We start from the raw sequence: 66,315 nt of genomic DNA, 5'->3' as shown, positions 1-66,315 counted from the left end.
ATACGACGTTAGGATAAATCAGACGGTATATTTTATATATAGAGAGAGTCTTTATTATATCAGGTATTATATTAGTATATTATAATAATTAGGCCAAATTATTAGACGCACTATTAGATTTTATATTAAATCTTAATTATCAGGTGGTACTATACAGCTTTATTGTTTTCACGCGACTGAAACCGGTTTGAAATTGTTTACATTCGTGCATCAATTGATTAAATTAGACGATATACAATACAAATACGACGTTAGGATAAATCAGACGGTATATTTTATATATAGAGAGAGTCTTTATTATATCAGGTATTATATTAGTATATTATAATAATTAGGCCAAATTATTAGACGCACTATTAGATTTTATATTAAATCTTAATTATCAGGTGGTACTATACAGCTTTATTGTTTTCACGCGACTGAAACCGGTTTGAAATTGTTTACATTCGTGCATCAATTGATTAAATTAGACGATATACAATACAAATACGACGTTAGGATAAATCAGACGGTATATTTTATATATAGAGAGAGTCTTTATTATATCAGGTATTTATTAGTATATTATAATAATTAGGCCAAATTATTAGACGCACTATTAGATTTTATATTAAATCTTAATTATCAGGTGGTACTATACAGCTTTATTGTTTTCACGCGACTGAAACCGGTTTGAAATTGTTTACATTCGTGCATCAATTGATTAAATTAGACGATATACAATACAAATACGACGTTAGGATAAATCAGACGGTATATTTTATATATAGAGAGAGTCTTTATTATATCAGGTATTATATTAGTATATTATAATAATTAGGCCAAATTATTAGACGCACTATTAGATTTTATATTAAATCTTAATTATCAGGTGGTACTATACAGCTTTATTGTTTTCACGCGACTGAAACCGGTTTGAAATTGTTTACATTCGTGCATCAATTGATTAAATTAGACGATATACAATACAAATACGACGTTAGGATAAATCAGACGGTATATTTTATATATAGAGAGAGTCTTTATTATATCAGGTATTATATTAGTATATTATAATAATTAGGCCAAATTATTAGACGCACTATTAGATTTTATATTAAATCTTAATTATCAGGTGGTACTATACAGCTTTATTGTTTTCACGCGACTGAAACCGGTTTGAAATTGTTTACATTCGTGCATCAATTGATTAAATTAGACGATATACAATACAAATACGACGTTAGGATAAATCAGACGGTATATTTTATATATAGAGAGAGTCTTTATTATATCAGGTATTATATTAGTATATTATAATAATTAGGCCAAATTATTAGACGCACTATTAGATTTTATATTAAATCTTAATTATCAGGTGGTACTATACAGCTTTATTGTTTTCACGCGACTGAAACCGGTTTGAAATTGTTTACGTTCGTGCATCAATTGATTAAATTAGACGATATACAATACAAATACGACGTTAGGATAAATCAGACGGTATATTTTATATATAGAGAGAGTCTTTATTATATCAGGTATTATATTAGTATATTATAATAATTAGGCCAAATTATTAGACGCACTATTAGATTTTATATTAAATCTTAATTATCAGGTGGTACTATACAGCTTTATTGTTTTCACGCGACTGAAACCGGTTTGAAATTGTTTACATTCGTGCATCAATTGATTAAATTAGACGATATACAATACAAATACGACGTTAGGATAAATCAGACGGTATATTTTATATATAGAGAGAGTCTTTATTATATCAGGTATTATATTAGTATATTATAATAATTAGGCCAAATTATTAGACGCACTATTAGATTTTATATTAAATCTTAATTATCAGGTGGTACTATACAGCTTTATTGTTTTCACGCGACTGAAACCGGTTTGAAATTGTTTACATTCGTGCATCAATTGATTAAATTAGACGATATACAATACAAATACGACGTTAGGATAAATCAGACGGTATATTTTATATATAGAGAGAGTCTTTATTATATCAGGTATTATATTAGTATATTATAATAATTAGGCCAAATTATTAGACGCACTATTAGATTTTATATTAAATCTTAATTATCAGGTGGTACTATACAGCTTTATTGTTTTCACGCGACTGAAACCGGTTTGAAATTGTTTACGTTCGTGCATCAATTGATTAAATTAGACGATATACAATACAAATACGACGTTAGGATAAATCAGACGGTATATTTTATATATAGAGAGAGTCTTTATTATATCAGGTATTATATTAGTATATTATAATAATTAGGCCAAATTATTAGACGCACTATTAGATTTTATATTAAATCTTAATTATCAGGTGGTACTATACAGCTTTATTGTTTTCACGCGACTGAAACCGGTTTGAAATTGTTTACATTCGTGCATCAATTGATTAAATTAGACGATATACAATACAAATACGACGTTAGGATAAATCAGACGGTATATTTTATATATAGAGAGAGTCTTTATTATATCAGGTATTATATTAGTATATTATAATAATTAGGCCAAATTATTAGACGCACTATTAGATTTTATATTAAATCTTAATTATCAGGTGGTACTATACAGCTTTATTGTTTTCACGCGACTGAAACCGGTTTGAAATTGTTTACATTCGTGCATCAATTGATTAAATTAGACGATATACAATACAAATACGACGTTAGGATAAATCAGACGGTATATTTTATATATAGAGAGAGTCTTTATTATATCAGGTATTATATTAGTATATTATAATAATTAGGCCAAATTATTAGACGCACTATTAGATTTTATATTAAATCTTAATTATCAGGTGGTACTATACAGCTTTATTGTTTTCACGCGACTGAAACCGGTTTGAAATTGTTTACATTCGTGCATCAATTGATTAAATTAGACGATATACAATACAAATACGACGTTAGGATAAATCAGACGGTATATTTTATATATAGAGAGAGTCTTTATTATATCAGGTATTATATTAGTATATTATAATAATTAGGCCAAATTATTAGACGCACTATTAGATTTTATATTAAATCTTAATTATCAGGTGGTACTATACAGCTTTATTGTTTTCACGCGACTGAAACCGGTTTGAAATTGTTTACATTCGTGCATCAATTGATTAAATTAGACGATATACAATACAAATACGACGTTAGGATAAATCAGACGGTATATTTTATATATAGAGAGAGTCTTTATTATATCAGGTATTATATTAGTATATTATAATAATTAGGCCAAATTATTAGACGCACTATTAGATTTTATATTAAATCTTAATTATCAGGTGGTACTATACAGCTTTATTGTTTTCACGCGACTGAAACCGGTTTGAAATTGTTTACATTCGTGCATCAATTGATTAAATTAGACGATATACAATACAAATACGACGTTAGGATAAATCAGACGGTATATTTTATATATAGAGAGAGTCTTTATTATATCAGGTATTATATTAGTATATTATAATAATTAGGCCAAATTATTAGACGCACTATTAGATTTTATATTAAATCTTAATTATCAGGTGGTACTATACAGCTTTATTGTTTTCACGCGACTGAAACCGGTTTGAAATTGTTTACATTCGTGCATCAATTGATTAAATTAGACGATATACAATACAAATACGACGTTAGGATAAATCAGACGGTATATTTTATATATAGAGAGAGTCTTTATTATATCAGGTATTATATTAGTATATTATAATAATTAGGCCAAATTATTAGACGCACTATTAGATTTTATATTAAATCTTAATTATCAGGTGGTACTATACAGCTTTATTGTTTTCACGCGACTGAAACCGGTTTGAAATTGTTTACGTTCGTGCATCAATTGATTAAATTAGACGATATACAATACAAATACGACGTTAGGATAAATCAGACGGTATATTTTATATATAGAGAGAGTCTTTATTATATCAGGTATTATATTAGTATATTATAATAATTAGGCCAAATTATTAGACGCACTATTAGATTTTATATTAAATCTTAATTATCAGGTGGTACTATACAGCTTTATTGTTTTCACGCGACTGAAACCGGTTTGAAATTGTTTACATTCGTGCATCAATTGATTAAATTAGACGATATACAATACAAATACGACGTTAGGATAAATCAGACGGTATATTTTATATATAGAGAGAGTCTTTATTATATCAGGTATTATATTAGTATATTATAATAATTAGGCCAAATTATTAGACGCACTATTAGATTTTATATTAAATCTTAATTATCAGGTGGTACTATACAGCTTTATTGTTTTCACGCGACTGAAACCGGTTTGAAATTGTTTACATTCGTGCATCAATTGATTAAATTAGACGATATACAATACAAATACGACGTTAGGATAAATCAGACGGTATATTTTATATATAGAGAGAGTCTTTATTATATCAGGTATTATATTAGTATATTATAATAATTAGGCCAAATTATTAGACGCACTATTAGATTTTATATTAAATCTTAATTATCAGGTGGTACTATACAGCTTTATTGTTTTCACGCGACTGAAACCGGTTTGAAATTGTTTACATTCGTGCATCAATTGATTAAATTAGACGATATACAATACAAATACGACGTTAGGATAAATCAGACGGTATATTTTATATATAGAGAGAGTCTTTATTATATCAGGTATTATATTAGTATATTATAATAATTAGGCCAAATTATTAGACGCACTATTAGATTTTATATTAAATCTTAATTATCAGGTGGTACTATACAGCTTTATTGTTTTCACGCGACTGAAACCGGTTTGAAATTGTTTACATTCGTGCATCAATTGATTAAATTAGACGATATACAATACAAATACGACGTTAGGATAAATCAGACGGTATATTTTATATATAGAGAGAGTCTTTATTATATCAGGTATTATATTAGTATATTATAATAATTAGGCCAAATTATTAGACGCACTATTAGATTTTATATTAAATCTTAATTATCAGGTGGTACTATACAGCTTTATTGTTTTCACGCGACTGAAACCGGTTTGAAATTGTTTACGTTCGTGCATCAATTGATTAAATTAGACGATATACAATACAAATACGACGTTAGGATAAATCAGACGGTATATTTTATATATAGAGAGAGTCTTTATTATATCAGGTATTATATTAGTATATTATAATAATTAGGCCAAATTATTAGACGCACTATTAGATTTTATATTAAATCTTAATTATCAGGTGGTACTATACAGCTTTATTGTTTTCACGCGACTGAAACCGGTTTGAAATTGTTTACGTTCGTGCATCAATTGATTAAATTAGACGATATACAATACAAATACGACGTTAGGATAAATCAGACGGTATATTTTATATATAGAGAGAGTCTTTATTATATCAGGTATTATATTAGTATATTATAATAATTAGGCCAAATTATTAGACGCACTATTAGATTTTATATTAAATCTTAATTATCAGGTGGTACTATACAGCTTTATTGTTTTCACGCGACTGAAACCGGTTTGAAATTGTTTACATTCGTGCATCAATTGATTAAATTAGACGATATACAATACAAATACGACGTTAGGATAAATCAGACGGTATATTTTATATATAGAGAGAGTCTTTATTATATCAGGTATTATATTAGTATATTATAATAATTAGGCCAAATTATTAGACGCACTATTAGATTTTATATTAAATCTTAATTATCAGGTGGTACTATACAGCTTTATTGTTTTCACGCGACTGAAACCGGTTTGAAATTGTTTACATTCGTGCATCAATTGATTAAATTAGACGATATACAATACAAATACGACGTTAGGATAAATCAGACGGTATATTTTATATATAGAGAGAGTCTTTATTATATCAGGTATTATATTAGTATATTATAATAATTAGGCCAAATTATTAGACGCACTATTAGATTTTATATTAAATCTTAATTATCAGGTGGTACTATACAGCTTTATTGTTTTCACGCGACTGAAACCGGTTTGAAATTGTTTACGTTCGTGCATCAATTGATTAAATTAGACGATATACAATACAAATACGACGTTAGGATAAATCAGACGGTATATTTTATATATAGAGAGAGTCTTTATTATATCAGGTATTATATTAGTATATTATAATAATTAGGCCAAATTATTAGACGCACTATTAGATTTTATATTAAATCTTAATTATCAGGTGGTACTATACAGCTTTATTGTTTTCACGCGACTGAAACCGGTTTGAAATTGTTTACATTCGTGCATCAATTGATTAAATTAGACGATATACAATACAAATACGACGTTAGGATAAATCAGACGGTATATTTTATATATAGAGAGAGTCTTTATTATATCAGGTATTATATTAGTATATTATAATAATTAGGCCAAATTATTAGACGCACTATTAGATTTTATATTAAATCTTAATTATCAGGTGGTACTATACAGCTTTATTGTTTTCACGCGACTGAAACCGGTTTGAAATTGTTTACGTTCGTGCATCAATTGATTAAATTAGACGATATACAATACAAATACGACGTTAGGATAAATCAGACGGTATATTTTATATATAGAGAGAGTCTTTATTATATCAGGTATTATATTAGTATATTATAATAATTAGGCCAAATTATTAGACGCACTATTAGATTTTATATTAAATCTTAATTATCAGGTGGTACTATACAGCTTTATTGTTTTCACGCGACTGAAACCGGTTTGAAATTGTTTACGTTCGTGCATCAATTGATTAAATTAGACGATATACAATACAAATACGACGTTAGGATAAATCAGACGGTATATTTTATATATAGAGAGAGTCTTTATTATATCAGGTATTATATTAGTATATTATAATAATTAGGCCAAATTATTAGACGCACTATTAGATTTTATATTAAATCTTAATTATCAGGTGGTACTATACAGCTTTATTGTTTTCACGCGACTGAAACCGGTTTGAAATTGTTTACATTCGTGCATCAATTGATTAAATTAGACGATATACAATACAAATACGACGTTAGGATAAATCAGACGGTATATTTTATATATAGAGAGAGTCTTTATTATATCAGGTATTATATTAGTATATTATAATAATTAGGCCAAATTATTAGACGCACTATTAGATTTTATATTAAATCTTAATTATCAGGTGGTACTATACAGCTTTATTGTTTTCACGCGACTGAAACCGGTTTGAAATTGTTTACGTTCGTGCATCAATTGATTAAATTAGACGATATACAATACAAATACGACGTTAGGATAAATCAGACGGTATATTTTATATATAGAGAGAGTCTTTATTATATCAGGTATTATATTAGTATATTATAATAATTAGGCCAAATTATTAGACGCACTATTAGATTTTATATTAAATCTTAATTATCAGGTGGTACTATACAGCTTTATTGTTTTCACGCGACTGAAACCGGTTTGAAATTGTTTACGTTCGTGCATCAATTGATTAAATTAGACGATATACAATACAAATACGACGTTAGGATAAATCAGACGGTATATTTTATATATAGAGAGAGTCTTTATTATATCAGGTATTATATTAGTATATTATAATAATTAGGCCAAATTATTAGACGCACTATTAGATTTTATATTAAATCTTAATTATCAGGTGGTACTATACAGCTTTATTGTTTTCACGCGACTGAAACCGGTTTGAAATTGTTTACATTCGTGCATCAATTGATTAAATTAGACGATATACAATACAAATACGACGTTAGGATAAATCAGACGGTATATTTTATATATAGAGAGAGTCTTTATTATATCAGGTATTATATTAGTATATTATAATAATTAGGCCAAATTATTAGACGCACTATTAGATTTTATATTAAATCTTAATTATCAGGTGGTACTATACAGCTTTATTGTTTTCACGCGACTGAAACCGGTTTGAAATTGTTTACGTTCGTGCATCAATTGATTAAATTAGACGATATACAATACAAATACGACGTTAGGATAAATCAGACGGTATATTTTATATATAGAGAGAGTCTTTATTATATCAGGTATTATATTAGTATATTATAATAATTAGGCCAAATTATTAGACGCACTATTAGATTTTATATTAAATCTTAATTATCAGGTGGTACTATACAGCTTTATTGTTTTCACGCGACTGAAACCGGTTTGAAATTGTTTACATTCGTGCATCAATTGATTAAATTAGACGATATACAATACAAATACGACGTTAGGATAAATCAGACGGTATATTTTATATATAGAGAGAGTCTTTATTATATCAGGTATTATATTAGTATATTATAATAATTAGGCCAAATTATTAGACGCACTATTAGATTTTATATTAAATCTTAATTATCAGGTGGTACTATACAGCTTTATTGTTTTCACGCGACTGAAACCGGTTTGAAATTGTTTACGTTCGTGCATCAATTGATTAAATTAGACGATATACAATACAAATACGACGTTAGGATAAATCAGACGGTATATTTTATATATAGAGAGAGTCTTTATTATATCAGGTATTATATTAGTATATTATAATAATTAGGCCAAATTATTAGACGCACTATTAGATTTTATATTAAATCTTAATTATCAGGTGGTACTATACAGCTTTATTGTTTTCACGCGACTGAAACCGGTTTGAAATTGTTTACGTTCGTGCATCAATTGATTAAATTAGACGATATACAATACAAATACGACGTTAGGATAAATCAGACGGTATATTTTATATATAGAGAGAGTCTTTATTATATCAGGTATTATATTAGTATATTATAATAATTAGGCCAAATTATTAGACGCACTATTAGATTTTATATTAAATCTTAATTATCAGGTGGTACTATACAGCTTTATTGTTTTCACGCGACTGAAACCGGTTTGAAATTGTTTACATTCGTGCATCAATTGATTAAATTAGACGATATACAATACAAATACGACGTTAGGATAAATCAGACGGTATATTTTATATATAGAGAGAGTCTTTATTATATCAGGTATTATATTAGTATATTATAATAATTAGGCCAAATTATTAGACGCACTATTAGATTTTATATTAAATCTTAATTATCAGGTGGTACTATACAGCTTTATTGTTTTCACGCGACTGAAACCGGTTTGAAATTGTTTACGTTCGTGCATCAATTGATTAAATTAGACGATATACAATACAAATACGACGTTAGGATAAATCAGACGGTATATTTTATATATAGAGAGAGTCTTTATTATATCAGGTATTATATTAGTATATTATAATAATTAGGCCAAATTATTAGACGCACTATTAGATTTTATATTAAATCTTAATTATCAGGTGGTACTATACAGCTTTATTGTTTTCACGCGACTGAAACCGGTTTGAAATTGTTTACATTCGTGCATCAATTGATTAAATTAGACGATATACAATACAAATACGACGTTAGGATAAATCAGACGGTATATTTTATATATAGAGAGAGTCTTTATTATATCAGGTATTATATTAGTATATTATAATAATTAGGCCAAATTATTAGACGCACTATTAGATTTTATATTAAATCTTAATTATCAGGTGGTACTATACAGCTTTATTGTTTTCACGCGACTGAAACCGGTTTGAAATTGTTTACATTCGTGCATCAATTGATTAAATTAGACGATATACAATACAAATACGACGTTAGGATAAATCAGACGGTATATTTTATATATAGAGAGAGTCTTTATTATATCAGGTATTATATTAGTATATTATAATAATTAGGCCAAATTATTAGACGCACTATTAGATTTTATATTAAATCTTAATTATCAGGTGGTACTATACAGCTTTATTGTTTTCACGCGACTGAAACCGGTTTGAAATTGTTTACGTTCGTGCATCAATTGATTAAATTAGACGATATACAATACAAATACGACGTTAGGATAAATCAGACGGTATATTTTATATATAGAGAGAGTCTTTATTATATCAGGTATTATATTAGTATATTATAATAATTAGGCCAAATTATTAGACGCACTATTAGATTTTATATTAAATCTTAATTATCAGGTGGTACTATACAGCTTTATTGTTTTCACGCGACTGAAACCGGTTTGAAATTGTTTACGTTCGTGCATCAATTGATTAAATTAGACGATATACAATACAAATACGACGTTAGGATAAATCAGACGGTATATTTTATATATAGAGAGAGTCTTTATTATATCAGGTATTATATTAGTATATTATAATAATTAGGCCAAATTATTAGACGCACTATTAGATTTTATATTAAATCTTAATTATCAGGTGGTACTATACAGCTTTATTGTTTTCACGCGACTGAAACCGGTTTGAAATTGTTTACATTCGTGCATCAATTGATTAAATTAGACGATATACAATACAAATACGACGTTAGGATAAATCAGACGGTATATTTTATATATAGAGAGAGTCTTTATTATATCAGGTATTATATTAGTATATTATAATAATTAGGCCAAATTATTAGACGCACTATTAGATTTTATATTAAATCTTAATTATCAGGTGGTACTATACAGCTTTATTGTTTTCACGCGACTGAAACCGGTTTGAAATTGTTTACGTTCGTGCATCAATTGATTAAATTAGACGATATACAATACAAATACGACGTTAGGATAAATCAGACGGTATATTTTATATATAGAGAGAGTCTTTATTATATCAGGTATTATATTAGTATATTATAATAATTAGGCCAAATTATTAGACGCACTATTAGATTTTACATTAAATCTTAATTATCAGGTGGTACTATACAGCATTATTGTTTAACGCGACTGAAACCGGTTTGAAATTGTTTACGTTCGTGCATCAATTGATTAAATTAGACGATATACAATACAAATACGACGTTAGGATAAATCAGACGGTACATTTTATATATAGAGAGAGTCTTTATTATATCAGGTATTATATTAGTATATTATAATAATTAGGCCAAATTATTAGACGCACTATTAGATTTTATATTAAATCTTAATTATCAGGTGGTACTATACAGCATTATTGTTTAACGCGACTGAAACCGGTTTGAAATTGTTTACGTTCGTGCATCAATTGATTAAATTAGACGATATACAATACAAATACGACGTTAGGATAAATCAGACGGTACATTTTATATATAGAGAGAGTCTTTATTATATCAGGTATTATATTAGTATATTATAATAATTAGGCCAAATTATTAGACGCACTATAAGATTTTATGTTAAATCTTAATTATCAGGTGGTACTATACAACCTTATTGCATACATACATGTAATGAGATCTTATTCAACAAATTTTTATATATTTCCCATTTGTATTTATTTTTAACGTATTGCATTACAATGTTAACCAATTGATACACGAGCGTAAACAAGTGCAAACATTGTTGTGAAAACAATAAAGCTGTATAGTATCACCTGATAATTAAGATTTTACATGGACTATACTGCGCCTAATAATTTGGTCAATGGCTGTATTAATTTTGGATTTCGTTTGAAGTAGAAATTGATCATGAAGTAGAAACTGATCATGCAGTAGATTAGATCATGATGATCGTTTAAATTTGAAACTGGCCGAGTCACGCTTTTGGTCGAAAATGACATCACTACTTCGAGGGAAGAGAGATGGTCTCAGCTAACGTTGAAGCGATTTTGGAAAGTTGCTGCAAATTTTGCCTTTAAACTAAGTTACTATTTCTATTTTCTTTATTTCTATTTAATAATTTGTAATTGATTTTACTCCAGCCTCAATATATCTAACTACATTATTTTCAAGCTCATTTTTTACTCTAACATATCAAAAAATTTAATTATATTAAAGAAAATGGCTGTTCAATAGAAAACAATAATGCAATTTACTGGTTAAAAGACGCTGTTGGCAAGAAAAATAATGAATGTGCTACTCAGATTAAGTTTAGACGTATCATGGGTTAGAGTGTCCTTATCCTCAGGCTAGCCGTGGGAGGTTTTCGTGGTTTTCCACTCCATGTAAAGCAAGTACAAGTTAGTACCGTCAAAAAGTCCTTCACGGAGGCAAATTTCTCCCAATACTTGATCCAGGAGTTCCCTTGTCTTCTGGATTAGGTCTCCGTAGCCTTGTCTTCTGGACAAGGCTATGGGCAAGGAGTTGAACATTAGTAGTCGTAAACCCCCCAAAAAAGGGGTGACTGTTCAATGACGGTTATAAAATAAATATTAAAAAAAAGGTGTTACAATGTATAATGCATCGACTGAACAAATACATCTTTAAATTATTAAAATCCAATAAAATCTCAGATCGGAAATACACAAAAGAGAATCATTGTAGATTCCTAAAGAATATTTTACTCAAAGTCTTACAAAATAAATAAAAACGTAAACTTTCTTCAATGAAAAGTTAAATTTTTTATTTGAGTTTAATCCTTGATTTTTATTTTTGAATTTTTTATTTTACTTTCAATACAACAATAGGAGTCGAAGTTAAAGCAGAATCCAAGTGGGGGTGGGAGTGTTGTGTCATGTAAACATAGAAGGAGAAACATGTGACAGAGTCGAATTCTTGGCCATAGATGGCGCCACTGGAAAACAAGAACAGTCGCAACCCTTGCCTTAATGGCCTATGACAACAAGAGTAATATTGTCAACATGTTACTCTTGTTGTCGTAGGCCATTAAGGCAAGGGTTGCGACTGTTCTTGTTTTCTAGTGGCGCCATCTATGGCCAAGAATTCGACTCTGTCACACCCGTTTATAGGGCGGACTCATTCATGCATCCATTCATTTATCCACAGATCGCAATTTTGACTTGAGCCAGAGAGAGCAAACAATCTCCAATACAAAACCCTCAGACGTATAATTTGTTACGTGAACATGATGGACTTTGTGACCCGACAAGTTTAACGTGCGCCTGTCACGATGATTACTTAATAATTGAACGGATTTTGATCTAATCTAAAACTTAATTTAATCTAATTGAAAAAAGCCTTATAATGAAATAAAAAATCAGATCAAACAAAGACATTAATTTTTAAGATATTTTTATTAACAAAAATTTACATGCCCTTTTTATAGGTTCCAGTGAGACATTCATGCTGATCGTATGCGTATGTATTACAGCTACTATAATTTTATGTAATAAAATGTTTTGAAGATTTAACGAATTAAGAGCCATAACCGAACGCATAACCATAAACAAATAAACAGTAGAATTATATCCAAGATTCGATTGTTGACAGATCTAGCTTCATATTCATCTTCTTCAGAACGTTGTGGGAAACATAGCCTATGAAAATTAAATTTTAAAATATCAGAAAAATAAAGAAAATATTTATTTTTTTCCCTGCATCGATATAAAAATAGAAATACTTAGAATTATGAAGTTGAAAATTCTTATTCCTAACTTTTTAAACTTCAAAATTCTATTAATTATTTAATTATAAAAACTCAAAAATTCATGTAAAATTCTCAGAATGAAAAGTTAAATAAAAAAGCTTCTGAAAACTATCAAAAATAAGATGAAAAGATTTAGATGGAAAATATTGCTCTTAAAATTTTTCAAAAACGTGTTTCAACATTTTTTTAAGATATGAATCGTCAATTGTATTCACGAATTAAGTTAAAAAATAAAGTAACAATTAAAATAAATATGCAGCGTATCAAAATGTAAATATAACACTGATTAAGAATTTATTATTTTCTGTAGCAATCTTTGAAAAGATTAAAATTGTATTGTATTAATCAAATAATTTTTGATATTCTGAAAATTGAAAGATTCTCGCTTGTCCAAAAGCAAATTCTGTAACGTTCAAAAATTTTGCTCGTCATCAACACTTGTTATTAGTGAAAACTTAAAATTGCATGATTTAAATTTAAAAAAATTATATCAGTTTCTAAAAAAAATTACATCAGTTAAAAGAAAAATTCTAATTTAAAAGTGAAATACACTTAAAATGAAAAATATCATTCAAAATTTATCAAAAACAAAAGAGAAAAACATCTAAAAAGAAACAAAAACAAAATATTATTAAATGATTAAGGCCTGATACACGAAAAACAACCGAAAATGCAAAATACAAAAAATTACATTTAACATCAACAGAAAAGTAATATTATATATATTATTACATTATTATGCATAAAAAATCCAGTAGATTTTACGAAAAAATATAAATTTCGTGATAATTGTTGGAAAACATGCTAAATATTTTACACGTAGGGAATTTCAGAGATTTTTGTAGTCATCAAAATAGAAAAACTGCAACATTTTCCAGTTATGAATTAACATTAAATGTACCTGAAATGTTGAGTATTATGTTTATTCATAATTTTTAACAGTAATAGATATTTAATTCATCAAAGATAATTAGCTGAATTTTCTAAATGAGGCAAGCTTCGTTATGTATTAGTGACACTTAATTAAATATTCAAGAAAGCAATAATTTGCATAAAAATTCTAGTCAACTGGAAAATCCAGTAGAGTTAGCAACTGTATTTATAAAGTACAGGTTTTGAAAGTAAAAAAAAAAAATTTATATTGATTTCAAATACTAATTAAGTACTACCCCTACTAATAAAGGATAAAAATTATGGGGTCGGGGCACTGGTGTTTGCTTAAACGATGAAAATCAACTGTGGAATCCAAAAATTAAAGGTAACAATTTAGATTGCAACTTCAGCGCATTAATAACAAAGAAATAGTACATGTCAGATGACATGTAGATTCATTCTCTGAATCTGAGCGTCATTTTTCCTTTGCTGCCAGATAGAGTTATGCTACATACAAAAGACAAGTGAAAATGTAAAATAAGAACTTACTCAGATGTTGAAAAGCTCCTAATTCTAAAGACATCGTCAAACTCTTCAGCCATTGGTTCCGTCTTCATTTCTGGTTGTTCAGGTGGTTCTTGACCTGGTGAGGATTTATTGATGCTTATGTCCTTTAATTTAATACTCATTTCCCCTGAATTAACTTCAATTGGCTTATTAGTTGTTCTTATGTTGCCAATATCATCAACTACCGTCGTAGCATCTAATAGTTTAGAACAATCATCAATGAATACTTCCGGGAGATCAGATTTCTTTAAAGATTCTTCAATATTTTGCCAGTCTTTATTGATATTTCCGTCGATTTTGTTGACGTTCATTAATTCGTAGAATTCGCAGTTTCCATTCATGTACTTAACTAAGCACGGATCATCAAAATAATTCGTGCAGTACGTATGATTATCTGAAGCACTATTTAGTTGAGAATACGAAACTCTTGTCAAATCGTCATTGTATAACCACATACCTCCATACAAGAGGGTAGCTGAAAATAAAATTTCGTCATCGAACTCTTCAGTTGGTTTTGTCTTCATTTCTGGTTGTTCAGCTGGTTCTTGACCTGGTGGGGATTTATTGATGCTTATTTCCTTTAATTTACCACTCATTTCCCCTGAATTAACATCAATTGGTTTATTCGTTGTTTTTATGTTGCCAATATCATTAACTACCGTCGTAGCATCTAAGAATTTAGAACAATCACCAACGAATTCGCTTCGTTCCGGGAGATCAAATTTCTTTAAAGATTCTTCAATATTTTGCCAGTCCTTATTGATATTTCCGTCGATTTTGTTGACGTTCATTAATTCGTAGAATTCGCAGTTTCCATTCATGTACTTAACTAAGCACGGATCATCAAAATAATTCGTGCAGTACGTATGATTATCTGAAGCACTATTTAGTTGAGAATACGAAACTCTTGTCAAATCGTCATTGTATAACCACATACCTCCATATAAGAGGGTAGCTGCAAATAAAATTTCGTCATCGAACTCTTCAGTTGGTTTTGTCTTCATTTCTGGTTGTTCAGCTGGTTCTTGACCTGGTGGGGATTTATTGATGTTTATTTCCTTTAATTTACCACTCATTTCCCCTGAATTAACTTCAATTGGTTTATTCGTTGTTTTTATATTGCCAATATCATCAACTACCGTCGTAGCATCTAAGAATTCAGAACCATCATCAATGAATTCGTTTAATTCCGGGAGATTTGATTCCATTAACGATTCTTCAACATTTTGCCCGTCTTTATTGATTTTTCCATCGATTTCGTTGATGTTCATTAATTCGTAGTTTCCATTCATTGAATTAACTAAATACGGATCATCAAAATAATCCGTGCAGTTCGGATGATTATCTGAAGCACTATTTAGTTGAGAATACGAAACTCTTGTCAAATCGTCATTGTATAACCACATACCTCCATACAAGAGGGTAGCTGAAAATAAAATTTCGTCATCGAACTCTTCAGTTGGTTTTGTCTTCATTTCTGGTTGTTCAGCTGGTTCTTGACCTGGTGGGGATTTATTGATGCTTATTTCCTTTAATTTACCACTCATTTCCCCTGAATTAACATCAATTGGTTTATTCGTTGTTTTTATGTTGCCAATATCATTAACTACCGTCGTAGCATCTAAGAATTTAGAACAATCACCAACGAATTCGCTTCGTTCCGGGAGATCAAATTTCTTTAAAGATTCTTCAATATTTTGCCAGTCCTTATTGATATTTCCGTCGATTTTGTTGACGTTCATTAATTCGTAGAATTCGCAGTTTCCATTCATGTACTTAACTAAGCACGGATCATCAAAATAATTCGTGCAGTACGTATGATTATCTGAAGCAATATTTAGTTGAGAATACGAAACTCTTGTCAAATCGTCATTGTATAACCACATACCTCCATACAAGAGGGTAGCTACAAATAAAATTTCGTCATCGAACTCTTCAGTTGGTTTTGTCTTCATTTCTGGTTGTTCAGCTGGTTCTTGACCTGGTGGGGATTTATTGATGCTTATTTCCTTTAATTTACCACTCATTTCCCCTGAATTAACATCAATTGGTTTATTCGTTGTTTTTATGTTGCCAATATCATCAACTACCGTCGTAGCATCTAAGAATTTAGAACAATCACCAACGAATTCGCTTCGTTCCGGGAGATCAAATTTCTTTAAAGATTCTTCAACATTTTGCCCGTCTTTATTGATTTTTCCATCGATTTCGTTGATGTTCATTAATTCGTAGTTTCCATTCATTGAATTAACTAAGCACGGATCATCAAAATAATTCGTGCAGTACGTATGATTATCTGAAGCACTATTTAGTTGAGAATACGAAACTCTTGTCAAATCGTCATTGTATAACCACATACCTCCATACAAGAGGGTAGCTGAAAATAAAATTTCGTCATCGAACTCTTCAGTTGGTTTTGTCTTCATTTCTGGTTGTTCAGCTGGTTCTTGACCTGGTGGGGATTTATTGATGCTTATTTCCTTTAATTTACCACTCATTTCCCCTGAATTAACATCAATTGACTTATTCGTTGTTTTTATGTTGGCAATATCATCAACTACCGTCGTAGCATCTAATAATTTAGAACAATCACCAACGAATTCGCTTCGTTCCGGGAGATCAAATTTCTTTAAAGATTCTTCAATATTTTGCCCGTCTTTATTGATTTTTCCGTCGATTTCGTTGATGTTCATTAATTCGTAGTTTCCGTCCATTGAATTAACTAAATACGGATCATCAAAATAATCCGTGCAGTTCGGATGATTTTCTGAAGCACTATTTAGTTGGGAGTACGAAACTCTTGTCAAATCATCATTGTATATCCACATACCTCCATACAAGAGGGTAGCTGCAAATGAAGTTTCGTCATTGGCGTTCACTTCATCATGTTTAACAATTTCTGATTCGCCTGAAAAATATTTCATATTTTTCAAGGATTGATCACAAAGGTCTCGTGTCTTCTCCATTAATAAGAGCTCCACATTTGTTTTTTCCAAAAGCACTATATTTATTTTGCTGGAAATTTCTACGTTTCGAATTTTTTCGCTTTCTAATTCTCGTTTCAAAAATTTAATCTCTTCTTCTTTGCTGTTCAAGGCACCTGACATATCCTCAAGAGTACTTTGCAAACAGTCATGTGATTCTTTGATCTGAATCATTCTAGAATACTCCTTATTTAGTTCGAGCTTCTCCCGTTTCATTTCATCGTGCAGTTTGTCCACTTCTGCTCTCAGAGATTGCTTTTCCATAGCGTGAGATTCCATTAACAGACCTATTGCTCTACGGAAACATTCATTTTCATCCAATGTATCAGACTTTTCCTGGGTGAGTTCGTCGATTCTTTGCTCTTGCGAAACTCTCATCTTGGTTAAATATTGCATCTGCTCAGATAATTCTGAAGTTAGGCTTTCGATGCCTTTATTTATATCTGCAATCTTTGCACCGAACAATGAAAATTGGACTTCATCCTCTTGAAAAGAATCGTTCTCTGCTTCGAATTCTTCAGAGTTTGCACAGTCATTCGATTCGTCAGATGCTTCCTGAGATTGGAACATTTTCGTGTCAGACAGAAACACTTCGTTAAGCACCCAACATTTTCGTCTGTGACTTGTGCATACCTCTATGTAAAAATCCAACTCCTCTTTTGTTTCAGCCTGGAAAAAAAATAACAGTTACTCAAAGTTAATAAACAGACAACTGTTACTAAAAGAGATAACAGATACTAATGTTGGAACAGAACGTTTGAAAATTCAAATTTTTAGAAGACAAATGCGTTGCCATAAATCACAAGAAAAACATTTATCATCCGAACATGTTATTAGGCCACAAAAAAAAATTCAAAAATTTGAGTTTGATGATTCGCAAAAACTACTATTTTATTTTCAAGAAAGCTTTGATAGGAAAAGACGAATTGATGGAAATTTTTCAATTTTCAGTTAGTCGTCAACAACTAATTATTCGAAACTTTACATAAAAATTATAATTTCGATTACGTTACGACACCCTTCTTCCATGACTCTCCACACGCTAATGGTGAAAGCACTCGAAGTGTTGCCATAGGTACAGAGCATATATGGCAACGTTACTTTTAAAAAGTAACGAGTAAAAGTACAAGTATTTTTAAAAAAAGTAACGAGTAAAAAGTAAAAAGTTCTTATTTTAAAAAGTAACGAGTAAAAAATACAAGTAAAAGAACAAGTACTAAACAAAAAAAGTAACGATTTAAAAGTACATTTCTAGGAAATCGAAAATTCAAAGTAACCTAAAATGTTATTGAATAATATTCTTATGTTCTTTAATGTTTTTGCAAAATTGTTGTTATTTATTTAATTATTTTTAATTTTGAAAGTTATGGATATTAATTTATTTTTAAATTTGGAAGAATATTATTATATAATTTTATAATATAATCGTATAATATAATCGTATAATATAATTTAAAAATCAAATATAATTTTTTCAAACTTTTTATGGATTTGCACGAAAAAGAAATTTTATCTATTGATTTTAATTTTTAGTTTATTATTTTTATTAATTTAAATTACCATTGATTTAAAATTGTTTTACTCTTTAGAAACGCGTTTTAAAAAGCACAGTCATAAACAAAGCAAACACGAGGTTTCAGATAACTTTGTGATCTTTGAGCTAGTAAAAAATAATTGAATGTGCAGTATAAGTTGAAACAGAGGGTACTTAAACAGGAAGTTAGCTGTGAATGCATATATATTGCACATTCATTTTATAAATTAAAAAAACATAAGCTTTTTTTTTAATGTAATTTTTTTTAAATTTTTTTTTTAGAAAGCTTACCGAGTTTTAGAAAAAAGTAACGATTTCATTCGATATTTCCGTTACAAATACTTGTACTTTTCCCCTGAAAAAGTAACGAAAGTACAAGTAAAAGTACTAAATTTAAAAAGTAACGAAGTACAAGTAAAAGTACGTACTTTTTACTTGTACCGGCGGTACAAGTAACGAACGTAAAAGTACTGCCATATATGGTACAGAGTACTGCTCTACGCCACCTGTAGTTCATTTCGATCGCCAATAATAAATTTGTCACTTTATGTCATTGATTTTTAAAATAATAGAGGTTGTTTTTATTCAAATTGAAAGCAAAACGTCTCTTACAAAAGTGAAGGGAAAAAAATACAGAAATACATAGAACTATTTCCATAAAAGTAGACGTTTAGGTAAGAAAATTTTTGAAGAGAAAAAAAAAGTTTTCAAGAGTATCGCTAAGAGCTTCTCACATCCAATCAGAATATTTAGCATTTAAACGAACATATTAAAAAAAAAAAAAAGGTGAATGCACTACGCATAATTGATCATTTATATTTTTTCGTGGTATTAATGAACTATCTTAACATTATATATTTTAAGACTGACTCGGGATTGCAATGAAAAGATGGGACTGCATAAATTAAGAAGATGTACAAATTGCAAACGATTAAACTATGTTTTACAGCATTATTATTTAATTTATTAATATTTAATGAATTTATTAATTAATTATTAATTATAATTACGAAGAATGAATTTATAATTAAGAAATTGTTATTTAATGCAATTGTTATTTAAATTATTATTAAATAATAATAATTAATAAGTTAATTAATTATTAATTAATTAATTATTATATATACTAAAATAATTATTAATTATAATTAATAATTATAAAAATACATTTGTTACTAAGGAATTATTATTTAATGCAATTATTATTTAATTTTTATTGTTATTTAATTATTATTTAATTAACTAATTTCCTTTAAACGATCATTCTTTAGACTTTTCCCTTTTACGCTCATCATTAGTATATTTGCTTTAGTTCATTCATCATATTGTTGTGCATTTGTTTTAAAAAAATGAATTTATCTATTTTAATGTTATGATATATTATGATGATATATTATATATGGGCGTTGATGCCTGATCATTTATTGTTGAAAATATACAGAACTCTATCATGTTTATGTAATCAAAATCTTGTATGGTGATGAGATGTTGTCACATGTAATTTTTTAGGATTTTACTAAATGCCACGTTGGGTTCTCACAGGGCCCCTCAGCCTGGTCTTTTGCTGGTGCGGACCTGCTGCCTTTCTGCTTCAGGGGGACTGTCTCTGCGGCGAGTTCATCCAGGATTCCCCGTATAACGTACAAATACAGAGGAGGAGAGCAATGATAGCTCAGGGAATAGAGCGTTCGCCATCCGATGGGGTGAAACGGGTTCGAAGCCCAGGGTTGGCTGGTCGATACAAACTCCGCATCCAGCTTGCACCGACAGCAGTACGGACGTAAAATAACATCAGTGGTAGACGGATCATGGGTTACAGCACTCTTGTTGTCAAGCTAACCGTGGAAGGTTTTCGCGCTTTTCCTCACCATATAACGCAAATGCGAGTTAGTTCAATCAAAAAAGTCCTCCTCGAAGGCAAACTTTTCCGCATACTTTATCCGGGAGTTCTCTTGTCTTCTGGATCGGGTTCAAAATTACAAGGCTACTGAGTTGAACATTAGTAGTCGTAAACCCTAAAAATTGGGTCTGCTTTTGAGCGACGGTTATGAAATTATAAATAAATAAATACAGGGGGGCTGGTGTTTATATCACTTACTGCATTATTAATTAATAAGTTTTTTAATCTTTTCTCGATACTTGTTTGACAACCAGCCGACAAGGAAAGTTTAGTCAAATTCCAACAAATCGTCTCATATTGTAACTGATATCTGTAAAAAAAAAATTCCCCGTGTTTTCCCTGCACATATATATTATATACACAATATATTCAGAGGAAGCACACATTCACTGCTCTCTTGTGAACTATATTAGGATTAAGATGCTAGTTTTAATTACTGGAAAAACTTGAAGAAATACGAAACAGCTGAACATAAAACAAACAATGCTATAATAAATTAAATATAGCTGAAGTATCATCTTTAAATATCCCATAGATTGCGCTTGGTGAGGCCTGCATTTTTTTAAAAGACAGAAATTAGAAATAAAATTCCCTGTTTTTTTTTCCCAGTTTGTAAGGAAAAATTCAAAATTCCCTACATTTTCCCCTGTTATTTCAGCTGATTTTTTAATTCCCTCTATTTCCCTGGTTTTCCCTATTCTCCTTGTGGAGTAGCAAGCCTGAGTACATATTTAATAGGAATTAAAACAAACAAAAAAAAAATTTTTAAATGTTGAAATTATTGTTTAGAACAAACATGTTCACAAATTAATGTTTTAGAATGTGTTGTTAACCATGTTTATCAGGTTTATCAGGTTTATCAACATAACCACCATGTGTTTGATAAACAGTTTTCCATTTTTGTCGAAAAATCAAGTTGTTTGGAGTCATTGTTTAACTTGGGGATTTTACACGAATACCGATTTCTTATTCCATTTTGTTTAGTCTAAGTTTTTTTTAAAAAAAGGCACAAAGTCATCTAAAGACTTGAATGTTTCCCCCTTGCAGCAGTTTTGTATATTACTAAAAATTTCACTCACCAGCTGTTTCATGTATTGATCATTTAGAGATTTCATCTTTTTCATTTCGATATCGATTTCAGATAGCTTGGGTTGAATGTCTGGGTCCTGCTGCTAAAATAATAATATTATTATTATTATTATTATTATTACCATTATTAATACTACTACTATTAATACTAATAATATTATTATTATTATTATTACCATTATTAATACTACTAATAATAATAATGATACTATTAATAATGATAATAATAAAATAATAATTATTATTAATTATTATAATAATTAATAATTTTAATTATTATAAAAATGATTATTAATAATAATAAAAAATAATAAAGAAATAATAGAATTCTTTTCTTATTTAAGTCGTAAATGACAAACATAAAAAAAAACTTTTATTGATAAAGTATTTACAAAACACTTCAAAATGTAGATAAACAAGTAATTGTTTTCTTAATTACTTTAAAAATCATCTTGCTGAAATCGACCAACCTAGTTTTAACGAATCGTTCGGGACCGGCAACTCCATTCGTTAAATTTATTATCAATTTTTGCAAAGAGTATTATATAGAAATATCAATGCAAAATACCCTTAGATATACATATAATGAGAAAAAGTTATTATTGTTTACCACGAGCTTAAAAATTATAAGTCATACGTTAGGAAATCGACTTTAAAATGATCTTAATTCTTTAACGCTACTTACTTTTAAAACTTAATACATTATAATTACATCCTTGAATTAGGGTGTGAAGTATTCAAAATTTCAAGCTCAAAAAATTCAAAATTTTAGTTTTATGTGCGAATTTTTTCAACGATTGTTGTTCGTTAAATCAAAGCTAAAAATTCATTAAATGAGAGCAGCTAAGCACACTTTTTGTCGGGACAGAAAAAATACTCATTAAATCGGAGAATTCGTTAAATCGAAGTACGTTACATTGAGGTTTGACTGTAACTACAAACATACATTTTCAATTTCATAGCTTTACTCAAAATGTTACCATCAGCGTTCGGCCAAAGATTATGTATTATCGTCTAACGAAAGTTCTGATTATAATAGAGTTTTTCTTGGAGGGGGAAGAAGCATAGATTTTTTGAAAACAAGGACCAAGAGAGTGAGGTATTAGTCCTCATTTAACTGTTCCCCCATAAAGTGCTTGACTTTGCGTGCAGGTCGTCAGGCTACCGTAGCGGGGGTGCCATCCACTCTGCAAAGGATCAAAATTGTGATGGCATGTCTTCGGATCATCCTCAGGGATGTTTCCCAGACAGTCGCCAATAGCCCATTGTGCAGCTCTAACAGCAACGTAAATGAACTACAACAACAACACACCTAGTGTTAAACTTACTATCATAACCTACAAATTTCAAATATCTAGTACACCTAGTCAGGAAAAGAAGAAAAAAAATTGTTTATATACCTGTTGTTCAGATAAAACAAGACTGTCATCTGTCTCATCAAATACTGAAGATACTTCAGTGTCAGGCGAACTCATTAGAGATGAATCCAAAAGAGAATCATCTCCTACATTGCCATCATTAAGTGCAGTCCACTCAGCAATTGGAACAGTCTCACCTGGGAGCAAGATGTACTTATAATTAAATCGCGAACTCTTCTAAATAGTTTTATGTTACACATGCAATTTGCAATTTTCTGATGGATCGGATAGCATTTTAAGCACAGTTTCTTAATAAACCACAGCCGCAATGGGTTATATTTTATAACCATCTTTGAACAGTAGACCCAATTTTTAGTTAACGACAACAAATGTTCAATTCTGTTGCCTTGTAATTTTTGAACTCAATGCAGAAGACAAGAAACTTCTGGATCTAGCATTGGGAGAGATTTGCTTTCATGGTGGATTTTTGGATGGAACTGACCAGCATTTGCGTTACATGGAGAGGAAGACCACGAGAACCCACGATCCATCTACCACTGGGGATATTTTACGTCAGTGCAAGCCGAATGCGAAATTCATATCAACCAACCATAGCCGGAATTCGAACCCGGCTGGTCTCATTGGGAGGCAAGCGCTCTATCTAGAGTGAGCCGCCACGGCTCATTCTACATTACGAGGTAAATATCAGACTTTTAAAAGTCTTTCAACACATTTTTTGCTAAAAAAACAGCGCTAGGAGTTGCCATGGTCGCCTCATGCCAAAAAAAGTTGCATTTTAGTCGACTTTGCCAATCCTGGAGTTTTTCAAACAGAAACCAAGTAAAGTTAGGAAATGAAATTGTCAAATCTCTAAAATATCTAATGTATGTATAAGCAAATCTATTGAGCCTAGATGGCTCAGGGAATATTGGGTTCGTCTTCCAATGAGGTGACTTGGGTTCGAATCACAAAGATGGCTGGTCGATACGAATTCCGCATCCCGCTTTCCCCGACCATGCTGACGTAAAGTACCCTCAGTGGTAGTAGGATCATGGATTAGAGTCCCCTTGCCTTCAGGCTAAACGTGGGAGGTTCTCATGGTCTTCCTCTCCATGTAACGCAAATGCGGGTTGGTTCCATCAAAAAGTCCCCCACGAAGGTAAATTTCTCCCAATACTTGATCCAGGAGTTCCCTTGTTTTCTGGATTGGGTTCAAAATTACAAGGCTACGGAGTGGAACATTAGTAGTCGTAAACCCAAAAAATTGGCTCTGCTTTTCAACGACGGTTATAAAATAAAATGTCTGGTAATATAAATAAAATAAAATAAAGATAAGTTAATTATTAATTAATTATTAAAAATTAATTAAAAAATTATGTATATAAGAAAAAATTGGGAACTTACCACTTCTCCATCTCTTTAGTTCCGATACAGTTTCTCTTAAGTACATCTCAATGTTACTCGAAAATCGATTCAATTTGTCTTCATTATTCTTCAAATTTGGATGCAAATTATTTTGTATTACTTTTGCCCTGAAAATCAAGAGAATTTTTGGTTAAGAAATGATTCATAGCATGTTTCTTCTTATTAAAAAAAAAAAAAAAGAAATGTAAGAGGGATTAGCTAATAAATACCTGGATCCAAACTCCAATGACAATTTTGTTTCCAATTCCGAGAAAGGATTGACACAAATGATGATGGCCGTCTGTGAATTTCCTCCCAAGCTTTCCTTTAGTAATCGAGTGAGAATACTTTCTCTGTAAGGTATAACTGTTTTCTGAAAAGAAAATTTACAAAAATTCATAAAAATGTTTGTGTACAGGAAAAGAAATATTGTTTGCCTACAGTAAGAACTCCCTCCGCCACAAAGTCTGAGGCCGCCTGCTGCTATGGAAACAAGGATAGTGCATTTCAAGAAGGGTATAGTTCGTTCACCAGGAGATTGTATTAGACTACTCCCTCACCTCGTGGTATCCGACGATACTATTTCGCCATTTTTGAGAAAAGAACAATCCTGATCTTTATGTGCATTTTCTTAACATTAAATATTTCATAAATTAGATGATATTTCTCTCTTTAGAGTGAATAGTTTGTCCTTTTTGGTGCAATATATTTCATTATAGATAAGAGTATTAACAAATAATAGCAGATGATAAAGCGAAGATAGTGACTGAAAAGGAATCCACTGTTTGCTTTTGGCGCGCATTAAAGGGTTGTTTCAATTTCAAGCACGAAGACGTTCCGCTGAAATGAACTCTTCCTCCTGGTGAACGAAGCATAGCTTCTTTTTACTCTATGGCTAACAAAATGGATGGTGTTTTCAGAAGAAATGTAAACAATAACAATCTCGAGCTGTATGCCTGCTCTAGTTCCGGTTAAAAAGTTTGCAGCTGCTTACTACATGTTATTCTGCGAGGTGATATTTTCAAACGGATAATTTTGTTCTCAATAAAAGAAATAAATTAGAAAATTTCTGAGCTCAAATCTGCCGTATTTCATAAGATATTAATGCTATTATGTAATTCTGATGAGTTTGAAGAGAAAATTTGTTTTAGTTATTTAGAGATAGATTGTTAAAAAAGGTGACATGTTTGTTAGAATTTGAATAACTCGCTTTTTTGGCAGTCTTGATACGGCCTCTTTCCATAAGTTTATTACTGTTTGTTCTTGTTGCAAGCTGTGCACCATCTTACGTTAGTGTAAACACTTTTAGCATTGTAAACACAAGTAATAAGTAATCAAATACATTATTTGCAAGAATCTCAAAACACAATGATGCCAAATGGCTTTAAAATACAACGGAAACAGTAGCCCGGAAATTTAGGCGGCATCGAGCTTGCAGCGTTCCCTGGTGTAGAAAACACCATCCATAAACCGGGGGAAAAGATTCCCTTTCTCTCTCCGACCGAAGCTAAAACCTGTCCTAAACAACCCTACTTGAAATAGTTATATCTCGTTACCATAGTAACAGCCTTTAGTACAGACGAATGGCAAGGGGAGTCTTTACTTTAGACAAACATATGCTATTCTAGTTTGTAAAGACCAGTTAAAATTCCACTTACTTTTCCTTCAGACAAAAGGGATATGACTTTGGTTAGTACTGAAAGTGACTTGTTGATGTATGTTGACTGGCGTTTAACTGTTGAACCATTCTGATCGTTCTGGCAGGCCTAAATTTGAAAAAAAAATAATTATTTTAAATTCATAAAATTCACAATACACCTCTAATGAAATGTTAAGAAACCGACATGCCGAGGAAGGAAGTTTTCGTCTCAAATTATTTTTCTTTTTTATAACTAGTTTAAAATTTAAAAGCAATTTAAGGTATGTTAAGGCGAACCTAGAGTTTGTCATGAATTGCTAAAAAAAATACTTCAAAATATTAAAATGCAAGCAAATTATGAGAAGAGAACTTCTCCGTAGCGTCAAAGTTACCAACTCATAATTTGTTTTCATTTGTACATTTTAAAATACTCTTTTCAGTATTTAAAACTTCATGGTTTACTATAGCTTTGTCTCCACAGGGCTGCCGTGAAATACCCTCAGTGGTAGACGGATCATGGGTTAGAGTCCCTTCGCCGTCAGGCTAACCGTGGGATGCTCTCGTGGTCTTCCTCTCCATCTGACGCAAATGTGGGTTAGTTCCATAAGAAAGTCCTCACAAAGGCAAATTTCTCCCATTACTTAATCCAGGAGTTCCCTTGTCTTCTGGGTAGGGTTCGAAATGACAGGGCTACGGAGTTGAACCTTAGTAGTTGTAAACCCGAAAATTGGGCAGGTTGTTCAACGACGGAATATAAAATATAAAATAGAATATAGGCTTGTCTGAGCTCACTTTTCGTACACTTTAAATTTTAAATTAGTAATGAAAGAGAATTTGCGACAAAAGTTTTCTTTCGTGGTATGGCGTCCTCTTAATGAATTTAGGAAATCGATGAGCCAAAATTACCGAAAAGAATACTTTTTAACCCCTTAACGATTGGTTAATTTTCAAGAAAACGGTCATAAAAGTGCCTATTTTTTTTCTGACCTCCAAACATCTTGTTCTGACATCTAGTTTAAAATAAACTAACTATCTACAATGACCTTAAAAATATCCTAGTACTGCCATCTGGTGTGAAAAATGAGAAATAAAATGTTTTTCAGGCAAAAGAAATGAATTAGTTTTATTCTTATTGGCGCGTTACTAATGAACACTCCAGCCCGGAAATATGACGGGAGCGAGAAGTAGAGGGCGAACCATCATCCCGTCAATTTCCCGGAATTGAGAAGAAAAGGGTTAAAGAAATCCCTAGAGCGTTGCGTGGAATATGTTTATATGGGGGAAGTGAGGTTTGAGCTAAACTGGGCGGCCTAGAAACTGTCAGATTTAATGAAGATATTCATAGTTGATTTTTAGAATTTATTAAACATAATAAAATTAATTCTGTAGCAATTTTTGATTTCCAGAATCTCTTCAATAGCATTCCCTGTTCTAAACTAAAAGAAGTCCCTTTGAATTATTACTATGATTTTAAGAATATCCTTAATTACGATTTCGATTATTGAAAAATTCTAATTAATTTTTGTCTTTTTAATAATTATACTAGTGGGCTGCGCCCCCTGCTCACTAACGCTCGCCAACCCCCGAAAATTGCTACGCAATCTTATATGGTTTGCTTCGCTCGCTACTAACTTAGGTACATTGCAAATGCACAAAGTTCTAAGAATTCAAAACAATCATTCAAATCCATATAAAAACTTTTTTTTTTTAAAAAAATTACATCTTTTTATTAAATACTAAGTCATTAAAATAAATTTGAATTCAAATAAATGACATGTAATTCGTTAAACCTATTAGAAATGTGCTATAGTATAATTCGTGATATAAATCAAAAATCGTCAAATAAATTCGTAATATATAAATTCGTGAGAAAAAAAGCACTTTCGACAAAATACTAAAATAGAGATCGATCGACAAAGACTACCCACTTCTGCCTAGCTTAATAGTATGAGATTGTTACAGCTGATCCGTTTTTAAAAGCGCTATATGTTGAGCCACCTCTGCTAGATTTGGCATGTGACACTTTTAGTAGTAATCATTGGTCGATTTTCTAGCGTTGCATTCGGGGAGTTGTAGTGAGGCTTTTTTTTTTGTCGCCGTGTAAGAGAAATAGTTACGTAAACAAAACAAAGCAAACGTTGCCACCGGCGGACAAGAAATGCAGCCAAAATTTAGGAGCCACATAAGAGAATTATATATATCAGATCTTTACAATGGAAAATATATTTTTCTTCAAATTGATGGAATACCACAAGGATCTAATTATTCCACTCTCTTAGCTAACTTATTTTTGCACTAATATGAAGAAAAAAATTATACTCTTAATATTAAATTTGTTTTTAGATTGATTGATAATTTAATTATCTTTAATTTTCAGGATTATACAATTTCATTAAAAAATATCTGCGCCGAGGAATTAATCTTCCTTCGTAACCATGATGATTAATTTTACTTCGTGATTAATTTTAATTTTTCGGATTTGCGTATTATAAAAGAAGAAAATATCTACTTTGTCGATTTATACAATAAGAGAAATGAGTTTAATTTTAATATAAGTAAACTAATTGCTTGGAATTCTAATATTTCTAAAAATATCTATTTAAATACCATTTTTAATGAAATGAATAGAAATAAGGGACTATGTAGTAATGTTTATTTATCCAAAACACAAATAGACAAAGTCTTTTAAAATTTGATTTAAAAAAAAAACAATAAAAATGAATAAAGAATATTAATAAGAATATGAATAAAGTAATCAAATTCTACATAAAATCATTGAGTTAATTGTATGTTATTATAAATAAATTTACTCAAAACTTCTTTGTTAATTTATGTAATTTTTATAATGTGCAAATCCATTTCGGAAAAATCCGCAGTTAAAAATATGTCAAAATGAGCAATTCACGTTTCTTTCTCTTTCTCCCTTTTTCCACCTAAATAAATGTTACTTTTCTAAAATCATCAAAATTGTAAAATTAAATATCAACCTTATTAATTTTTAACTTCTTGTATAATATTACTTTGAGCACATTCATTTTTTTGCCAATCCTTGGTAAATAAAAAATCAAACGCGCATCAGTACTGCAGGGAGAATGCGCTGCAAAACTAAATCCCTCTATTTACCTCAATTTGCTCTTCTGTTTTCCTATTTTGTAATCTGGCAATTTTATTACGAAAATATTTTAAATCATTCTTGAAAATTTTCTCGTACATGTAAGTTCATTTGAATTCGCTACACGCTTTATAGATTTCGTTGTGTGTTCTGTTTTTTCTTTACATTTTATTTTCTGCTTTTACGTGATATTTATTACTTAATGTTTTCTATTTTGTTTCAAAATTTTTTTGAGCGCTCCTCACACTTTTGTATTGATATATTTTTCTTTGGCTATATTGATACATTATTTGAAAGCATTTCTTTTTGAGGATGTAATCGTGTGGCCTTATGATGAGATTATATTTTTTCCCCGGATTTTGCTTTAAAAAAAATATTTTTTAATTTTTTTTAAAAATTGTGTTATTTAATTTTAATAATTTTTCTTCTTCTCTTTCATCATTCTGTAATTTTTTCCGTGTTTTTTCAACATTTTGAACTTTTAATGCCTCTTGGAAATTACATTTGGAACAAGTAATTCATAGAACTAATTTTCCAAAATGGCTATTATTATAATGCCTCAAAAAGTTTAATTTGAATAAAAGAATAGCTCTTTTAAGCGGAAACGACATTAATTAAAATTATTTATAACTAAAAAAGAATCATTTATGGACATAGTAAAGAAGTTAAGAAAATCTTATGGTGATACCTCACAATTAGTATCATCTCATAATAACTTTGCCATATATGATTGATTATGTAAAATATTTTTAATGTATATAATAGGCTAAAACACCGTGCTGAATTCAACGTGCCAACGAATAAAAGTTCATAAACAATACTTCTAATTATTTCCAGCTCTGATTTTGAATAAAAACAGATTTATTTATCATTTTAATAATAGTAAATTATTATAAATTATGGTGTTATTTCTTATTTTAATAAATTCAAGAGCATTGAGCCAACAATTATAGTGGTACTTTTAAAATATGAAAGAGTAAAAATGTTAAATTTGGTTCTACTTATCGTTATACAATAAAGTTTAAGAGCTCTCTGTTCTCAACTTTCCTTTCATTCTTTCTATTTATTTTTTTATTATATATTTATTTATGAATATTTAATCATATTGATAAAATCAAATTCCTCAACAACTATAAACTTTGTAAGTTTCCCAGATCTCGCGAAAAACCTGTGGTTTTATTTGTTTACAGCAGAAAATATCTACCATTCACGTTTATAATAACAGTATTTAATTACCTTTTCGCTGCCAGCTAAATCAACTAACAGTAGTTTGCCAAGTAACTTTTTCTTAGTTGCAATGTTCTCTTGTTTAACAACTATCTGGAAGATAGTATGGCTCCTTGAACTTACCTCGTTCGCATCTGAAATAGAAATAAAATTCAAATAGTTGTTAATTACAAAGAAAAATAAAAATAATGAAAAATTAGATTAATATTATTATAAATAACTCAAATAACCTGTAGCAGCAATCTGCCTCTTCAGTTTTGCTTTGCAAAAGTGGTTCATTAACTCGCTGACACTTTCCACACAGATCTCAGTGCCTCCCTGGAATTAAAAAAAAAGAACGATCAGAACGAAGAAAATATTGAAGAGTGTCCCAGGATTATTGGGACAAACTTTTTGAAGAATGGGACATCACAAGGACTCGGATTCAAATAAGAAACCAAGGTTGGAAACGTCTTCGTTCGCCTCATTGTGTTGTTTTTAAGATTCATTATGCGAGGTTCCCTGGCCTCCACGTTCTCCTGATTTAAGCGTGAATTTCCTTCTTTGCGGTGTACTAAAAAGTGCTGTGTGCTTAACACCTGTGGATTCCAAAATAGATTGTACTTCTACGGTTTTTTGTTATTTTTTAATTTTTTAATATTTATTGATTTATTTTAATTGCTTATTTATTTAACATGTTTAATTTATTTCATTCATGTCATTTCCTTATTCATTTGTTTTATTTATTTTCTTTTTTTAATTTAATTTACAACAATTTCATGATATTTCATTCTTACTCTGCATTACTTTTATCTTTCACTGGGAAATTTCCTTAGTTTTTGCAGCCCAGTTATTAGTTTTACAGTCAAAATTACGGAAAATTTTAATTGAATATTATTTAATAGTAATTAAAAGTAACATAACACTTACAAAAGACTTATATTTGATGACTTCTAATTTTTTTCTCTCAATTTTGAAACGGAAGATAAACGAATCATATGTGAGCGAATGTATTTAGATGGCTAAAATAAAAATACCGTGAATAATGAGGAGGGAATCTTAGCTTATATTATATTATATTATATTATATTATATTATATTATATTATATTATATTATATTATATTATATTATATTATATTATATTATATTATATTATATTATATTATATTATATTATATTATTATATTATATTATATTATATTATATTATATTATATTATATTATATTATATTATATTATATTATATTATATTATATAATATTATTTACTACTATAAAAGGCAGTTTTTTCTAATTTAATCTTAGCACTTAATTATACAATTTAATCTGTTTATCTCAAACCTATTTATCTCGGAAACCTCTACATCTCAAAATTTCTGAAATTCTCTACATTTACTGTCTAAAATCAGTGTATTTTCCATGTTTATGTCGATTTTTTTAAAGCCTCCGTTTCTCAAATTTCTAATATTATAGCGCAAATGTCAAAATTTTCTTTAGCAGTAGAACTTGTAGGCAGAGATGAATTTCGTGAACCCACGGGAAGTAGAGTTGGGGGTGTTTCTTGGAATTCCAATCAATATCCCTGCACTTCCTTCACTAGAAAGTAATACAATGATTCTGGAAGTAAGTGAGGGATTAATGAGTAGTGACCGTCAGGGGTTAGTTTTTCAACATAGATAAGACAGCTAAGAATAGAATATCATTTTCTCCTCAAAATTGCAACCAATGGATCAAAGGATAATTAGGAGTTTTAAAGTGAACTATCGGAAACAGTTGGCAGGCAAACTTGTAGATGCCATCCATGAAAAATGCTATCAGAATTACTGTCTTTTGCCTGGAGAAATGCATCTCTAAAAACTATCCAAAATGGTTTTAAAAAGCTGGTTTTAAGAATAGCTGTGAAGATAATGAACAAGAGGTTGAAAGCATTAGTAAAGAAGAGAAAACTGTTGACGATGAAAATGCAGGGCCAGATTTGCCAGAATGGAATGCAATAAAGTCTGGATTTAATGTTCACATTAGTTTTGAAGATTTTTACAAGTGGACGACTGCCTGGCAACATGCGGAACATTGACAGATGCGGAAATCATAGATAATGTCAAAGGAATATCAAAGGAAGAGGAAGAAGCTGAAGATCATATTGATGAACCAAGAGTGAGAGCTAAAGAAGCAGAAAAAGCGGTAGAATTCTTATTAACTATTCTTGAATCCCTGGCAAATGTTGGCTATGAGGGATTCGAGCTCTTTCTAACCTTAAAAGAATAGTCGAAACAAATAAGATTATACGTCAAAAATCTTTGAAAAGTTGTTTTCAGTGTTAAATGTACATTAAAAATTTTTTATGTAAATCGATATACATGTCTTCGATATAATGCAATCGATGTTCGATATACATGTAATCGATATGCATTGTTCGATATATGTGTAATCGATGTATATGTTTTATAATTATAGAAATGCCTATTTTTTTCTACTTAAAGCAATTAAAGCACTTTTAATAGAATTTCTTAATTAAATTTGATTTTTTTAAGTACCTTGTATTATATTCCAAATTTACTGCCATAAAAAGGCAAATTTTACTAATGAGAGGAGAATCTTTATTATATTAATATTCCATACTTACTACTATAAAAGGCAAATTTTTCTTGTCATCATACACTTTTAAATTCCTCTTTTGTGAGTCTGAAAGATAAAATAAGAAAAATTCATTGATCATAGATTTTTTTTCAAAGAAAAAAATAAAAGGTAGATACATTGCAAAACAATATATTGTATGAATGCTGCTTTTTTTTTTCCTTGTGAAAAGGCACTAACGGTCATAAAAAATCATAAAACATACGTTTTTCTTTTTTTATAAAAATTCATTTGCAAACAATTAGTATAAATTTTACTTACCATTAAACAAGTCATGGATTCTTTCCAGATATATCTCGTAAAATGAAATCTGAAAAATTAATTAATAGTAATAGTTAGCAATTAATTTATAGAAGCAAATTTTAAAAGTACGATCTTATTTTCTGAATTTATTTCAATTGTTTTTTACATATTTAACCACAATTAACACTCTGCGAATTAGTTTTTTGCGTAATGTTTCGATACATTTATAGTTAATACACATATAACATGGAAATTTTAAAACAAAATCTTATTGTGTCCCCAAAGTATGTAGACCCTCGATATAACAGTATATCTCTCTACAACAATATATTGTTGTAGCGAGGTTTTACTGTAGTTTGAGGCAGTTTTAATGACTTATTAGAGACATGTAATTATAAACATTAATTTTAGTTTTTGATATTTAGAAATGACTTACATAACTAAAAATAAAACTGAAAAAGTTCATTCTTCAGCAAGAATACAAAAGACGACGGATGCAGTTTGCTTGATAATCTTAAAAAATTTCATTTAAGCATTTAACTGTTAACCGTGATAAATCAGTTTGAATATATGTGAGACATCAAATATTTGGAATAACATGACAACAATTCCTACCTTTATTTCACATTTTGAGTCAAGTGTGGACTCAGCTTGGTTGAAAATATCCTGGGCTACACGTGGTATGATTCCAAATTTATCCATATTTGCTACGTCACCCTGAAAATAATTAACTACATAAGTGACAGTAAAATTTCCCGTTGGCTCTAATCCATCTTAATTCATGTTTTTAGGTAAATTTCAAGCATGTCAAATTATGTTTTAAATCACCTTTTTCGTTGGGTCTTTAAAAGTAATAGTCTTTGATTTTCTGAAATTGTATGGCTTATAGAACATGAGAGAAAATAAAAGTATTTTTAATGAAATAGAAATTGTTGATAAAAAAAAATATTTAAATTGCGTTTTAATAAAATATGCAAAGCAGAGAATTTCAGGGATTGTTTATTATGAATAAAAAACACAGCTGATAACATGGATAGTAAACAATCCAGTAGATTTTACGAAATAATATAAATTTCATGATAATTTTTACATAATGTCCTAAATATTCAACGCAAAGAGAATTCTAAGTATTTTTATTGTCATCAAAATAGAAAAACTGTTATATTTGCCACTCATGATTGACATTAAAAATACTTGAAATGTTATGTATTATGTTTACTCGTTTCAAATATTAATCTGCATTTAATTCATCAATGATACTTAAAATATTTTTTTTAATTAATTTAAGAACAGAGTTCTGAATAAAAATAAACTGAACACTTTAGAGCAAAAAATTTTGAACTGATTTCTATAAATAAGGTTCATTTCACTATGTATTGGTAATACTTATTTAAATATTCCAACAAGCAAGCAATAATCTGTACAGCAATTCTATTTCAATTGGGATTTTTTTTTTAGGAAACTTACTTAATTTCAAGGAATTTTCTAAAATGTACAAAACCCAGGAGAATTTAAATGAAATCAGTAGACCAGGAGAAACTGGCAAAATCCTGTAGTCTACTGGAAAATCCAGTAGAGTTGGCAGTTATAATAGTGTGCTAGTAACTACAAAATTAAATTTGTAGGGATGTTTTCTGGAATGTGTTTAACCTTTTGCTTACGGATGGCACAACCACACGTGATGGAACACCTCAAGCAACGAGTTAAATAACAAACATCACTAGAAAGAGATAGAGGGCCGGGATAGCCTGGTCGGTAGGGCGCTGGGCCCATGTCCGAGAGTTCCTGGGTTCAAACCTCGCCGGCTGAAGACTCCCCGTGTAGTTGGTGACTGATGCACGTTAAATTCTGTCGAGTCGCAAAGTCCTCCATGTTCCCATAACAAATCAATACCTCTGGGGGTACTGGATTGGAGATCGATCGTTCTCTGATTCAGGTCAAAATTACGATCTGTGGATGAATGAACGGATGTAAGAATGGGTCCGCCTTATAAACGGGTGTGACGTATGGTGTGGCTGAAGTCAGATTCTTGGCCATAGATGGCGCCACTGAAAAACAAGAAACGCACTCTCTGCCTCAAATTGCTCGGCTTCGCCAAGCTGGCTTGCTAATGTGGCAAGTGACATTAGAAACAACAACAACAACAGAAAAGAGCTAATTGCTTGCACCAACGACAGGCTTTTAAATATGATTTGGTTCACTGTTTGAAGACTATCCCACATAGCAAAATAGGGTTTATTTTCAGTCAGCAAAAACCTATTAATATAAACCTAAAAAGGTTTGTTATGCGGTTTGCGTGTAAATCTTCTAACCTTAAAAAGATATGTGTGACAATCTGCTCTATTCTACGGATATTGCCCTAATCCAAAACCTTCCAAAACAACCTTCTATATCAAAACCTCAAATCGAGGTTGACTTAGGGCGTTCGAGGGTGAAAAAAATCCTTTGATTAAGCTAGTCTCAAGGTGAAGATAATCTTAAATGTAGGTCATTATAAGGTTTCTCTTCTCAAAGTCTTGTATGCTCAGCTAAAATCCACATTGTTATGAAATTTTAAGGGACAATGCAATTTGATCCTATCGCTAGTGTGACCTCAGAAAAAACGTCTTTATGAACCTAAGTGACCATTTTACCTAAATGGCAATATTTTTTTAAAAAAAACTTTAAAAAACAATTTTTTAATCCTTTTAGGATGAAAGGTTTGAAACCGCAACATTTTTGCTTTACTGGAAAAAGGTTTTTAGTTTTACACGTAAACCGTATTACAAGCCGTATCTTTTTATGTTTACATTAAAAAAGGTTTTTGTTAAGGGAAAATAAACCTTATTTTGCTACGGGGGATATGCATTCTTAAATTCGTACAAAATATATTTTTGTTTGAGCTTTAAACAGTTAAACTAAACATTTTGAGAAAAAAAAATCATTATATTACCTCCATGGTGAATGTCTTTCCAGTTGATGTTTGACCATAAGCAAGTATGGTGCCGTTGTAGCCTTCAAGAACACCTATATAATCGATGATTATAATATGAAAATGCATGAAATGGAAAAATTAAAATACAGTCGGACTTCTATTTAACGAACTTCCATTTTGCGAATTTCTCTATTTTGCGAAATTTTTCGAGGAACGAAGAACATTTTGGAAATTTCTTCTTAAAATAACTTTTGAGTAACGAAGTGAATTTTCTATTTAACGAACATTTCTTTGAGAACCACATTCCCTATTTCCCAAAATATTTCGAAACATTTCAAACTTGTTAACGCATTCTATAGGAGAAATGGCTTTGAAATAATTTTCGAAGCCACTTTTCGCTTTTTGTTTGCATTTCAAACGAAAAACTCAGACAAAATTAACAGATTTTATTAGCAATTAAACTTAAGAACCCATGTGGTAATGTATTTGAAGTTACTTTTAAAATAAATGCAGCTATAACTTTATACATAAATTTAGCTCCTTTTTTTTTCGTTGAAAAGATATGTAGCGTGATAGTGTAGCACTGGATAATGTTTTGCTCTATTCTTGCTTTCCATGCAGATTTCTTTTGCGGTTAAGATTTATAAAATAAATAGCAGATACTAGTCTACAAGATAAAGGTGTATCAATTGCTATTTCAATTATATCTACTGTTTTGGAATTTAAAGCCTGTTTTGTGTTAAGTATTTCAAAAGTGATTTTCTGTTTAACGAATTTTCCACATAACGAACTCATTATCAGGATTTAACGACTTCGTTAAATAGAGGTCCGACTGTATTTCAATACTGAAAAGAGAACATCGCTGTAATTTTTCAATTACGTTGGTAACCTGCAAACATTGTTTATTAGTAGGGGAGAGTGGGGTCAATTGTATCATTTTTTACTTAACTATTTTTAACTAACAAAAAATCCAATATATTATTAGTATTAATTGACAGACGAGTAAAGTAGACTATCCTCTACAAGAAGAAAAATAAATACCTGATTTTAAATATTATTATATTAGTTATTAACAATTTTTGACAGTCGTGCAGTTGTTACAATTGTCTCCACTTACGGGGTCAATTGTAACAGTTCATAAATTCAACTAAAACATAGCTAATTATACATATTATCATAGTTGTGATATATTTTTTTATTGATCAAAATAGTAGTGATATTTTAGGAATAAAAATAATAATGAGCAGAAACCTAAAGGGTTAAACTTTTAGCTTTAAGGGGTTAAAAATTTTAATTTATGCTGTGAAAAGTGACAAATGAAATAATGCACATGCAACATAATATAAATGATATAGGAAACTACTGGTGGTTCTTAAAGAGTTAAGGAATGGTTTGCAAACATAGGATTATTTATTTTCAGCTGTTAAAATCGTCCCTTTACTTATTGTTACAATCGTCCCCAAGACGCCATTTCAGCTTCATTTGTTAAAAACAATGCTAGTTAATTAGCAAAACTAATCTCTTTTTTTTATTGAATTGTTAATTAAAGTGTCCACTTACATATTCGATTACTAAATTTTATTTGTTTAAACAAAATTACTTTGTTACAATATAATATTCTAATACCAAAAAAAGTACTTGCGTGGCGTGAAAATATCTTTTGTGATGTAACTCTTTCAAAAGTACATAAAAATGGTTGCCATCAAGGGTGTACATGTAGATTTATTAAATACACCTTGTGCGCTACCTAGGAACCAAATCTAGAACCCGATACTCGAAATTTTTGCTCTGTTACAATCGTGGCCTGTTACAATTGACCCCACTCTCCGCTATAATCTTTCAAACACGATTTCCTTAAACTACAAGCTGAATTTTAATAAAACGAATAAATATCTTACTTATTTAGATTTTCTTGTTTTTATTTATTTTTTTTTTCTCTTACAGTCTCTGGCCAAATTATTAGACGCACTAAAGATTCTATGCAAAATCTTAATTATAAGATGGTATTTATACAGCTTTATTATTTTTACACGAATGAAACCAGTTTGCATCTGCTTGCGCTTTAGTATCGATTGGTTAACATTGTAATGCAGTACGTTAAAAGTAAATACAAACAGGAAGTATATAAAATACCCCTTGAATAAAAACCCATTACATGTATGCTTGAATATAAAAGTATTGCATATTATAAACTCGAGCAAAACATGTTATTATTAAAAAACAAGAGCGCGTCTAATAATTTGATCTAATTATTATAATATACTACTATAATGCCTGATATAATAGATATTCTATATTTATGTAATATATCATCTAATTTATCCAATCGTCGAATTTATATCAAATATCGTTTAATTCAACCAATTGACACACGAACGTAAACAAGTGCAAACCGCGTAAAAACAATAAAGCTTGTATAGCATCACCTGATAATTAAGATTTTACATAGAATATTATAATGCGTCTAATAATTTGGCCATCAGGAACTGTAGTTTTACTTCAAATTAGTGCTTTAGTAGTTTTTATTACAGTAATTTACCTCCTAAAATTTCTAAAAATAGTAACTCGATTAAGTTAAAAATCAGACAAATTGCCTTTGTCCTTTTTTTTTATTCTCATGCTATTGAGTCAGAGAAACTGATTGAGGTATACCAACATATCGAGGATATTAGTGTCCATTGCCAGAAAAGTGCCCTGTTGTCATGGAAACTACTCGAAAAATAATCCACATGCGCCATTAATTTCAATAAAAAAAATTTGTGAAAATTTCAGGATAAAATTACTGTGAAATTTTACAGAGCAAAATAATTTAATATACTGTGATTTTTAGAGAAATATTTGCTTAAAAATCACTGAATCACTTTAATTAAATAAACAATACTTTTTATTTCATAACCGTCGTTGAACAGCCGATCTAATTTCATTGGTTTACGAGTACTAAACATTCAACTCCATAGCCTTGTCATTTTGAACCCAATCCAGAAGACAAAGGCACTCCTGGATCGAGTATTGGGAGAAATTTGCCTTCGTGGAGGACTTTTCGATGGAGCTAAGCCGCATTTGCGTTGCATGGAGAGGAGGACCACGCCATGGTTAGCCGGACAGCAAGGGGACTCTAACCCATGACCCGTCTACCGCTGAGGATATTTCACGTCAACACTGTGGTCGGTGCAAGCCGGATGCGGAAATCGCATCGACCCGGATTCGAGCCCGGTTCTCGTCACTGGAAGGCGAACGCTCTTAATCCCCTGGGCCCTCACGGCTCGAATAAATAAACATTACTGAACAAAAAATTATAAAAATTATAGTAAACTTTTACTGTAAAAATGTGTTTTACGATAAAATGAATTTGACGAATGATACACTCAGGGTGCCATCATTTTTTATTTTATTTTGATCCGGAATTTTTTACAGTGTACAAGCATTTAACTCACTCAGATAATTATCTATATGCATCATGTAATATCAACTCTTAAAAGTCCTTTCATGTATATATATATATATATATAAATATATATATATATATATATATATATATATATATATATATATATATATATATATATATATATATATATATATATATATATATATATATATATATATATATATATATATATATATATATATATATATATATATATATATATATATATATATATATATATATATATATTCTGTAGAAGCTAGAATAAAACAAAATGAAAACTATTTACTTACTGGTAACAATTGGCTTAGCTACATCATTGTAAACTTGTTGCTGAGATGCGTGTGGAGCAAACACTTTATCAAAAATATACACTTTTTTCTAAGGAAGAAGAAAAAAAGTCTTATTCATTAAGGCTTGACTTGGGTAAGGGGAACTTGGGGGATAAACTTCTCTCTTAAATTCAAAACCCTTTAAAAATTCACTAGTCCTAGAGAATTTTCTTCTCTTTTGCTGAAATTTCGATGAAATTCTTTTGATGTTGCAATAGATGGTTTTGCAAGTGTAAAAAGTTACAGGAAAAAGTAGGGTTCTAGTTAATTTTGTTGTCCAAATAACTGAAATTGGGAAAGAAACAAACAAAGCACGTGGTGCTTTTTCTCAACACTGTCTGGCAAAATAAAAACTTTCAACTATAAGTACGATGATGTAGCATGGGTTCACGTGTCATATATTACAGCAGTGCTGCCAACTCCAAGTTTAAATAACCGAAGAATGACCAACTTTGAATAACAGAATTCTCTTTAACTGTTTGTCAAATTTGAAAGACCTCTGTTACATTTCATGTCCTCTCTGCAACGACGCATTATTTACTCTTAATAACAATGCGTTAGCAATTTTAAAAGTCTTACAATAATTTATTTTACCTTGAAACGTCATAATTTAAAAAAAAAAAAGTTACAGATAATATTTAGGATGGTCCAAATCACAAAATTTAGCGTAAGTATAACTATGCATGTCAAAAATGTGGGATTTTTAATGCCTCTTCTGTTACAAGTACTTTTAATTGACTTGCAATTTAATTATGAGGCTCTTTTACTATTTTATGCCAATTAATTAAACATTGCACACTAAAGCAGCATATTCAAGTAGAATTTTTGGTTTTCATAAGTATTAAATATATTTTTTAGAATAAAATTTTCGAGTGGTTACCCCTCTGTTACGCTTGGAATTCAACAGGAAGAAAATTACTAAAAATGCCAAAGAAATAAATTAGAGAATAAAGGAAAAAAAATATTTTAGTTCTTCCTACATTTAAAAAAAAGGCTAAATTATGGATATTGTATAAAATAATAATAGTATTTTGAAAAAAATGGTAAGAGCAACAAAATTTAATTTTATTATTCATACAAATATAGCATGCAAACATTTGTTCATTCAAGTCATTAAGATTTAATCCAACGAACAATGTTGCATGGAATTGTGGTTAAAAGTACCAGAACTCTGGGTGCCTGCACCCTTTACCTTAAAATTTTATAGAACAAAATAACCTATTTATCAAAATTTTTACATCATTTACTAAAACCACTGAATTACTATAATTAAATAAATATTGCTTTCAAAATTGTGGCTGATGCTAGTTAATTCTGTCGGGTTTACAAAGCTTTTGAAGTTACCATAACATAATGGATGTATGATCATGTCCACCCTGTAAAACAGGATGTAACGTGTTTGTGTGTGTCTGAAATTGTATTCTTGACCATAGATGGCGCCACTTAAAAACTCTCTGTCTTAAATTCGCTTGGCACACTTGCTGGTTTGGCAAATAGGCAAGAAAGACAACAGCATGCCATACATTACATTATTATAACCAAAACTTGTAATTTATCATAATACTGGTACTTGTCCCTAGCCAAATTATTAGACGCACTAAAGATTCTATGTAAAATCTTAATCATCATGTGATACTATACAGCTTGATTGTTTTTACGCGACTTTTTGCACTTGTTTACGTTCGTGTATCAATTGGTTAACATTGTAATGGAATACGTTAAAATTACTACAAATAGGAAGTACATAAAAAATCTCCTGAATAAAAACCCATTACATGTGTGTTTCAATATAGAAGTATTGCTTATAAACTCGTGCAAAACATGCAATAATTAAAAAACTACAGTGCTTCTAATAATTTGGTCTAATTATTGTAATACGCTTATATAATACCTGATATAATAAATATTCTATATTTACATAATATATCGTCTAATTTATCAAATTGTTGAATTTATATTATAGATCGTAATTCAATTAATACACGAACGTAAACAATTACAAACCGGTTTCATCCGCGTAAAAATAATAAAGCTGTATAGTATCACCTGATAATTAAAATTTCACATAGTAGCTTATAGTATGTCTAATAATTTGGCCAGGGACTGTAAACTCTTAATTTAAAAAGCAAGCAAAATCAAAAACATAATAATTTCAGTGCAGGTAATTTTAAATTAAAGAAACAAAAACCTTTATATAAAAACAATAACTTTATGACTTATATCAATTTCCTGCTGATGACAGCCAAACCGAAATTAAAATTAATGGGGGGAAACTGGATCCTACCGCGTGATTTTTCAGCCAATAAAAATGTATTGATAACAGAAAAACTGCGACACCATTATTAGATTTTTATATATATAGTAAAATAATAGAAGACAGTTTTGCTTCTGGTAATATAAAAATTCATTTATCAATTCAAAATGCTTAAAGGCATACTAAGTTAACATTAATTTTTTGATGAGACCATCAAAATTCTTGATGGTCCCGTCAAAAAATTTCGATGGTTTCAGTGTAATTAATGATGGTCAACATCACTTGATGGTCACAATCATCCAACATTTTCCAGTACGTATTCATGGTTTTTGATATGCTACAAACTTCATTGATGAAAAATGTTCAAAATAAGTTGCAATTCTAATGTTGAACCATCATAAACCAGTCCGAATACCTACATTGGAATGGTGGTTGTTCATGATCGTTCCAACATTTAAGATACTGTGATCGAAATTCGTGATGGTTCAGAATGAACAAACCATCAAAATAAGTTGCAATTCTAATGTTGGACCATCATAAATCAGCGCGAATTCCTACAATGAGGTGATGGTTACTTATGTTGGTTACCATCAAGAAATATGATGGTTCATGATGGAATTATTGATGGTTACCATCAGAGTTTATGTTGAACCAACAATAGAAAACCATAAAAAAGTTAGACGTGGGTATGTATAGAAAAGCATATGATAAAATCCAAATAAGAGCACATGACTGAAATTATAAAAATAACTTACCGTAGACAAGTGAAAAACTGATCTATCTTTAGGGAATCTATAACTGCTTTCTTTAATTTCTTCATCATAATCAGTCAGCCCACGCACTCGGCAGTACACTTTGATGTTATTTTGATCTGACATACTTGCAAATATATGAAATCTAGAATCTAAATATTAGCGCAATATTAACACCAAATTAGCATACCGAGATCAATTGAGGAAAAAAAAAAATAAGAATAGTAAACCTCCCTTTTATCCGCTTGAAAGAGACACACATCAATTTTTTTTTATTTTATTAATATCAATTATTTTATTTTTATTTTATAACCGTCGTTGAACAACCGACCCAATTTAGGGTCTAGAATCCAAGGAATTGCTGCATCAAGTATTGGGAGAGATTTGCCTTCGAAAGGACATTTTGAGGGAAATAACCCGAATTTTCGTTGCAGGGAGAGGAAAACCATGAACTCCCACAGTTAGCCTGAGAGCAAAGGCATTCCAACCCACAGACCGTCTTTCCCTGAGGATATTTTACGTCAATACTGCAGTTGGTGCGCATCGGGTGAAAAATTCTTACCATCCAGCCACCGCTGGAATTCGAACCTAGCTCACCTAATTGGGAGGCGAGCCCTCTATTCCTTGTCTAACTACAGACTGCCTTATTTTATTTTACAACCAGCGTTGAACAGCCAACGCAATTTTTGGGTTCACGATTACTAATGCTCAACTCCGTAGCCTTGTAATTTTGAACCCAATTCAGAAGACAAGGGAGCTCCTGGATCAAGTATTGGGAGAAATTTGCCTTCGTGGAGGACTTTTTGATGGAATTGACCCGCATTTGCGTTACAGGGAGAGGAAAACCATGAAAACCTGCCATGGTTATCCTGGTGGCAAGGGGGCTCTAACCTATGAGGCGTCTACCACTAAGGATATTTTACGCCAGCATAGTAGTCGATGCGAGTAGGGTACGGAAATCGTATCGACCAGCCATTGCTGGGATTCGAACCCGGTTCACCTCATTGGGAGGCGAGAGCTTTATCCCGAAAAAATTATTTTTATAATTATTCATTATTTTACAAATTGATAGTCAAAAAAATTTTGAATTTTGAGACATAAATATTTTACATCATTTTAAATAAAGCGATTTCGCATTGTAAAAGTTAAAATTTAAAAAAAAATAGTTCCTGGCAAATCAAATTTTTAAAAAAATCGATTATTTAAAATTATATTAATTATTATATAATTAATAAAAATTATTTGTCTCCCTTTGACCGCTCTCTTGACCTAACTATTGGGATTGAGACCATATTTTCCAGATTGCAGCTGCCCCCCCCCCCCTATGTTTTTCAGTGTCAGGAATGTAAATCGATTGGGGAAAAAAAGATGTTTATTCAGAAAAAGAACGTTTTTGTGTCTGATTTTGTAACTTAAAATAGCGTCCGCATTAATTCATTATAATATTTGACGTCATCCCCGTACACCATTAAAATTCGTTTGATCGAAAATTACCTTTTGAAATACTTGAAAAACACAAAACAGGTTTTAAATTCATAAGCACTAGTCATAATTAAAACAGCAATTGATACACCTTTATCTTGTAAACTAATATCCATTATTCGTTTTATAAATCACAACCATTAAAGAAATCCGCATGGAAAGCAAGAATAGAGCAAAGCATTATCCAGTGTTATAATCTCATGCAACCTACATTTTCAAATAAAAAAAAGCTAAATTTATGAATAAAATTATAGCTGTTTTTATTATAAAAATAAATTTTAAGCATATATTACCACATGCTCTCTTAAATTTTCTTGCTATTGATATATTTCGTAAATTTTGTCTGAGTTTATTGCTTGAAATGCAAACAAAAAGGGAAAGGGATTTTGCTGCTTTCTCTAAGTTAAGTGGATGCGAAACTAAATTCAAGGTTATTTTTCCCATAAAACGCATTAACAATTTTGAAATGTTCTGAAATATTTTGGGAAATAAGGAAAGTCGATCTCAAAGTCAGAGAAAAGTTCTTTAAATAGAGAATTCATTTCGCTATTTGGAAGTTATGTTACAAAGAAATTTCCAAAATGTTCCTGATTCCTCGAAAAAAAAATCGCAAAATAGAGAAATTCGTTCGTCAAATAGAGGTCTGACTGTAACTATATTACGCGTATAATGTATAAAGTATTTTGTAAAAAAAAATTTAAAAAAAAAGCTGCGTGTGAAAACAGATGGAATTTTAAATTAAGTTAATTCAAAATACAGTCAAACCCCGTTATAATGAACATGGGTCATAGTGAACTCCCGGATATAGAGAACGAAATGTTCTCTCCCGTGCCTTGCTATACACATGCAATATTCAAGGCCGGATTAACCATTAAGCACGTGCTTAGGGCACCAGAGGATAGGGGGGCACCACAAAGTCTAACTAAATGTTCGCAGTACATGATTTTTTTCTTCGAAACATTACTTATAAATTTATTATTTTGAACTTCCATTTTAATAGTAGATAACAAGCATTTCTAAGTACGAAATTTTACATAATAAAAGGAAAAAAACGAAAGATGCTATAAATCAAAAATTTCTGGTCTTATAATGAAATTAGATAGTGAATTTCTATGCGATAAAAGCTTTATTTATTTATCCATTACAATGATTCTATAAAATACTGCTACGATTCACGTTTACAGAATATTTTTCGCAGTTGTAACAAAGTTAATACTTCAGCAATTTGATTTTTTTTATGTAAAAAAATTTGATTTACAAAATGCTGATGCAATGATTTGATGACGTAAGAAAATGTGATTTTTGATGTGAAAAAAAAACTGTGTTATGCATGTTTTTGTTTTTATGTGTTGCACATTTTTTAAAAATATTTGCTTATACTATATTTTTATTATATTTTCATTGCAACTGGAAAAAGAAGTTATCAAATTACGTAAAGGTTGCGTTGCAAAAATTTATTTCTAAATTTTGAGTCAAATATTTTTTTTTATTCACTAAGTTAAGAAAAAGGAGCTGTGTAAGTATCATCTTTCGAAATTTCTTTGTGGAGGAGAGGTTAAATTTGCGAGACCACACACTTCGCATCACTTATGATTTTTTTTATCTATATATATCGAATATTGAAATTAGATTTTAAGATTTAAAATATATACTGTGTAATATGAATGCAAACAGCTAGTCTTTTAATAAGGAAAGAATTAGATGTTTCTTAGTCCTTAGAGTCTTGTATAAATACAAATGTTATAAAAGTTGAGCACAAAAGATGAGTAAATTCACAATGCAGGGGTAATTGTGAGCCCAAGTCAAAATTCCGGAAAATTTCTTGAGTTAAAAAAAACAAAAAACAGTTTAAATTGAAAAAAATTTAAACAAGGTTTTTTTCTTATATTTTTTAGTTTACTTAAAATATATTTAAAATTTTACACATACCTATACCATTTACACATAGCTATGATGACCTGGAGAAGTAATTAAAAATTTACAAATATGTCTTTCTTTCTTGAGTTCATGATTATAACAACTATTTACTGATAAAAAATGAATATTAATCATGAATATAAGCTCATAAAGTATCTCTCTGGCTCTCCCTTACAAACAAATAAAATAAACTGTGTTTTTAAGTTCCACCTTTGAAAATTTGATTTCCGGAAACTTCTGTGATCAATGATATTTTGAAACGTCTGGACCTTCGATCTCCGGAAACTTCCAGATCACTGTTAGCGAAAATTCCGGAAATCCGGATTTTTTCCGGAGCACAATCACCCCGGACAATGTGAACCGGATGTTCGTTGACTGAAAAATTCGTTAAAAAGAGTACCCATGAAAACAGATTTAATTTTAAAAGCAAATGTAAGAAATAAGTAGCAATAAAATCATTTTCAATCATTGAATTGGGTTTAGTGCAAGTAAACTATATTTTGTACATCTTATTACGAAATTTGTATAATTATAATTGGGAACTAAGAAAATTACCGAAAATTTCAAATTAAAAATAAATAGCAAATTTGGGAAAGATTTTTGTGAGTATTTTAAAAGAAAAGTTTCGGGCAACGGTCATATAAAGACGAACAAGACTCGTGCAGAAATTTTAGATTTCACCAAGTAACCATTTAATCTATTTAAATTTGTTCCTTTTCCCCAATGTTTATTGAAAATGTTTTTATAAACAATACTTGAGAAATCTTCCATTTCATTGGGCAAATAATTTTAATTATTAAAATTTGAACAGATTTTTAAAGGCAGATTAATGAAATATAAGTTTAATTTTGTTCAAACGAAATCACTGATTTGTTTTTAAGAAAGGCTAAAGTCAGGTGTTTGATAAATAGCCTTGTTATAATGGTTAACTTTGATGTACCTCCACTTAGAAAATATTTATTTTCAAAATTTCTCTTTTATCATCTTATGCCTGTACCGAAATTTTAAATTCAAAAGTTCTTTTTCTTCCTTTTTGTGTTAAAATGTGTACTAAGATCCAGTAGAAGGTATTTCAAAGTTGGTTATTTTAACATATAATATATCATTTAACATTTAATGTATCATAAGTAAAATAACTAGCAAATCTTTTCTTAAAAACTTAAAAGTTTATTTGCAATTCGTAATTAAATTTCATAATTTTAATATGTAAAATAGCTAATATTTCAATAGGCTATTGAAATTACAGTATCGATAATTTTTCCTTATTTTAACAAAGCCATTTCTTGTAAATAAAAATTATAAGGAACAGATAAAACTATTCTTTGCGACTCTAAAAATTATTATGACATTTTTACAGAAGTATGAGAAGAAAAATAAATTTCATGAAAGGAAGAAAAAAAAAGGTAAAATCCTACGTGAATGCACATAAAAAGTTTATTGTACTAAAACATTTTCCTAAATTATTGCTTTCGAAAGCATGCTGTAATAGTGCAAAGCTTATATTGCTTCAGATAGTAGCTAAACCCTTCAAATAATTTTATCAATAATTATTATTCATCTATCAATATTGATTATGTCTAAATCAATGTAAGTGAAGAGTTTAATTTTTCTAAGGCATTATATTTTAATAATAAAAAATTAATTGAACTTAAATGTAAAAATAAAATTAAAATTATGTATTAAAAATTATAATTTTTTGCTCCGAATTGAAAAATTTTTGCATCTAATAATAAAATTCATTTACCTAAAAATAATTCCCTGTCAAAAATAGTTTTTTTTTAAAAATTATTTATTATTAATAGTCGGAGCAATTTTGAATTTAAAAATATACAAATTTTTATGTAATTTTAAAGAATATTAATTTAAATGGTAAAATACAAAATTTGAACGAAATCTGTCGAAATCTTGAGAAATTAAATGTTAAATATATAACTTTTTTGAAATTGAATAATACAATTGTATTTGACTGATTTAGTACACATTAAATTTTGTATTTTGTCATTTAAAATGACATTTGTTAAATTTTCATTTTCAAAAAGTTCTTTCGCCTATTCTCTTAATAAATAAAATATAAAATAATTAATACTTTTTAAAAATTATTTTTGACAAGGAACTATTTTTAGGTAAATAAATTTTATTATTATGTGCTAAATATTTAAGTTCGTTTAAAAAATTCTCGAGATAGGGCTATTTATTTCGAGAGTCAAGAATTCGAATCAATTGGAAAAAAAAGGTATATATTTTTTAGTAAAAGTACTTGTCTGTTTTTCCAATTTAAACTATTTGATTCTTAGTATATAAAAATGCAAACTTTCGACCATAAGTTATTCAAAGTGTTTGCTTTTTTGCACATTGTAGTTATACACAAACAGAAGTTATTTTTTTCATATTAATTGAAAAGTTTTCAATTGATTATGTTATTTTAATTTTTTTGTTTTAATTAGGCTAAATATTTTCTTTTAAAAAAATTTTGATTTTATATTTTGAATTAACACTTGACTTAATAGTAGATATATTTTTAATTGTTAGAGAGGGGCACCAAAATATTTTCAGTGTTTAGGGCCTCAAGAGGTCTTAATCCAGGGCTGGCAATATTATTTATTGTGAAGATAGTGAACTAAAAGAAGAGAGGAAACTGGAAATTATGAACGTTTTTCTGTCTTCGACTGATTTTTTTTTCTTCATTTTTTGAAATTTCTACATAAAATACATATACCGATTTTTAAAACCATCTATTGAGAGGAATGTAGCCATAAACATTTCTTTCTTGGTTTGCATCTTCTATCTCAGCTTCCCCTCCCTAAATTTTTTGTAAGCAAGATGAAGAATAAAATAGAATAGATGAAGAAAAAGATAAAAAATAAAGTTAACACACTTTTTTGTTACTACATATTTTTTTTTAGCTATTTTTGTACTCCTTTTTATTAGTCATTTATTTAAATAACTGGGAGACTTCGCCCCTTGCTCGCTGGCGCTCGCCAACCCTTGGAACTGCTTTCGCAGTTCATTTCGGATTGCTTCGCAATCCGATGCTCCCTCATTGGATACGTTCTTAACGTCTAGCTTTTGTATACTTTTTTGAACACTGAAGTTCCGAAAACGTTTCACTGTAGAAAATTCTAAGCCTGAGCATTTCAATATTAATTTGAAATTGCAAACAGTTCACATATTTTTCTTAAATCACACTATTCTAAATTTCAGTTGTTGAGAAAAGTAACTTGTAAGTTTTGTTTTAAAGTCTTTCCCACCAGAGGGCTAAAACCATGCGTTGTAAAACAATATGAAATAGTACTGAACGCCGGATGTAAAGCATCGGCTTCGATGAAGATAATTTTGTGAGAATTTTTTTGATAATTCGGTGAGAATTCACCCGATTAGACATATGATGTTCACTACGTGCTCTTGCGGGCCGAAGCCTATCAATTAAAAATGAAAACTGTTGCCAGCGCGAGAAGAGAAATATCATCGGTTTTATTGATACATACGTACGTATTAGCGTTTTATATAATATAGATGTGTAATAAAAGGGAGCAGTTCAGAAAAATTAGTTAAAATTGTTTGCAGTATGGTTATAGTGAACCGAAATTTTGGTCCCCTGAGTATTGGATGAAAAAATTGAAATTTTGGTCCCCTCCTTTTAGTAGTTTAACTGCATGAAGACATTTCAGTAAAAATCCAATACCAAGACACTTGTTGTAACTTTCACCTCACACTGTTTAGTTCTTAGTTTGTTTTTTGATACAGATTAAATAATGAAAGTATTAAATGAAGTATGTTTTCAAATTATGTCTTGTCTAAAAAACAACGATAGTTTTAACTATTTATTAAGTCTAATTATGAAATGAAGGAAACATTTTTCAATGCCGATTTTGGTAATAAATAAAATATAAAATAATAAAAATTATCTTCCGATAAATTTCAAAAATCCCAATTTTTAAGAACACTTTTCCTGTCGGAAAAGTTACAAATCTTTATTTATTAACTCCTTGTCAGTGTCGCCCGAATACAGTTCTGGCAACTACTATGTGCATTATTTGTGATACCCGAAGTAACGTTTGGCAGAAGAAAAATTAACGTTTCTATTTTGTGAAGCCCGAGCTGCTTTCGTTTCTCATTTAGGATACTTAATTCACTTTTTTCGAGATAGATGGCATTAGTGGTCCTAGTTTTTCACCGATTATGACTTCAGTAGAAAAAGGGAAATGTGGGTGGGGTTTTTAGGATATACCATAAAAGATTTATAAAATTTATGTATTGAAAATCATATTGTTGTGTTTTTATATTATATTATACTAGTAATATTTTATTTAGCTTCAAAATTTTGTTTTATTTGCTCTAATTGAATTAGATGTTTGTGTAATCCATTACTTTCTTTAGTGAATGTAAAAATTATAAATACAGTAGTTATTGCATTTAAAATTTCATTTTTATAATAAAAAAAAAGCATTTTCTAATTTTTATATTAATATAAGGAACAAAATTAAACAGTCAAAATGATTTTTCATTTTTCTGTTAAGGGGTTAAAAGAACTTTTCTTGTCGGAAAAGTTAAAAATTTTCATTTATTAAAAGTTTAATCCTCTATTTTACGATACCTGAAAATGAAGAAACTGGAATTTTATATGGGATATTAGAAATGCATATTTTAGTGATAGATTCCTGAATTTTCCAATACTGAAATTTCGTAAAAAACCTATTAAAATTTTTTTAAAAGAAATCTACATTTTTTTTTTTTTGTTGAAAAATATAATAAAGAAAGAAATATTTTTTGATTACTATAAATAAAATGAAATTGTACTTATTTATTTAATAAATTTTTAATTTTAACATTCGATGAGGGATTTGCTTGATTATTAGGCAACATTTAATTTTCATTAAAGCAATAAAATGTTTAAAAAGATATTTCAGTCGAAAATTACCAAAGGATTTTCTAAAATTCAAAGGAATTTTAATGTACCTAACTAAAAATTGCACAATTTAATGTCATTAAAAATCCTACGCTTATGTAAAAAGATATTTCAGTTTTTCCTTTTTCTAATTACCGTAGGATTTACTAAAAAACAAAATTTAAAGGAATTTTAATAATCCTAAAAATTGTATAACTTAATATCATTAAAAATTCTATGCTTAGATAAAAAGATAAAGGATTTTTTTTGAAGTAATCTTTTTCAATACAATTTTTTTTTTCCAATTACCAGACGATTTTCTAAATAAAAGGAATTTTTTTAATAAAGAAGGAAAAATGGCAATTACTCAACAACTCAATATTACTAAAAATTGTGCAATTTAATATTACTAAAAATTCTTCGCTTAGTATTTATAAAAGCGGTTAGCGTAATATTACTTAGCTCTTAATATTACTAAAAATTATGCTACTTAGTATTACTAAAAATTCTACGCTTAAAAAAAAATATTTCAGTCGAAATTTTTTCAATTTCCAAAGGAATTGCTAAAATACAAAATTCAAAGGAAATTTTTTATTAAAGTAGGAAGATGGCAATTATTGTACAACTTAATATTACTAAAAATTGTACTACGTATTATCACTTAGCTCTTAATATTATTAAAAATTGTACAACATATGACTAAACGAAAGCAAAACATATGACTAAAAATTCTACGCTCAGCGCTTGCAAAAGAACATTGATTATCCAGAAATATACAAGGAAGAAAAACTATTTGATTTTACTCACGCTGTTTAGTACGTCGTCTTCAGAGCTTCAATAAAATGTTCCAAAGATTGTGAAGGGTAGTAGATTATAGAAACTACCAACTATAATGCGGCTTTCAGGAAAACTCCTCTAGACACCCGTCTCGCGTCTTGGCGGGTACTATGGTTACGAGGAAAGGTCACTTCGAATAGGGGTGAGAGGGTGAATAGTTTTGCTTTAATGTTGGCATAGGTCAGCGTGAGTAAACCAATCAACACCTTCTTTCCTCCATTTCATCCCCATTAGAAATGCACGCTCGCTTGTTACCATAGCAGCAGACAGCTCCAGACTTTCAGTCTGGAGGAGTTCTCCTCCTGCTGCTATGACGTTCAATTCAAAACTAGTTTATAGCCTTATAGGATTGGTTAAACTTGAGTCTTACTGGGTGGTCCCTTTGCAGACGAAACTAAATTCCCTAAGATTTTTGGAATAACATTTCTCACCATTTTACAGATTTCTGTAATATGAAGAACAGTGATTATACAGTTAAACCTTGCTACAACAATATTTTGGCTACTAAATAAATATATTGTTGCAGAGAAGTATATTGATATATCGAGGTCCCACATACTTTGAGGATGCAATAAGATTTTTTTTTTAATGTTATCTGTGTCTTAATAAATGTACTTATATATTATATTATGCAAAAAATTAATTTGCAGATTGTTAATTAGGATAAAATATTAAAAACAATAGAAATAAATTCCAAAAATAAGATTGTAAGCATACCTGAAAAACATTTTTATTGAAAATAATCTGATATTTTTGCTTTTTTATTCATTTTTTTTTTTAACTAGTAATTGACCAACAAAGTATGCAGAGTCCAAAGAACGAAAATCATTTTCGTTTGTGAATGGGGCTCCACCCACTCTCTGCAGAACGAACTCTTTTTCATGTGTTAATGTGATGCTTTTGGTCATTTGTGACTCATGATCAGCTTTTAACATGAAAGAAATGAAATCAGATAGGAATGTAACATTCTAAGAGTGGAAGCTCTTAGGGTGGTCTGCAGTGAGTCTTCTTTTGTCAGAAAAGATGGAAAAAATGGCAAAAGATGATAAAAATAAGATTTTTTACATTATTTGAAAATCTATAATAAATGGAGGAAATAAGGTTGATAATTGGAGAAAAAAATCGTCTAACAGAGGTTTATCGCTTCAGAAAATATAGTAATATTGAGAGGAGCATGACATTAATTCATATGCAAGTTCGTTGGGACCACGAAACATAATCGCAATAACGAGAGTTATTGTTGTATTGGATATCGCATTAGCGAGAGTTCACTGTATTTTCAATTTTTATAACCGTCGTTGAACAGCCGACCCAATTTTTGGGTTTACGACAACTAATGTTCAACTCCGTAGCCTTGTAATTTTGAACCCAATCCAGAAGACAGGGGAACTTCTGGATCAAGTTTTTCAATTTAAATTTACTTATTATATGTCACACAGAGCTCTTGACATTAAATAAATAAAACTAATTATTCTAATTTCTGTTTTTGAAAGTCAGTGTTATTTTTTTTTTTTTTTTTTTAATTCTCTCGAAAAAGATTTTTAAAGAGATTTTTTTTTTTAAAAAAATTTTTATTATCACAATGTTTTAAGAAATGCACTTTCTAATAAATACAGTGAAACACTCGATGAGGTTTATAATTATTGGTGTTAAATTGCTTACGTTAATTCATAATGCTCTATGAATTTCCAGAGTGGGGTGTGAATTTCCCTGTGATTTCCAGGTTTTCCCTGTTACCTAAGGGAGAGGCCATTTCAAGATAGTCTATATACAGTCGTTGGTAAAATTATTAGACGCGCTCTAAGATTCTATGTAAAATCTTAATTATCAAGTGATACTATACAGCTTTATTCTTTTTAAGCGGCTGAAACCGGTTTGCACTTGTTTACATTCGTGTATCAATTGGTCAACATGGTAATGCAATACGTTAAAAATAAATACAAATAGGAAATACATAAAAAATCTCCTGAATAAAAACCCATTACATGTATGTTTTAATATAAAAATATTGCATAGAAGCTCGTGCAAAACATGTCATTATTAAAATACTACAGTGCGTCTAATAATTTGGTCTAATTATTATATACTAATATAATACCTGATATAATAAATATTCTATATTTGTATAATATATCGTCTAATTTAACCCATTGATGCACTAACGTAAACCAGTGCAAACAGCGTCAAAACACTAAAACTGTATAGTATCACCTTGATAATTAAGATTTTACATACAATCTTAGAGTGCGTCCAATAATGTGGCAGGACTGGTGATGTCTATAATTATTGGTATTAAATTTCTAATATTAATTGATAATACTCTAAGAATTTTCAGAGTGGGTTATGAATTTCCCTGTGAATTCCAGTTTTTCACTGTTACCAGAGTGAACCATCTCGAGATATGGGCTATAACCTTTCCTTCAATCTCTTTGGAACAAAAATACATGCCGCCAATCCCTCTTAATGGAATACCACTAGTTCCGGCCACCTCTATTCAATTAAGTGGGTTATTCGATTAAAAGAGGAGCTCATTATTTAATGTTGAAAATTTACGAAACTTTACTTTTTATTTTTGTAAAAATTTACATTGTACAATGTTTTGATTAAATGAACAAAACTTTATGATCAATAAACCATTATAGTTAAATCTATCAGTATTAGTATCATAAAATATAAATGTCATTTAAAGTAATATAAAAAATAAATCAACACTACTTTTATTTCATAACCGTCGTTGAACAGCAGACCCAATTTCGGCTTTTCGACTACCAATAGTCAACTCCGTAGCCTTGTAATTTTGAACCCAATCCAGAAGACAATGGAACTCCTGGATCAAGTATCAGGAGAAATTTTTGCCTACGCCGAGGACTTTTAATGGAACTAACCCGCTTTTGCGCTACATGGAAGTGAAATCCACAAAAACCGTCCAATATTAGCCTGACGACAAAAGGACTCTATCCCGTGATCCGTCAACCACTGAGGATATTTTTACTTTGGCATTACCGGATGCTGAATTCGTATCGGAAAGCCGTCACTGGGATTCGAATCCAGTTCAACTCAGTGGGAGACGAACACTTTATCCCCTGAGCCATCAGGGCCCCAATCAATGCTAATGAAAAGTTATTATATAGGTATTGTAATATTATTGAAGTTATACTTCTTATGCGACTTCCAACAAGGTTGTGTTAAACGTTTAACGCTACATTTTTATTGGCCTGGAAATCACGTGGTAGGATCCAGTTTTCCCTCATTCATTTCCATATTGTTTTGGTTCTCACTAGCATAAAAGCATTGTTTTTCAATAAATATTTTTTTCGTTTGTTTTGATACACATATAATTTAATAGGGTAGTATTTTTTATTTTCAAATTTAGTGGATAACAAGAGTAAAAAAATGAGTGAAAACAATCCCACGGACAATGCGACGGATTTAAGGTTATATCAAGGTACGTCTCTTGTGAATATCAATTGATTGTTAGGTTTTCTCCTCTGAAATTACATTATGACGCATTCACATACATTATTAATACAAATACATTTTCCAGGGCGAGACGATGAGGCAACCACAAGCACTTCCACTGATTAGGGAAAAATGCACAATATTACCTCGATTACAAAGTACTGAAGCGAGCGGAGCAGGAAAAAGAGTCGTTGAATAGAACTAGTGATCCTTCTACGACTGCTGATTCTTCTACAATTAACGTCGCAGGTTGCGAAGTTTAACTTCTTCCGCGCGGAGGGACTCCACGCACTATTTTTTTAATTCCAGAAGACAAGGGAACTCCAAGATCAAGTATTGGGAGAAATTAGCTTTCGTGGAGGACTTTTTGATGTAACTTAAAAGCATTTGCGTTACATGGAGAGGAAAACCACGAGAATCTTCCACGGTTAGTCTGGCGGCAAAGGGACTCTAACCCATGATCCGATATTTCATGTCAGCTCTCGTATGCCCTTAAATAGGGCCGGTCGAGTTATGAATAAACAAATTTTATGTCAGCTCTGTGGTCGGTGCAAGCCCGGTGCGGATTCGTATCGGAAAGTCATCACTGGTATTCGAATTCGTTTCACTTCATAGGAAGGCAACCTCTCAACCCCCTGAGCCACCACAGCCCAATTAATGCTATAATGAAAAGTTACTATATAAATATTGTAATATTATTTTATTCCTTTTGAAGAATTCTGTTGAACTTTATCTTGATGCCCGTTTAATTAGTCAATTTATAAGAATTCAGTTTTTTTTTTAAATCTCTTCTTCTAGGGCTTTCATGACTTGCGTATTTTTTTTTTCCAAATGTTTTGCGAATTTTTTATTTATTTAATTTCCTTCAACTCTCTAAGTGTGAGAAATTCCATATAGTTTAGCTATTTCAGTTTTTTTCTTCTAAATATAGCCTTCGTTGAACAGCCGACCCAATTTTTTGGGGTTTACGACAACTATTATTCAACCCCATAGCCTTGTAATTTTGAACCCAATCCAGAAGACAAGGGAACTCCTGGATCAAGTACTGAGAGAAATTTGCCTTTCTTGGGGGACTTTTTGATGGAACTAACCAGTATTAGCTTCACATGGAGAGGAAAACCACGATAACCATCCACGGTTAGCCTGACGGGACGGGGACTCTAACCCATGATACGTCTACCATTGAGGATATTTCATTTCAACATTGTAGTCGGTGCATGTCGGATGCGTAATTCGTATCGACTGGGATTCGAACCTAGTTCGCCTCATTGGAAGGCGGACGCAGTATCACCTGAGCCATCGCGGCTTAGCTATTTCAGTTCAGGATTTTTCGAACTTTACTACGTCCAAGGCTTCCATTTTTTTTTTTTTTTCGCTCATCCTGCAATGAACTCAGAGTTCTTCACTTGTATAAGCAATGATTTTTTCTGTTTCAGAGAAAGGACCATTGAACCATAGTTTGTACGCAAGTTTTTGAAACTGATTTTTATCGAAGTTGATAGCGTAACTAGGAGGGGACTACAATACAAGTTATAATCGCGAATTAAAAATCACTCTACCTTTTTACATTCTGAATGATGTGTAAGTGTAGCGATTCAAAGAGAGATAAAATCCTGTTTGAATCTCTTCACCCCTTTGAGGAGACTCGTCCGATTTCAGTCAGTGACGTCACGGCGGCGCAGAATCAACTTCTCGCTTTAAAAATAAATTTTTTCGTTAAACTTATTTCAATACCTTCATTGTTTTCCACATTTGTGTTATTTATTTTAAGGTCATTTTTTTCTCATCTGATTGCAAAAATTTAAAAGTAGTAGTCAAATATGACTTTGCGTGATAGCGACAGGCAAGAATTGTTATAGTCAAACCCCGCTATAGTGAACCTTCAAGGGGCTGAAATTTCGCTTCACTATAACCGGGAGTTCGCTATATTCGTATTGCAAGCAATTTTAACTGATTTTTCAGAACTGCTCCCTTTCATTGCACAATATTTAAATAAATGACCCATAAAGCGAAATACAAAAATGCTTTTTATGTAGAAATTTCAAAATTACCAAAAAATGATGGAAAAAAATCAAACGAAGACAGAAATAAAGTTCATAATATCCAATTACCTCTCTTCTTTTGGTGCACGATGTACATAAAAACGTAATATTATATGCGTATAGCAAGGCACGGGAGCGAATATTTAGTTCACTATATCCGGGAGTTTACTACCAACCATGTTCACTATAACGGGGTTTGACTGTACAACACAAAATGAGAAAATACAATTTTTCATGTTTTGTTTCAGAAAATATAAAGGCGACATCAAGTAAATTATTAAATGAACTGGAAGAATTTATCCTGCTGTGAATAAAGAAATATTATGTTTCATGTTTTTTTTTTTTTTTTTTTTTTTTTTTAAAGACGTTTACGAACTTTCAATTTCGCCATTGAAAATTATGCAGTCTCATAACTTTAAACAAAAAAGAAGAAAAAAATGTACAAGGTCAAAGAAAAGAAAATCCTGAACTTCAAAAATAAAAGTTATGCTTAAAAATTCTTTCAATTCAATAAGATATTTTTTAATGTCATTATTCAAAATCTGTGTTTTAATTATTATAGAGCCTCAATTTTAAATATTTATGAGCAAGTGTAATATTTTCATTATTATATATGCTCAAAGATTATTTTTTTTAGTAATTAGCATTTAAGATATTTGTTTCCTAATGATATCTAATATCAACAAAAATATTGCTATTACAATTATAAATAAAAAAAAAAATTTAAAACTATATCCCAAATTTATAGTTGCATATTATTATCGGACTTTATGTTGCTATAAAAATGTTCTTAGATGCAGTAAGTAAGCGATGACAGCAACCATTGAAATGTTTCTCTAAATTTATTATTATTATTTTTTAATACCAAGAAAATGTATGAATACTATATTTTTGAACAAAAATAATTTGTTAGCAGTGTGAATTTTAATAGCAATTATCAGAAAAGGGTAGAACAGTCAACTCATTTCCCCGAACCCTTAGCCGAAAGCTGCTAAGTTTCCATATCCTCTAATTGTGATTTTTGAGATCTGTGTGCAGCGTGACGTCATGAGATGGGGAAACGTAGCTTCAGCTTTGAGTATGGAATGAACCAGCCCTTCTATATCTTCTTTTCAGACCCCCTTCCCTTAACTCCAATTCATAACTGCCAGAAATATTTGATTTATTCTTTTCCCCTAACACCTGTTTAGAGCAATGAATGAACAGGAAGTATCTATTGAAGTATGACCATCTATTGTATTCTTATCTTCTTAACTGAAAAACTCAAATTCCATTCTAGCAGGTGAAACATTTCTGAAAAATAAATATTTTTTATTTCAGTGTCTCTTTCTGATGCAGATATGTATACAAAAAAAAACTCTTATTTATGCAAAAACATAACAAATAACCGTTTAAACGAGGAAATTTAACATTAGTTTCATATAAACTGATTTGGTTCCATTAAATTGTATTCGTATCCTGGCCAAATTATTGGACTCACTATAAGATTCTAAGTAAAATCTTAATTATATGGTGATACTATACAGCTTTATAGTTTTTAAGCGGTTGAAACCGGTTTGCACTTGTTTACGCTCGTGAATAAATGGGTTAATATTGTAATGCAATACTTTAAAAATAAATACAAATAGGAAGTATATAAAAAATCTCTTGAATAAGAACCCATTACATGTATGGTTAAATATAAAAGCATTGCATACAGACTCGTGCAAAGCATGTGGTTATTCAAAAACTACAGTTCTTTTAATAATTTGATCTAATTATCACAATATACTTATATCAGGGGTCGCCAAACGTTTTTGATCATCGACCACTATATAATTTTTCGAAATCTCCATCGACCCCCACAAAAGTAATTTTCTGCTAATTAAAATAAAACTCTATTAGATACTGTGTTTGTACATTTAGTTTATGATTTTAAACATTTATTAAAGTAATAGTACATTGTGTAACAATAGTTTTATGAAAAATATATTAATATTGAAATTTAAATACCCTATTATTAAATAATAAGTAATTATGCATAAGTAGATATAATAAGTAAAGTAACTAAAGATTTGCTGCTTCTTGATCAATGAGATGGGTGTGCCTGGTGTTTTTTTTGCAAGGTTCGCTATATTGGGTTCAAAATTGGTCAATTTTAATTTTCGTCAAAATTGGTCAATTTTGTAATTTTCGTAAAAAAATACAAAGTGTGCTATAGTTTTGTCGCGGGCTGTTCTTATCCATATTATTAATGCTTACCTTCTTTTTTGTGCATTGATAATTAAAATTGATATCTAAACCAAACGAATGGTTTTATCGAAACAATAACTAATTATCCAAAACTATAAAAGTTTTAATAATGACACTGCAACTATTCAACAAAGTTTGCAAAGATAGCTGAAACTGCGTATGATATTTGCATTTATAACGTCGATGCTCGCCACACGTGACATTTGGACAAGCGCACATATGCATGACTGCGCTGAGTTCGTGCCACTGCGCGGTGGTACGTAAATACTTGTTTCACCCCAATAAATATACGTTTATTAATTTATGTTTTATAAAGAAACTGATATTGAGTCAATTATAAAAAAAATTCACAAATTTAACATACTTAATTAGGTATGTGTGATTTGCGTATTGAGAACTGTTTTTTTTTTCCGACCCCCATTCGCTCCCCTGTCTCAGATCGACCCCCGCTTTTGTTAAATAGACCCCTGGGGGTCTATATAGACCACTTTGGCGATCTCTGACTTATATAATACCTGATATAATAAATATTCTATATTTATATAACATATCTTTTTTTTTTATTTTATAACCGTCGTTGAACAGCCGACCCAATTTCATGGGTTTACGACTACTTACGTTCAACTCCGTAACCTTGTAATTTTGAACCAATCCAGAAGACAAGGAAACTCCTGGATCAGTACCCCCAGAGGTATTGATTTGTTGTGGGAACATGGAGGACTTTGAGACTCGACAGATTTAACGTTCATCAGTATTTAAGTTATTAATTATCATTTTTTAATTAATATTTTTAATTATTTAATATTTTTAATTAATTAAAAAATTGAAGGCAATTCTTCATAAATATTCTTAATAATTTGGACATAATAAATGCGTAATAACCATTTAAAATTCCTAATTTTCTGTCACTGGAAATAATAAATAAATAAATAATTTAATAAATTTAAAAGAAAATTAATTTGGGATATTGAAATATAACCGCAGTAATAAAAAAAAAAGTAGAAAATGAGTTCATATGTTTATATTGAATTAAGACAAATCGAATTAGTAACGAGGCTAAAACGGCAATAGGATCGAAAAAACATGAACCGCTATATATTCGGGACCAAACCCACTTATCAAAGGAAAGTTAGAAGAAAAATTTCAAAAGCAAGGTATAAGAATGATAAGTCACAATTTTCAATTTTTTTTTCTTCATGAAAACAACAAACGATAATAAATAAATTAAAACTTCTTTTTTGAAGCTTAAGCTTTTTTTAAGCTTCACACTATTCTAAATTTCAGTTGTTGAGAAAAGTAACTGTCGTAAGTTTTGTTTTAAAGTCTTTCCCACCAGAGGGCTAAAACCATGTGTTGTAAAACAATATGAAATAGAACTGAACGCCGGATGTAAAGCATCGGCTTCGATGAAGATAATTTTGTGAGAATTTTTTGAATTCACCCGATTCGACATATGATGCTCACTACGTGCTCTTGCACGCCGAAGCCTATCAATTAAAACGTATCAGCGTTTTATATAATATAGATTAGCCATATGATGCTCACTACGTGCTCTTGCGCGCCGAAGCCAGCAATTAAAAATGAAAACTGTTGCCAACGCGAGAAAAGAAATATCATCGGTTTTATTGATACATACGTATTAGAGTTTTATATAATATAGATAGTCCCTGGTGAAATTATTTACGCACTATAAGATTCCATGTAAAATCTTAACTATCAGGTGATACTATACAGTTTTATTGTTTTTACAAGACTGAAACCGGTTTGTACATGTTTACGTTCGTGTAGCAATTGATTAAATAAGACGATATCTAACATAAATGCTAATTATAAATGTGACGATTGATAAATTGGACCATATATTTTATAAATATAGAAAATAATGAGAATATTTATTATATCAGGTATTATATAATTATATTATAATAATTAGATCAAATTATTAGACACATTGTAGAGTTTTAATAATGACATGTTTTGCACCAGTTTACATGCAATACTTTTATTCAAGAGATTTTTTACATACTGCCTATTTGTCTTTATTTTTAAAGCTTTTATTTCTAATGTAAATTATTTAAAAATTTGTCACGCGTCGTTTCTTACTCTCCCCATAAAACTCTAGTTTCTATTTATTTTATTAATTCTATTTACATAATAATAATAGCTAAAAATCTTAATTCGACTTGTCCTTTTTATGTTTTAATTCAAATTTCAAAGTCTCAATTAAAAAAACCAATTTCAAATTAATTCCTGATGTTGAAACAGAATTTATTACTTCTCATGATTGCATACATTTACATTTAGAATATTGCATTATAAATTTAATTATTTCGACCTTAAAAACAGACTTAAAAATATTTCAGGTCAAAACATGCTTTTTTCTATTTTAATTTTGCTTAAAAACAATTTAAAAAAGCCTGAAAATAAATTGCAAAAAACCAAATCTAACCGTAATATAAAATTTAGTGCCAGATTTACTTTGAAATCATTAAAAAAAAAGATTAATGTAATTGGCATGCAGTACTTATACAATTTTTTATTTAATATCGTTGAGGTTAACGTCGTTTGTAGCGATAAGTTGCCAAATCTCGTAGCTCTTTATTATTGTAGAAAAAGCTTTTGCTCCAAAATGAATGATAAGTCGTTCTCTCTCATTTAGGGGCTCTGCTATAAAAGTATAAATTTGGTGATGTGGACCCTACCGCGTGATGTTCTTTTTTTGGATTAATCCGACACAATGAATATAAAGTAATTAAATACTTAAATGTGCGCAATAAACTATTGTTTTGCTCAAATACTATATGTTAGAAATTATTATTGATGTTATCCTTAAAATATGTGAAACACTGAATCGCTTATAGTAAAATTTTTAACAATGACTAACGCTTAACCCATCAGGAAATTCCATTTCGTTTTACGCTCATCTCTATTTAATGAATGAATTAATATTTGAAAAAACTCTATTAACACCTAGTGTCATCCGCTACAATAATAGGAATTGATAAACTAGCCGTAACTTAAAGTTATAGAAATACTCCTTCTGGTACCTTATTAATGATTTTCAACCGTCAAAATGATCTATTTCAAAGTCACAAAACTTCTTCAGAGGTCAAAATTGATTAGGAGTCAGTACAATTGTGTAGTACAGTCAGTCAGTATCACCTACACCCCTTCCTTCAACAAAATTTCTATTCATGGAAAAGAAAAGATATTGACTTATTACTTACTACTCCTGCTGTGGAATTCTATTGAGCGCCTGTGACGTCATCAATCCTTAACGGAAATAAGCAAGGTTAGACCTACGTCATCGCACCGCAGGCTGTTGAAACTGAAGTTGCTCTATGTTTTTCTTTGAATTTTAATAAAAAAATAGTTATTAAATAGGCTAGAAGGTTATTTATTATATAGGTTATTTAAATATATTAAATAAATAATTAACTTGAGATAATAGCATCATTGATTTTTAGTTTAAGGGTTGTTAAATTGCAAAAAAAGAATGAAAGATTGGTTATGAGTAAGGCCCGGATTTTGATGACATTTGCATTTTTGGACATTTTTTGTCCTTTAGAGCATTTTTTTTAGATTTATAGGGCATTTTTCCTTAAATTTGGGGGGCGTATTTTGCATTTTAATGCATTTTTTAAAGTTTTTTGTTAATTTTTTCCAATTTTTATTATTTTTTATCAACTTTCACTATTACAACACTTACTTCCAAACAATGAAGAAAATCTATAGGATATTAACAGGTGAAGCAAAATCTTTTCAAATTGAAGAAGAATTGTCACTAAGTGAGACCGTCTTTTTCAAGTATGCACCTATAACATCAGTAGACGTTGAAAGAAGCTTCTGCAGGAATGAAAATTTACTTTCAGACAAGTACGCTCGTTTACATTTCAAATTATCAAAAAACATTTAATAATCCAATGTAATTCTGGTATTTTGTAATATTATGAGATGGAAGTTGTTATATCCATTTAAGTTTCCATACAAAATAAAAATATTTTGGTGTCAATATATTTTCCTTTTTTTGTTATTTTAGGATATAAAACATATTTTTCAAACTTTAATGAACGTAGAACAAGTATTGCATTGCTTTATATTTTTTAAATGACTCATAATAATTTTAAAGAGCAAAGCATTTTTTTAATTCAATATTTTTACTTTATTTAAGGCACTTTTTTACATTTTTAAGGGCATTTTTTGCCCTTTTTAAGGGCATTTTTTGCACTTTTTAAGGGCATTAATTGAGATTTTTTAGGTCATCAAAATCCGGGCTCTAGTTATGAGTTTTGCTTTAATCTGCGTTCGGCAAATTCGTAACCAAAGATTGGTTACGATTTTCATGGTATTCCTTGTTAATCTTACGAAATTCACTATTTCGTTATTTTGTTGCTGATGAACCATAATTAATTGAGACGGACAGAAATGCTATTCATGTGGGTTTGTTGGACAAAAAATAATTAAGAATGTAAACACTAGCAAGGTAAAAAGTTATTTACTGAAATGAAACAAAATTATAATATATTTGTGAAAAAATAATAATACAATGCTTCCACCTTTTCAGTTTTTAAATAATTGTGAAAAAAATTATCTTATTCTAATGACTCGTCATAGAGGATACAAAATCACACGCGATTTACTAATCTAGAACGATAACATACACTAAATTTAAAATTAAAAAAAAAATATTAATAATTATCACTCATAAGAAAAAGTAACAAACTATCATATTTAGGCCGGATAAGACGCTGGGCCCATGTCCAAGAATTCGTGGGTTCGATCCCTGCCGGTCAAGAACTCCCCGTGTAGTAAATGGTGCACGTTAAAGCTGTCGAAGTCATTGGTGGGTCCTCGATTTCAACGAAGGCAGGAAAACCTTCATCACCTGCACCAAGTGCCAAATTCATCAGGCTTCTCCTGAGCACCTCTTGGATTGCATGGGACTCTCTAAGGAGGATCTCTTTAGCAATCCTCTCCTAGTCTTCGACTTCCTTTCAGTCAACGAACTCGTGGATCTTGTCTGACTCCGTCAGACAGTGAGGATAAGCAGCAACACAAAGCTGTCGATTAGCAGAGTTCACCATGTTCCCATAACAAATCAATATCTCTAGGGGTACTGATCCAAGAGTTTGTTTGTCTTCTGGATTGGTTCAAAATTACAAGGCTACTGAGTTGAATATTAGCAGTCATAAATCCAAAGTTAGGTCAGCTGTTCAACGACGGTCATAAAACAAGAAATAAAATGCTTCAAGTGGTGAGCCGCGATGACTCAAGGGATAGAGCGTTCGCCTTACAATGAGGTGAACCACGTTCGAATCTCGGCAATTGCTGGTCGATACGAATTCCGCATCCTGCTTGCACCGACCACAGTGCTGCCGTGAAATATCCTCATTGGTAGGCGGATCATGGGTAAGAGTCCCCTTTCCGTCAAGCTAACCATCGGAGGTTCTCGTGATTTTCCTCTCCTTGTAACGCAAATGCGGGTTAGTTCCATCAAAAAGTCCCCCACAAATGCAAATTTTCTCCTAATAAATGATCTAGCAGTTCCCTTGTCTTCTGGATTGGGTTCAAAATTACAAGGCTGCATAGTTGATCATTAGTTGTCGTAAACCTAAAAAATGGGTCGGCTGTTCAAGGACGTTTATAAAGATGTCATATTTTTGTAGAAATGTTAGTATGTCCGGAACAGGTTCTAGGTCATAAATTTATTTAAAAAAAATTTCACTTTATGACTTTTAGATTTTGTAAAAATCTTCTATGTCTTATGAAAACAGTATCTTTTATTAACA

General features: G+C 30.1%; 1 protein-coding gene across 3 annotated transcripts; it reads right to left on the bottom strand.

The window, feature by feature from the left end:
- Positions 1-13,077: 13,077 nt before the first annotated feature.
- Positions 13,078-52,899, bottom strand: LOC107457386 (uncharacterized). 3 transcript variants are annotated; one of them, XM_087169474.1, is made up of 16 exons: positions 52,764-52,899; positions 43,676-43,824; positions 40,628-40,715; positions 36,926-36,999; positions 34,609-34,710; positions 34,012-34,060; positions 33,740-33,798; positions 31,367-31,454; positions 31,146-31,270; positions 26,817-26,924; positions 25,389-25,531; positions 25,159-25,286; positions 23,797-23,951; positions 22,387-22,479; positions 14,872-18,542; positions 13,078-13,339 (listed from the first exon to the last, which is right to left on the bottom strand). In XM_087169474.1, the coding sequence occupies exons 2-16, from the start codon at positions 43,796-43,798 to the stop codon at positions 13,210-13,212; spliced, it is 5,136 nt and encodes a 1,711-aa protein (XP_087025600.1). In that variant the 5' UTR covers positions 43,799-43,824; positions 52,764-52,899; the 3' UTR covers positions 13,078-13,209. The 3 variants fall into 3 exon arrangements, with proteins under 3 accessions (XP_087025600.1, XP_087025602.1, XP_087025603.1); XM_087169476.1 differs by having other exon boundaries at positions 22,387-22,476; XM_087169477.1 differs by lacking the exon at positions 26,817-26,924.
- Positions 52,900-66,315: the final 13,416 nt, after the last annotated feature.

This window comes from Parasteatoda tepidariorum, chromosome 8, assembly GCF_982258835.1.
Source record: "Parasteatoda tepidariorum strain Cologne lab strain chromosome 8, Ptep-v5.0, whole genome shotgun sequence".
NCBI classification, from domain to species: domain Eukaryota; kingdom Metazoa; phylum Arthropoda; class Arachnida; order Araneae; family Theridiidae; genus Parasteatoda; species Parasteatoda tepidariorum.
The sequence above is the reverse complement of the archived record's forward strand: the minus strand, read 5'-3'. Positions and strand labels throughout refer to the sequence as shown.

Excerpts from the sequence above, each read along its gene's own strand:
- LOC107457386 (XM_087169474.1), bottom strand. The coding sequence starts at position 43,798 with ATGTCAGATCAAAATAACATCAAAGTGTACTGCCGAGTGCGTGGGCTG. Across the intron at positions 37,000-40,627 it reads AGCTAAGCCAATTGTTACCA|GTGTTCTTGAAGGCTACAAC; the intron begins GTAAGTAAATAG and ends TCGATTATATAG. Across the intron at positions 22,480-23,796 it reads TTGTTTTATCTGAACAACAG|CAGCAGGACCCAGACATTCA; the intron begins GTATATAAACAA and ends TTATTATTTTAG.